The sequence below is a fragment of the Lathyrus oleraceus genome, chromosome 7 (assembly GCF_024323335.1).
Source record: "Lathyrus oleraceus cultivar Zhongwan6 chromosome 7, CAAS_Psat_ZW6_1.0, whole genome shotgun sequence".
Taxonomy (NCBI): domain Eukaryota; kingdom Viridiplantae; phylum Streptophyta; class Magnoliopsida; order Fabales; family Fabaceae; genus Lathyrus; species Lathyrus oleraceus.
Window position 1 is genome coordinate 464,655,027 of NC_066585.1, and position 72,089 is coordinate 464,727,115.

The 72,089-nt window shown below is 35.7% G+C and overlaps 1 protein-coding gene across 1 annotated transcript; it reads right to left on the reverse strand.

Moving 5' to 3' along the window:
* Positions 1-37,716: 37,716 nt before the first annotated feature.
* On the reverse strand, positions 37,717-41,549 carry LOC127101065 (dicarboxylate transporter 1, chloroplastic). The gene is made up of 3 exons (XM_051038385.1): positions 40,274-41,549; positions 39,165-39,386; positions 37,717-38,354 (listed from the first exon to the last, which is right to left on the reverse strand). The coding sequence occupies exons 1-3, from the start codon at positions 41,366-41,368 to the stop codon at positions 37,992-37,994; spliced, it is 1,680 nt and encodes a 559-aa protein (XP_050894342.1). The 5' UTR covers positions 41,369-41,549; the 3' UTR covers positions 37,717-37,991.
* Between the last annotated feature and the right edge of the window lie 30,540 nt (positions 41,550-72,089).

The following is a 72,089-nucleotide window of genomic DNA, read 5'->3' on the forward strand; positions in this document are numbered from 1 at the left end:
TTTATTTTCGAAAGCATAAAACATCTCATGCATCATGACATGGCATAAAGCTAACCTTTCTTTGCAGGTTAATTATCCTCCTGATATAGTCAAAGTAAAAGGCTCATCCAGGCAGACGCCTTTATCAATCACAGACAAGATTCAGATACATATTCCAGATGCAATTCACGGGAACATTCATTCAGACAGACACCTCTATCAATTATGTACAAGATCCAGATATGTATCTCAGATACAATTCCCGGGACATTCATTCTGACTACAGTTCAGTATCTTCCTAACGATGGCATCTTTAAGCCCATCCCAGACATTTATTGCAAGTACAACATGGACAGATATTATCAGATACAGCCTAACATACGGTTCATTCTGATTCAGCCCAACATATGATTCCTTCAACTATTTCAAGACGGTCTAATGTACGACCCAATTAAGACCTTTGTCTCCTCAGATGCTACCTAGTGTACGGTACATTTCTGAAGTGTAGTCTAGTGTACGACTACCCCCTTTTTATCATCAGATTCGGCCTAATGGACGGCTCATTCTGCTCTGATACGGTCTAATGTACGACCCAATTAAGACCTTTGTCTCCTCAGATGCTACCTAGTGTACGGTACATTTCTGAAGTGTAGTCTAGTGTACGACTACCCCCTTTTTATCATCGGATTCGGCCTAATGGACGGCTCATTCTGCTCTGATACGGTCTAATGTACGACCCAATTAAGACCTTTGTCTCCTCAGATGCTACCTAGTGTACGGTACATTTCTGAAGTGTAGTCTAGTGTACGACTACCCCCTTTTATCATCAGATTCAGCCTAATGGACGGCTCATCCTGCAACTCCAATACAGTCTCTCGTAAGACCCATTTGGATCTTCAACTCAGATACAATCTAGCGTACGATCCGTTCTGATTTTTCATCCTCAGCAAAGTCATCTGCCTAATGGATAGCCCACTCTGGTCTTCAGACACGGTCTAATGTATGATCCATTCTGATCCCTTATCCCCAGCAGTATAGCATACTCTGACTCCCCGACGAAGTCAACAGCATGATGGATGATTCACTATACGATCTAGCGTATGACCCGGTATGACACCCATGTCTTCAGATATCGTCTAACGTACGACACAGTCTGAAGCTCCCATCATCAAATTTCCTGGATGGCATCTTTAAGCCCATCTCCATCAAGACCAATTGACAAGCGCAAATTTTCGGGGCATTCTAATGTTCAATAATCTTCCACCTCCAGACCACGAATGGTGCCCATACCATTCTACTCTCTCGGTTCAAGAATATTGAACAGGGGCAGCTGTCATACCCCAAAATTTGCCCATTAATATTTCAAGACATTTCAGGGCACTCCGACTCACTTTACGACACTTAAAGGAACAAAGGCCCAGCTCGCGAATGACCCAAATTGGCCTACTCGCTGCACGCTCACCTAGTGATAATATGAAAGTGGTTTATTTGGAAGCGGAGGAAAAGGGGTGCAAAAAGAAAAGAAAACGAACCAAACAGCAAAGCCCAGCCCAAAGCGCAAGACACAAATGTTGTGCCTGTGACGGACGTCACAGAGGGCGTGACGAGCGTCACGCAACACAGCCTTGTGACGGGCGTCACAGAAGGCGTGACGAGCGTCACGCAGCACACCCCTGTGACGGGCGTCACACATGGTGTGACGAACGTCACACCATTCCCCTACTTTGTAGGCGCAGGTAACGCTTCGGAGACTTGAAGATCCGTTGAGGAATGTTGGGCCCTGCATCCACTATATCCATGCGCACGTTGAAGACTTTTTGGGCAGCATACATGACCTAATGACAACAATATAAATAGCCACCTTGAAAACCTAAAAGGGGGGGCTTGCCGAGATTCTTTTTCCTTTGCCGTTTTCGCCTTTGCATTTTCTCTTCTTTTCCAGCAGCTTAGGCATTGTGTTTTACAAGTGCTACACTATTTCTTTTGCCATTCCTGATTCCCTTTTGGTATTTAGTTGATTCTTTTTGCACAATAGTTTCTACAACGGAAACTATTGCGTGCCTTTTTACCGAATCTAATCTTACGGTGGCAGCAAGGTCACCTCCTCTCAAGTCTATCCGATCGGCCAATTCAAGGTTGCGACTCAAGTGCAAACAGGTTTGCGTTACTATTATCACTTTATGTTCCTAATTCACATGTGATATCATAATTGAGATTCATAAATATATTTGAGGTTTTGCATGTAACTTAAGTCTGCCTGGATACTCTGAATTGTTGTAATGGACGCCGCTGTTTTATCATAACCATGCTTTGTTTACCTATTACTTTGGTGCAACTCTCGATTGCACCCTGATTTGGTATTCTAACCCGTTTGCTGAATTTTGCAAAGGTTCATATGTCCCGGGAAAAGATTGCTGTTTAGGTCTCCCACTTTATTTGTGGGATACCCTGGTGGAGACTCACCCTAAGTGGCCTAATTAATTTTAATGTGTTCATTTTAATGTCTTAATTTTAATGTATTAATTTTAATGTATTAATTTTAATGCATTGATTTTAGTATGGACTTAATTACTTAATTGACTTTAAAATATGACCTTTAAATAAGTGATCTTGGACCTCTTTCTTTTGCTGCCTTACGGTACTACGGTATAATGGTCATGTCCCGCGAATGTGGGGATGTCCTTAGCAAAGACCCTTCGGTAAAATCATCATAGTCCCTCGGATGTTGCCTTCGGAAAATACGATTTCGTCCCTCGATGACCCTTCGGTATAGCCTACGGTTAAATGATGATCGTCCCTTCGAATGCTAAGGTATCCTCACAACTGTTGCCTTCAATGACCTATCAATGACCCTCCGATGACCCTTCTACATCCCAAGGATAAAACTACTTACTTCTCAATAGTAAGGACAGTTTTACCCTCATAAGGATAGGAAACGCCCGGAAAGACCTCGGACAGGTATAACCTTAATTGCTCAGTCATAACCTAAAAAATATACTTTTCGCACCTCGCACCTTTCAAACGTCTTCTTTTGGAAAATCACCACTTAGCATACATCCGTACTAGGATCATTGCCGAGTTATATTTTTCTAAACTATTTTCTAAATTAAACGAGATAACCACTTTGTATACATTCATGCAAGAATCATTACAAAGTTAAATTCTCATTTTGCAAAACATTTTTCACACCTTTCTCAACCACCTTTTTCAAACTAGAAAACATAAATGATTGAGCAATTAAGAGCCCATGGATAACCATGGATACGAAGGGTGCCTAACACCTTCCCTTTGTATAAAGTACCTCCCGAACCTAAGAGTCTAAATTAAGGTCTTTCCTGTTCTTTTCCGCCTTTCCTTATGGGATAAAAGAAAAGTCGGTGGCGACTCTTGCTAACCGCGACATTGCGATTACAAATCCAATAAAGTCCAGTTCACCGTATGACAGAACTGGCGACTCTGCTGGGGACTACAAAGAGAGGTCCATCTTAAAAAAAAAAAAAAAAAATCATTTATGTTTTATTATTCCTTCTTTTAAGGGGGCTTTGAGTGAAAGATCCTACACCCGGATCTAGTGTACCTTAGGTAAGTAGCAATAGATCATCGCGACTATCCGGCGTATACTGGAATGGTCAAAATGATAGCTACGGTTAATGTGACACTTTGGTTGTCCTGATGTTCCTCATGTTATTTGAGGAAAAATTTGGCTTCCGCGTGGTGTCATCAAAGCATTAACCAGACCTTTAGAACCCTAATTGACTCATCCTAGCCATTAGAAAGTAGTGAGATAACTGGCTTCGGTTCCGACTGAGGTTGGTTGATACTCGATACTACACTCTTTGAGATTGGACTTTAGGGAAGCTTCGGTCAACCACTTGGTGTTGCACTGAAGTGGACCTAAAGAAAGGTCGATGATTTGAGATCCTTCTAGAACCCGGTTACTATTCTAGGACAGGTTGAACCAACTAAACTTCAGTGGGGAGGGTACTTACCTATGGAACTCATGCAAGCCTTAAAACTTAGGAATGATTGTTGGGTGACTTGCTTGTGCTTGTTATCTATTTAACCTCATAACATCATAACATCATAACATCATAACATCATGGCATTATACTAACCATTTCAAGGACTTAGGGATTTAACTTTGCTCTGTTTTGTAGATAAAATTAAAAAAAAAAAACAAAAAAAAGTTTCCTTTTTTGGTAGTTTATGCAAAGTTAAAGTCCAAAAGTCCTTGAAAACATTTCATGCATTGCATAGCATAACATAGCATAACAGGTACTCTAAAGGGATCAGTGTTCTCACGGTTTTCCTCCAAACAGAAAAAATGGACCTCGAACAAATTGTCAAAGATCTCCAGGCTCAGAATGCTCAACTCCAGGAGATGATCTTGAATTTATCCAAGGGGCAGGAGGAACTGAAAGCTCTCTTGCTCGAGAAGAAGAAAGACCAGAAACCGGTGAGTTACATTAACCCGGGGAGAAGGCTCAAACGACAGGCCACAAGAGTCGAGATTCGAATTCCGAAGGATCAAGAAGAGGAAACAGAGACAGATTCAGAAGATGAGAATGTTGATCCTTTCAACCCTGAGGATGACGATGAAGATTACGAGAATGAACAGTACTCTCCAAAAGATGACAAGTACAAATTGTTGGAAGAACGCATGCTAGCTATGGAGGGTCAGAAGGCGCCCGGTCTGGATTTTGAAAGTTTGGGTCTAGTCTCCGATGTGATCATTCCTCGCAAATTCAAGGTCCCCGCTTTCACTCAGTATGACGGGGCATCTTGTCCTCAGATGCATCTGAGAGCTTACGTGAGAAAGATTCAGCCGTATACCACTAATAAGAAGCTCTGGATCCATTTCTTCCAAGAGAGTCTGTCTGGCACACAGTTGGAGTGGTATTATCAGCTCGAGAGCTCTGACATCCACACATGGACTGATTTAGCAACAGCTTTCTACAAGCACTATCAGTATAATTCTGAACTAGCGCCTACTCGGCTACAGCTGCAGAGTATGACTATGGGCTCTAGAGAAAGCTTCAAAGAATATGCTCAGAAATGGAGAGATTTGGCGGGCAGAGTCAAACCCCCTATGACCGATCGAGAATTGGTGGACATGTTCATGAGCACACTGACTGGCCCATTCTACAGCCATCTATTGAGGAGTTCCTCATTGGGTTTCACTGAACTCATATTAACAGGTGAACATGTTGAAAGTGGCATTCGAAGTGGGAAGATACAGGCGACTACCTTTGATCCTCCGGAGACTCCTAATGTCATCACTGCCCCTCTGCCTAATCATGACAAGACTGTCAATGCTGTGGAGGATACTGATAGCGGCTGTGACTTGGATAGCTGGATTCTCCCAATAATTGATGATGGACTCAATAATTGGAAGGCTGAAGACACTATCCCGATTTCCTTTAGTCAGGAGTAATTGTTATTGCTATTTTTGCGTTTCAAAGCATTGTGTCTATACCCGGGGCATAATAGCTAATTTTAAGGGTTTGTCATTTTTCATAAGCATATTCATATTCAATAAATCAATGGACTTTTTTTGCATTCAAATATTGCGCTCTTTATCTTTCCTGTCATTTTTCAAATAAGCTATGCTTTCTTGCACACACTCACGTAACAAATTGCATATCCACATCCACTCTGGATCCTGTTGATAATAGTTCTGCTACTGTTCATTATGACTTCGAAAATCCGATCTACCAAGCCGAAGATGGAAGTGAGGAAGATTGTGAAGTACCGGAAGAACTTGCCAGACTGTTACTGAAAGAAGAAAGGACTATACAGCCGCATGAGGAGTCAATTGAAACTGTCGATCTGAGTACTAAAAGTAGACAAGAAAGAAGTCAGAAGCCTCTTGGGGCACTTGAATTACATTGCCCGGTTTATATCCTACTTGACTGCTACTTGCAAACCTATCTTCAAATTACTGAGGACAGTCAAGAGATGATGAATGTCAAGAAACTTTTGATAAAATCAAGAAGTGTCTCCAAGAACCTCCAATTCTGACACCACCAGTTGAAGGAAGACCTCTAATCATGTATTTGACCGTGTTAGAAAATCCAATGAGGTGTGTTGGGGCAACATGACGAGTCTGGTCGAAAAGAGCATGCCATATACCGCCTTAGCAAAAGGTACCGACTGTGAAACAAGATACTCATAGCTCGAGAAAGCTTGCTGCGCTTTGGCTTGGGCTGCTCGCCGACTAAGACAGTACATGTTGAATCATACCACTTTATCGATTTCTAAAATGGGTTCTATCAAATATCTATTCGAGAAACTTGTTGTCTCCTGAAAGAGTTATCGCTGATAATAGTGCTAATTTGAACAACAAGATGGTTACTGCACTCTGCACGCGGTTCAAAATAAAACACTCTGACTCTTCTCCGTACCGGCCAAAGACGAACGGCGCCGTGGAGACTGCTAATAAGAATATCAAGAAGATCATACAAAAAATGACATAACATACAAAGACTGGCGTGAGATGTTATCTCTTGCTCTTCATGGTTACCGCACTTCGACAGGGGCAACCCCTTTCTCTTTAGTCTATGGAATGGAAGCCGTTTTACCAGTGGAAGTTCAGATTCCCTCTCTAAGAATCAGGAAAGAGGCGGGCTTAGATGAAGATGAATGGATTCAGACTCGACTCGATCAGATAAATTTGATTGAAGAGACTCGCGGCTGTTTGTCATAGGCAGATATATCAGAAGCGCATGATCCAGGCATTTGACAAAAAGGTCAAGAGACAGGTATATCAAATTGGTGACTTGGTGATCAAGCGTATCATTCTACCACAAGGTGATCCCAGAGGCAAATGGACTCCCACATACGAAGGGCCATTTGTGGTTAAGAAGGTATTCTCTGGTGGAGCCATGATACTCGCTACTATGGATGGTGAAGACTTCCCACATCCCGTGAACGCGGACATAGTTAAAAAATACTACGCATAAAAGAGACCCGCTAGATCGACGTATCTAGGCAAAAGTAAGGGCATCCCGGCGAACCAAAAGGGTTCGGGCAAAAATTAGGGATATATAAAAAAATGTACACCCGGCAAGTCGAAAACCTGAAAAGGCGGCTTGGGCAAAAAAGGGTATCCTGGTGGACTGAAAACCTGAAAAGACGGTCCAGGCAAAAATTAGGGATTAAAGCGTATGACTATGTCCCGTTCTCAGTCAACTTTCATCCAAGTTCGAGGGACTGACCAAGCCAATCACTTCTATCCGACAGCAAGGGATGAGATGCTCGAAGACATAATGACAGTAGTAGGCTTAAAATCAATAGGACTTCTTCCACATAGCTTTCTCTTTGTTTTCGACAATTTCCTCTTACTAGGATTTCTGTCTCCTTGTACACAAATTGCCTATTTATAGGCCTCCTTTCAAAATCAATACAACCCTCTTTCAAAAAAAAGATGCTTTTGTTTTTACTTTTCTGTTTTGGTTGCGTAAATGTCCATTGATTTAATTTGAATTAATATGTGCATTTGAATATGATAAATGTTTACCAAAATATATGCGTAGAATAGCAATAGCAATTACTACCCGACTTCAGGATCGAGGAGAAGGTCTAACCATGCTTCCAATGAGTCCACTACCAATTCTCTTCCCCCAGCAAGCCTGTTCTTCCCCAGAAGAAGTGGGCAGTATTCCCCGGCACAGCCAGCTATCCCCCAACAGAGGTTGGCACCATCAGACAGATTGATCCTCTCTTCCATCCCCAGCCAGGCTCTGTTGAATATTTCCGCCATCAGACCAAATCAACAACCCCCTGCCGCGAAAGGGTCATCATTACAAGTATCTCCAATCAGTAGATGGGGATTTATTTTCCCCAGTAGAGTCTCCAAGCAGAACTTCTCATACGCATAACTCATTCCTTACATCATTTCACATCAGACGCATGCATACAACATTCGCATTTATTTTCGAAAGCATAAAACATCTCATGCATCATGACATGGCATAAAGCTAACCTTTCTTTGCAGGTTAATTATCCTCCTGATATAGTCAAAGTAAAAGGCTCATCCAGGCAGACGCCTTTATCAATCACAGACAAGATTCAGATACATATTCCAGATGCAATTCACGGGAACATTCATTCAGACAGACACCTCTATCAATTATGTACAAGATCCAGATATGTATCTCAGATACAATTCCCGGGACATTCATTCTGACTACAGTTCAGTATCTTCCTAACGATGGCATCTTTAAGCCCATCCCAGACATTTATTGCAAGTACAACATGGACAGATATTATCAGATACAGCCTAACATACGGTTCATTCTGATTCAGCCCAACATATGATTCCTTCAACTATTTCAAGACGGTCTAATGTACGACCCAATTAAGACCTTTGTCTCCTCAGATGCTACCTAGTGTACGGTACATTTCTGAAGTGTAGTCTAGTGTACGACTACCCCCTTTTTATCATCAGATTCGGCCTAATGGACGGCTCATTCTGCTCTGATACGGTCTAATGTACGACCCAATTAAGACCTTTGTCTCCTCAGATGCTACCTAGTGTACGGTACATTTCTGAAGTGTAGTCTAGTGTACGATTACCCCCTTTTTATCATCGGATTCGGCCTAATGGACGGCTCATTCTGCTCTGATACGGTCTAATGTACGACCCAATTAAGACCTTTGTCTCCTCAGATGCTACCTAGTGTACGGTACATTTCTGAAGTGTAGTCTAGTGTACGACTACCCCCTTTTATCATCAGATTCAGCCTAATGGACGGCTCATCCTGCAACTCCAATACAGTCTCTCGTAAGACCCATTTGGATCTTCAACTCAGATACAATCTAGCGTACGATCCGTTCTGATTTTTCATCCTCAGCAAAGTCATCTGCCTAATGGATAGCCCACTCTGGTCTTCAGACACGGTCTAATGTATGATCCATTCTGATCCCTTATCCCCAGCAGTATAGCATACTCTGACTCCCCGACGAAGTCAACAGCATGATGGATGATTCACTATACGATCTAGCGTATGACCCGGTATGACACCCATGTCTTCAGATATCGTCTAACGTACGACACAGTCTGAAGTTCCCATCATCAAATTTCCTGGATGGCATCTTTAAGCCCATCTCCATCAAGACCAATTGACAAGCGCAAATTTTCGGGGCATTCTAATGTTCAATAATCTTCCACCTCCAGACCACGAATGGTGCCCATACCATTCTACTCTCTCGGTTCAAGAATATTGAACAGGGGCAGCTGTCATACCCCAAAATTTGCCCATTAATATTTCAAGACATTTCAGGGCACTCCGACTCACTTTACGACACTTAAAGGAACAAAGGCCCAGCTCGCGAATGACCCAAATTGGCCTACTCGCTGCACGCTCACCTAGTGATAATATGAAAGTGGTTTATTTGGAAGCGGAGGAAAAGGGGTGCAAAAAGAAAAGAAAACGAACCAAACAGCAAAGCCCAGCCCAAAGCGCAAGACACAAATGTTGTGCCTGTGACGGACGTCACAGAGGGCGTGACGAGCGTCACGCAACACAGCCTTGTGACGGGCGTCACAGAAGGCGTGACGAGCGTCACGCAGCACACCCCTGTGACGGGCGTCACACATGGTGTGACGAACGTCACACCATTCCCCTACTTTGTAGGCGCAGGTAACGCTTCGGAGACTTGAAGATCCGTTGAGGAATGTTGGGCCCTGCATCCACTATATCCATGCGCACGTTGAAGACTTTTTGGGCAGCATACATGACCTAATGACAACAATATAAATAGCCACCTTGAAAACCTAAAAGGGGGGGCTTGCCGAGATTCTTTTTCCTTTGCCGTTTTCGCCTTTGCATTTTCTCTTCTTTTCCAGCAGCTTAGGCATTGTGTTTTACAAGTGCTACACTATTTCTTTTGCCATTCCTGATTCCCTTTTGGTATTTAGTTGATTCTTTTTGCACAATAGTTTCTACAACGGAAACTATTGCGTGCCTTTTTACCGAATCTAATCTTACGGTGGCAGCAAGGTCACCTCCTCTCAAGTCTATCCGATCGGCCAATTCAAGGTTGCGACTCAAGTGCAAACAGGTTTGCGTTACTATTATCACTTTATGTTCCTAATTCACATGTGATATCATAATTGAGATTCATAAATATATTTGAGGTTTTGCATGTAACTTAAGTCTGCCTGGATACTCTGAATTGTTGTAATGGACGCCGCTGTTTTATCATAACCATGCTTTGTTTACCTATTACTTTGGTGCAACTCTCGATTGCACCCTGATTTGGTATTCTAACCCGTTTGCTGAATTTTGCAAAGGTTCATATGTCCCGGGAAAAGATTGCTGTTTAGGTCTCCCACTTTATTTGTGGGATACCCTGGTGGAGACTCACCCTAAGTGGCCTAATTAATTTTAATGTGTTCATTTTAATGTCTTAATTTTAATGTATTAATTTTAATGTATTAATTTTAATGCATTGATTTTAGTATGGACTTAATTACTTAATTGACTTTAAAATATGACCTTTAAATAAGTGATCTTGGACCTCTTTCTTTTGCTGCCTTACGGTACTACGGTATAATGGTCATGTCCCGCGAATGTGGGGATGTCCTTAGCAAAGACCCTTCGGTAAAATCATCATAGTCCCTTGGATGTTGCCTTCGGAAAATACGATTTCGTCCCTCGATGACCTTTCGGTATAGCCTACGGTTAAATGATGATCGTCCCTTCGAATGCTAAGGTATCCTCACAACTGTTGCCTTCAATGACCTATCAATGACCCTCCGATGACCCTTCTACATCCCAAGGATAAAACTACTTACTTCTCAATAGTAAGGACAGTTTTACCCTCATAAGGATAGGAAACGCCCGGAAAGACCTCGGACAGGTATAACCTTAATTGCTCAGTCATAACCTAAAAAATATACTTTTCGCACCTCGCACCTTTCAAACGTCTTCTTTTGGAAAATCACCACTTAGCATACATCCGTACTAGGATCATTGCCGAGTTATATTTTTCTAAACTATTTTCTAAATTAAACGAGATAACCACTTTGTATACATTCATGCAAGAATCATTACAAAGTTAAATTCTCATTTTGCAAAACATTTTTCACACCTTTCTCAACCACCTTTTTCAAACTAGAAAACATAAATGATTGAGCAATTAAGAGCCCATGGATAACCATGGATACGAAGGGTGCCTAACACCTTCCCTTTGTATAAAGTACCTCCCGAACCTAAGAGTCTAAATTAAGGTCTTTCCTGTTCTTTTCCGCCTTTCCTTATGGGATAAAAGAAAAGTCGGTGGCGACTCTTGCTAACCGCGACTCTTGCTTGATGATCATGAATCTACCTCTACAATTAGTTCCCTCATGGGAAAATTCTAATGCATCCCACATAGCCTTGTGAAGGAGAATAGCGACCCAAAATGCAGCGGAATTTAAAAAATTTCTCCTTTAGTGATCCTTACGAATGAGCATGATCAGTGATAGAATCGTTACCTCTTGTGACGATTGAAACCTTTGATGCAGATCTACGGAACGATCACGAATGTTGAACGACGACAACGCCTCTACTCAGTCCATACAAATAGATTCCTTCAATCTCAGTGCTAGCTGCTACGAATCAAGGCTTTGAGTGTGTGTGTGTGTGTGTGAGAGAAAGAGAGAGAGAGAGAGAGAGAGAGAGAGAGAGAGAGAGAGAAACGAAATTTCAACTGCACCAAATGCTTCTGCACAAGGTTTCTATTTATAGAACCATTTGTGTGGGCTATAAGCTAAAAAAGCCCACTTAAGTGTATGTGGCCCATATCTTATAATATGCCAAAATCACTTAAGCGTGTGGTACCTTACCATATTTCGTATTCTACTTAAGTACACCATGCCTTATGTTGTTCTACAATTCACTTAAGGGCACCGTACCTTACGATGTTCCTTAGTTACTCTATCTCTCATCAATCTGTCCTTTTGTGTGTGACCCTGTAGGTTTTCGCGGCATTGGCAATTATATTAAATCACGTATTTAACATAATAAACAGTGAGCGGTATCTAGCAACACATCACTGCTACCCAAGACACGAAAATGTCATGTGATATGACAAATCCTTTTGTGATAATACTTATGTGTATAATTACCCTTTTACCCTTATGTCTATATTGGACACAAGGCATAGACTGTGTCATCCTTGTCCAGTTCAATATTGGGCCCATAGACATTTATCTTGTTACACAGGATGGGAAAATTCCATATAGGTCACTCATGTCCCATAGCATGCTTCGTGGAGTACCCATCAACTTTCTTTATGGTTATTCAGTTACTAACAAGGTTTGATCAGCAATAAGGCACTCGACTCTACATCTAGGGTCCATAGTGGTTTCAGGTCGAAGGGTGGTATACACCATTATCATCATGAGAATAACTTATGACACTTTGCATAACATTCTATATAGTATTCTCATAGCGGGTTAATCCAGTATAAATATTACTCTTAATATTCATACCTATGTTTAAGACTTGATAACTCCTTATCCATGATCCATGATATATGATCATCAGTCTATATACATAATAGTCTTTATGCTTTAATGTTATCCCATTTCACAATAAAGCTCGACTACGGATACTTTAAGAATAGTGTCCTTATGTTTAATGTGATCTCATGATCAAGTCACACTTAATACAATAAACGGACTAGCTATTCTAGGGACTTTATTAAACAAACATAATAAAGAAAAAGCCTTTTATTATTAATAAATAATTCGATACAAGTACCAAAAGTATCGCCTCTAGGGCTTAGAGAAACAATCTCCCACTAGCACTAGAGCCAATCAGGCATACCCCTAATGCCCATAGATCTAGTATGGCCATCATACTTCTGCTGCACAAGAGGCTTTGTCATTGGGTCAGCAATATTGTCAAGCGTAGGTACTCTGCATATTTTCACATCTCCTCTATCTATTATCTCTCGAATGAGGTGATAACGCCTAAGTATGTGTTTGGATCGTTGGTGAGATCTAGGTTCCTTAGCTTGTGCGATAACACCATTGTTATCATAATAGAGACCAATGGGATCCACAATGCTATGAACCATGCCAAGTTCACTAATGAACTTTTTGATCCAAACAGCTTCCTTTGCTGCCCTTGAGGCAGCAATATACTCGGCCTCGATTGTAGAATTAGAAATTGTATCTTGCTTTGAACTTTTCCAGCTCACAGCGCCACTGTTTAAGCAAAACACATAACCAGATTGTGATCTAAAGACATCCTTATCTGTCTGGAAGCTAGCATCGGTGTATCCAATTACAACCAACTCTTTCTGACCTTCATATATCAAGAATGAGTCCTTAGTCCTTCTCAAATACTTAAGGATATTCTTGACAGCTACCCAATGAGCATCACCAGGATCAGATTGGTACCTACTCGTTGCACTCAAAGCATATGAGACATCTGGTTGAGTACATAACATGGCATACATGATAGATCCTATTGCAGATGCATATGGAATCTTATTCATGCGATCCCTTTCTTCCTTAGTTGAAGGGGATTGTGTTTTTGATAGACACCGACCATGTTGCATAGGTATGAATCCTTTCTTGGAATCATGCATATTAAAACGTCTCAGCAATTTGTCTATGTATGTACTCTGACTTAGGCCAAGCAGTTTTTGTGATCTATCTCTATATATTCTGATTCCTAATATATAGGCTGCTTCACCTAGGACCTTTATATAAAAGCATTTCCCCAACCAAGACTTTACTTATTGTAGGGTAGGGACATCGTTTCCAATGAGTAATATGTCATCTACATATAATACTAGGAAAACGATCATGCTCCCACTAACCTTCTTGTAGACACAAGGCGCATCTTCGTTCTTGATGAATCCATATTGTTTTATTGTTTCATCAAAATGAAGATCCCAGCTTCTGGAAGCTTGCTTCAATCCATAGATTGATCTTTGTAACTTACATATCTTTTGGGCTTCTTCGGGTATGTCAAATCCTTCAGGTTGTGTCATGTACACATCCTCAAGAAGATTCCCATTAAGGAAAGCAGTTTTGACATCCATCTTCCATATTTCATAATCATGGTATGCAGCGATAGCAAGTAAAATCCGAACAGATTTAAGCATTGCAACTGGTGAAAAGGTTTCATCATAGTCAACCCCATCAATTTGTTTATATCCTTTTGCAACCAGTCTTGCCTTATAGGTATGTACCTTACCATCCATGTCAGTCTTCTTTTTGAAGACCCATTTGCATCTTATAGGGTTAACTTCTACAGGAGGCTCTACCAAGGTCCAAACCTGGTTTGTGTACATGGAATCCATTTCAGATTTCATGGCTTATAGCCACTTCTCAGACCCAGGACCAGTTATGGCCTCTTGGTAGGTCACAGGCTCATCTTGATCCATGAGTAATACATCACCTTGATCAGTTATGAGATATCCATATTGTAATACCCCAAAATTTACCCTTCATTTTTCCTGGAAGCATGGGATTATGTTTTACACTTCATTAGCATCATATTAGGTCATACTCATTGCATACTGCATTAGTGACATGGAGATCAGGTTTTGATCGATCACTCCTTAACAGAAGGAGCCCACACAAAGCAAGATTGAGAATTGGACTTCATTTTCTAAGTATACAAGTCTCAAGGGTCTCAGGGGGGTCCAAGTATCTTATTATGGTCCTCAATTCATCAGTGAAGGATTCAAAGTTATCAGAGTGTTCATCTGGATTTAATCAGAAATTAGGGTTTCATGGCTACCTGCAACAGGAAATGTTTGGTTGGAAGTAGAGGCTCATCCATGTCATGATTAGAGAGGCATCTTGGCCTAGGAAGATTCACAATTATCTCAGAAAGATCCATTGGCAATCAGTGCAATCAGTTCTTGATCATTTTGCCCTAAAACTAGGGTTTGGTATAAAATCAGTTTATTTCTGATTATTTGGGTGAAACTCTTTTCCATGTCCCTCCATATGTCCACAAGGGTCTACATACAAAAAATCAGCTCTTTATTTGAGCTAGAAGTGCTTCAATTGATCAATGGAATCGGGAATCAGACAGTTTGGGAAAAGTCAACTCTGGGGTCAGAAAAGTCAACTCCTGACATTTTGAGAGTGGAATCTCAAAATCCATGCCTAGGGGATCCTACATGTGAAATTTGATCAAGGTTGGATCATGGATTCATCATTTAATCAGGAATTGGAAAAGTTACTTAATTTGGAAATGGTTGACTTTCCATTTAGGGCAAGTTTTCATGATCGTTGCACTCACTTTAAGCCCATTTTGCATCAAGATAAAAGCTCCATTTGAACTTTCTCCAACATGAAAGTTGTTCCTCTTGTTCCAAACTTTCTAGAGATATAAAGTTTGCTCCATTTGTATTAGAATTGAGAAAGTTATGCTTAGTTAAAGTGAGACATTTGTTTAGGACACTTAGAAAAATTTCTAAGTCCAAAATCTTCAAAATTTGTCAAGACTTCTTGGCCAGTTTTCTTGCACTTCAAGGCATTATTTGAAAATACTTTCTTCACAACAATTGTACCTTGCCATGTCCTTTTTCACATCCTTTTGGAATCATCTCATTTGGATCCATGGTTTGAGAGATACATTCATTTAAAGTGGGCACCATGACTTGATTTTCTAGGCAGATTTTGGGTCTGGCTGGCCCAATCAGATTTTCTAAGCATGCTGCACAAACCAGTCACATTTTTTTTACCTCTTTTGGCCATGCATTGGACATCCATTCACTTAAGTTTGGCCCAAAGTAACAACATTTTACACCTCACTTCACACTTTTATTCTTATGGATAAATCACTTATTAAAAAGCCCATGAGAACACCTAATCCACCCTATTTAAGAAGCTGAAACCCTAACCCTAAAGGAGCATTAGAATTTCGTGGCAAGGAGGAAAAGCTTCATCACATATCAGATTCCATTCCACTTCTATTTTCCATTAGGTAATCATCTCTTCCATGGCCATGTTTTGATATATCTACGCTTGCTTACCATGTTCATCACCATTAATCCTTCCATTTTCATATTACTTTTTCTTATTTAAAATATTTTCTTCGTCCATAAAATTACCCAAAAATATTTTTCACTTTTATTAACATTTTATTTAATTTTATATAATTTTTATTTTCGTATTTTTTTAATATTAATATTTTATTTTAATTATTTATTCTAAATGGTCCATTTTAACACACTTTTTTTATTGATTTTATTTTTATGACTTAAAATTATTGTTAGCATTTGATTTTTGGGATGAAGGTTGACCACTGTCTCATGGTCAACCTGACCTTTTCTTGGAATTTTATTTCACATTTTCAATTTATTTTGGATTTATTTTTGACCTAGTTTGGTTAGTTGACTTTTAATTTGACTTCTGTTTTATTTTAATTAATTCACGTACCAATTTTCATTATTTTTAAATTCTTTTTGGGGGATGATGATGTCCTGAGCCCACCTTATTTAGTTTATTTTTTAATAATTTTCTTGATTAATTTACTATTTATTCTTGATTTATTTCTAACCTAGTCTTATTAATTGACTTTTGGTTTGACCTATGTTTTGTTTTAATTAATTCACGTGCCAATTTTCATTATTTTTAAAATCTTTTTGGGGGATGATGATGTACTGACCCCACCTTATTTAGTTTATTTTTTCATAATTTTCTTGATTAATTTACTATTTATTTTTTATTTTTTAAATTGACTTGAATTTTTAGTTGACTTCTTTATGATCGATGTTTGACTTAGGGATTGCTTATGGCAATTGAAGAGATCTTTTGATCCTCCCTCGCTCATCTCATATGCCATGTATTAGAGGCCTTTTACCTTGATTTTATTTGGTCCTTACCTCATTTCCTGATTAAATTATTCAATGGACCCTTCGTGTGCATATTTTCATCTGTTTGATTCATCTGTTATCTTTTATACTTGTTTCTCTCATTCATGCTTTCTATTGCTTGATTATTTAACATGTTCATACTCCCATGCATTGTTTAAATTCTCCATTATTTGATTCTTTGGTTTGATTATATATTGTTTTATTCATCTGATCTGATTGATAATTGTTGCCTACTTGTATGATGTATGAGGCATATATTCTTATTGTTTGTTTGCCATGAACAATCCCCATTCATAACAAATGTACCCCTCTCCCATAAAGTGTATAATATTTATTTCTTTATTTCTTTAGTCACCTGTTAATACAAGACTTAAAACGAACATCCAATAACCATTTCAAAATAAGATCAAAAGCTCGATCCAACGTCGAGTAATCATTTTCAAAACTTAACAGAACCATCACGCATTCATCCATCCTCTTGTAAGTCGATTGCCTCAAGCATCGCCATCTACCTGTAAGTCGATTGCCTCCGGCATTGCCATCTACCCTTATCCTTAACTCCTCTCCGCGCTCCATCCGTCGACTCTTGTTCCGTTTAGGTAGCACCCATTAGGTAGAACCCTTTGTATGATAACATAGGTAGAATGCCCTTATTCTTTGCATGCTAACATTAGGTAGATGTTCCCCTTTGTAAATCCTAACACATAGGTCCATATTGCATGACAACTCTAGAGCAGAGCTTCCCCACTTTTAGACCTTCCGTGCGTCTCCGATCTTGTGGCATGTCAGACCGTTCTATTGCAAAGAGGTAACTGCCTAAGACTCGATTCAGCGAGTTGCGACACCTACTGCTAGGACGTTGAACACACTGCCCACCCTCCTTTGACACAGCTGGTGTCCTCTTTTATAAGTCCATGTTCAGATGGCAATCCTTAACCCCTAGTTAGCCGAACTACGTTTTGCTCTGATTCTCATTCCATATGAGATACGTAGGCATAAGACGCGACGTCTTACCGAGCACACTTCTCTTTAACCCATAGGTAGCCGAGCTACGAAGACTCTGATTCTCATACTCAGATGAGATACGTAGGCAGTGGATGCGACATCCTTGCGAGTCATTTTCTTTTAACCTTCCTTTTAGTAAATAGTACTTTAGATATACCTACACCCTTTAGACTAGAACAACACTTATGAAAAGGGCTCCCTAGGAGTACCTAGGATGTTTTGGGTTCTTAAAACCTTCCCATTGCATAACCAACCCCCTTACCCAAATCTCTGACATTTTTACTAGTTTTTGATTCGATAAAACTTTTAGGTTTTTGTTCGCTTTCTAATCATTCCTTTGGATAAATAGAAGTGTGGTGGCGACTCGACTTGTATGGTTTACCTTGGATTTAGTCAATATCTCTAATGGTAACGAATACCCCGCTACACATGTCTCTCAGGTAGGTGACGTATCCTGCCTGACCTACGTTGGTCTTGTTCTACTTGAGCAGGTTGCTCTTCCATAACTACTTGTGTTTCCTGCTCTAATTCCTCCATAGGTGTATCAATGCTTTGTGATTCTTGAATTTCTTCAAGCTCTACTTTCCTCCCACTGATTCCTTTGGAAATAAAATCCTTTTCTAGGAAAACTCCAGTTCGAGCGACAAACACTTTTCCCTTAGAAGGATTGTAGAAGTAATACCCTCTTATTTCTTTAGGATACCCCACAAATAAGCATTTGTCAGATTTGTGCTCAAGCTTAGTTGAAATTTGTCCTTTCACATAAACTTCGCAACCCTAAATCTTCATGTAAGACATATGTGGTTTCTTACCACTCCATATCTCATATGGTGTCTTCTCAACCTTTTTGGATGGAACACGGTTAAGTGTGTAAGCTGCTGTCAATAGTGCATGTCCCCAAAAGGAGTTTGGAAGATCGGTGTGACTCATCATGGATCGGACCATGTCTAACAGGGTTCGATTTCTTCTCTCAAATACACCATTCCAATGGGGTGTTCCAGGAGGAGTAAGTTGGGATAGAATCCCACACTCTTTCAGATGGTCATCAAACGTTAGGCTTAAATACTCACCACCTCGATCTGATCGAAGAGTTTTAATATTCTTACCTAGTTGGTTTTGTACTTCATTCTTGAATTCCTTGAACTTTTCAAAGGACTCTGATTTGTGTTTCATTAAATACACATAACCATATCTACTGAAATCATCGGTAAATGTGATGAAGTACTGAAAACCTCCTATGGCTGGTATGTTCAGTGGTCTACATACATCAGTATGTATGAGGGCCAAAAGATCATTAGCTCTTTCACCTTTTCCTGTGAATGGAGACTTTGTCATATTTCCAATTAAACAAGATCGGCATGTCTCATATGATTCATAATCAAAAGAGTCCAAGAGTCCATCTTTATGGAGTTTGATTTAACTCATATGTGGCCTAATCGACAATGCCAAAGGTAAGTTGGATTTAACTCATTAGGTTTCATTCTTTTAGTATTAATGTTATAAATAGGCATTTCAAGATCAAGGACATATAGTCCATTGTTCATTTGTGCAGTAGCATAGAATATATCATTCAAATAAATTGAGCAACAATTGTTCTTTATTATAAATGAAAAGCCAAACTTGTCCAAACAAGAAACGGAAATAATATTCCTGCTAATTGCAGGCACATAATAACAGTTCTCTAACTGAATTATTAAAGCACTAGGTAAAGTCAATACATAATTTCCTACGGCTAAAGTAGCAACCTTTGCTCCATTGCCAACTCGTAGGTCAACTTCACCTTTTGCCAAATCTCTACTCCTTTTTAGCCCTTGCACATTTGTACAAATGTGAGAACCGCATCCAGTATCTAATACCCATGATGCAGAAGTAGATAAATTAATTTCAATAACAAAAATACCTGAAGTTGAAGTCTCTACTCCATTCTTCACATCTTCCAAGTATTTTGGGCAGTTTCTCTTCCAGTGTCTGGTCTTACCGCAATGGAAGTAGGTGCCCGCCTTTGCTATACCTCCACAAGGCTTCAAAGCAGCAACAGTGGGTCTGGGTTTGGCAACTTCTTTGCCTTTCCCTTTATCACCCTGCTTGGTGGGTCTTTTGTTCTGTCTCTTTCCATTTCCGATCATCAGAATTGACTTCCCTTTTGACTTCAGATTCTGCTCAGCAGTTCTTAACATGGCTAGCAGTTCCGGAAGAGATTTGTCCATATCATTCATATTGAAATTTAGGACAAATTGACTGAATCTATCTGACAACGATTGCAAGATCAAATTAGTCGCAAGTTCCTTTCCGAGGGGAAAACCCAATCTTTCAAGGTTTTCCACATACCCAATCATCTTGAGCACATGGGGACCTACAGGGGCTCCCTCAGCTAACTTGCCTTGAAAAAGGGCTTTTGAAACATTAAACCTTCCATGCCTTGCTTGCTCTTGATACAACATTTTCAGGTGTTCGATCATATTGAACGCTGCCATGTTCTCATGTTGCTTTTGCAACTCTGAGTTCATGGTAGCTCGCATGAGACAAGCAGTTTCATTGGCATCATCGACATGCTTCTTATAAGCATCTCTTTCCGCCTTAGGTGCAGAACTAGGAGGTTCCTCTTCCGGAACAGGTTTTTCCAAGACATACAACTTTCTATCATGTTTGAGGACAATCCTCAGATTTCGGTGCCAATCTAGAAAATTTGTACCAGACAATTTTTCATTGTCAAGGATTGATCGCAAAATGTTGTTAGAGGTGTTTGTTGTCATGGTAATCTACATGAAATTAATGAAAATATAAGTATCAATAACATATTTAATTAGGCCTTTAATTAAATATGCTCCCACTATTTTACTCAAAATAAATGACCCTCATCATTTGATTCGGAAAATCCCGTTGGAAGATTTTCTAGTGGGTCGAGATCTACATTTCACTTTGTTTTAAGTCCGGGTAGGCGGATTACACAAAATTAGGTTATTTAGGTAGGAACTCCTTCCAATTGTATCTAATACAACTCTCGAATATCTTAGTTGGGTGAATAACTCCTTATTCCAATCCATCACATGGATCATTTCCAACTCTTGCTTCTAAACACATATAATCTTATTATAATTTGTTTAGTTAAGTTTGACCCATTGTTTTAGCAATTGGATATTACAATTATCCCATAGCACCTTACTAATATAGAACATGCACCTCGCGTAGGCGAAACCTACATTATCTGATACTAGTCTTGATGAGTGCTAAAACTTGGAAAGCATAAACTTAATATTTAATTTGAGGGAACCTAAGCTAACCTAATGAAACAGTTATGGCCCCTAGCACAATTATTCTCCCAAGCCAATGAGAGAACCTAAGCTAACCTAATAACGATCTAAGCTTCTCCAAGCAAGATCTTCAAGGTTGTCCTCATTTGATATTGAATTCTTCTCTTACTTTATAACATTACATTACATAAAAGAAACTCATTTTACATACGAGGGAGTAAGATGAGAAAAGAAGTTACATTAAGAGATTAAAAGAGAGGCACGACACGCATGTCGTATTTTAAAATCCCAAAATAAAATAAAGGAAAACTAAGGCCATAACCGATCACCACAAGACAATAATAATAAACACATTATTATTAATTTTAATTCTTTTAATTAATTAAAACTAAATTAAATTTCGGCGACCGATCACACTATGCAAAGTTAGCCGGGGTCCGCTGCCCGGTCACAAAACAGAAACACCGAGAATACAGACTTTGTGAATGTGACGACCGTCAAAAAGCATGTTACGACTGTCACGTCCAGCTTGTTACGACCGTCACATGCCCATGACGGACGTCACGCGGCCAAAATCAGTGCTTTGAAACAGTCAGCAGACGTGATCCAACAAGCCCTCAATTCACAACTCTTTGACATCACAACCCTTGTGTTGTCACTAACCCTAATGCACCAATTTCAGACCGTCAAACACACCTCGATTTCTGATTCAGTATGATTGATCAACAGGTCATTGCTTCACCATACTAATGTCAGATTCCGAAGCAAAGGACCATTGATCGCTCAAAGGAAAACAACCATTAAGTGTTTGAATGAACAAAACAGAAACTATATCATATATATCGTATTTTGCATTAGGATTACCTATATCATATATATATAACTTGATCGATCTCAATTGCGTAACCTATGGATGATCGATGTATCGCTGCTTCACCATACTAATGTCGGATTCCGAAGCATAGTCAACATCAATCATCCAAATCATACAAACATGATTATAAATTTAATTACTCGTTTATTCTTTGATTCATTCTGTCTTTTAATCATATTAATACAGAAAATAAACAGCTACCAGATGCATGGTTTCATAAGTGGCTCTGATACCACTGAAGGAGAATAGTGATCCAAAACGCAACGGAATTTAAAATTTTTCTCCTTTAGTGATCCTTACGAATGGGCATGATCAGTGATAGAAGCGTTACATCTTGTGACGATTGAAACCTCTTATGCAGATCTACGGAGAGATCACGAACATTGAACGACGACAACGCCTCTACTCAGTCCACACGAACAGATTCCTTCAATCTCAGTGCTAGCTGCTACGAGTGAAGGCTTTGAGTGTGAGAGAGAGAGAAATGAAATTACAACTGCACAAAATGCTTCTGCACAAGGGTTCTATTTATAGAACCACTTGTGTGGGCTATAAGCTAAAAAAGCCTACTTAAGTGTATGTGGCCCATATCTTATAATATGCCAAAATCACTTAAGCCCATGGTACCTTACCATATTTCGTATTCTACTTAAGTACACCGTGCCTTACGATATTCTACAATTCACTTAAGTGCACCGTACCTTACAGTGTTCCTTAGTTACTCTATCTCTCATCAATCCGTCCTTTTGTGTGTGACCCTGTAGGTTTTCGCGGCATTGGTAATTATATTAAATCACGTATTTAACATAATAAACAGTGAGCGGTATCTAGCAACACATCACTGCTACCCAAGACACGAAAATGTCATGTGATATGACAAATCCTTCTATGATAATACTTATGTGTATAATTACCCTTTTTCCCTTATGTCTATATTGAACACAAGGCATAAACCATGTCATCCTTGTCCAGTTCAATATTGGGCCCATAGACATTTATCCTGTTACACAGGATGGGCAAATTCCATCTAGGTCACTCATGTCCCTTAGCATGCTTCGTGGAGTACCCATCAACTGTCTTTATGGTTATCCAATTACTGACAACGTTTGATCAGCAATAAGGCACTCGACTCTACATCTAGGGTACATAGTGGTTTTAGGTCGAAGGGTGGTATACACCATTATCATCATGAGAATAACTTATGAAACTTTGCATAACATTCTATATAGTATTCTCATAGCGGGTTAATCCAGTATAAATATTACTCTTAATATTCATACCTATGTTTAAGACTTGATAACTCCTTATCCATGATCCATGATATGTGATCATCAGTCTATATACATAATAGTCTTTATGCTTTAATGTTATCCCACTTCACAATAAAGCTCGACTACGGATACTTTAAGAATAGTGTCCTTATGTTCAATGTGATCTCATGATCAAGTCACACTTGATACATTAAACGGACTAGCTATTCTAGGGACTTTATTAAACAGACATAATAAAGAAAAAGCCTTTTATTATTAATAAATAATTCGATACAAGTACCAAACGTATTGGCCTCTAGGGCTTACACCAACACCTTGGTGGGTTCACAATGAGAGACACGACAATACTTATCAACACCTAATGCAGATATGAAAATATTTTGTGCTTTCCAATCATGAGACCACAACTTCTTATCATTATCATTCCATTGATTTTCCGGTTTTGGTCCGATGACACCTTCACCATTGTTTATTGTAATTTGATTAGGACACTAGCAATGACGTCCCATACATCCTTATCAATGGAGTTTATATGAATACGCATACAAACTTTCTAATAGACATAATTTTTGCCAGTGAAAATAGGTGCTCTATTATACGCCCCTTTAGGTTCGGTAGCCATTATCTAATAAGCAAATCTTAAGACCGGAAACAACCTGATCTCATGATACCACTTTCTGGACGATAGGCCTAGATCTAGAGGGGGGTGAATAGATCCCAAATTAAAAAATTATTTGAAACTTTGATTTAGAAATTTTATGGCGCAGAAGCAAGTTTAAAATATTTCCCAGATCCAAAATTGTCTAACCAAACTTTCTATTGAAAAGCTCAGATATGTGTATGAGTACCAACGGTTTATCAATACTTTAATCACTAAATTAAATACTCTACTATAGTAATTATCTATCTCCAATGTCAATAACATACTAAAGATTAGTTGACATAATTTATCAAACATTTTGCGTGCAATAAACAAAGTTTGGATATTAGTGTAGTGCTTGTAGTTTTAAACAACCAATCATTACCAAATGGTAACTTATTACTACACCAACACAATTTATCAAAGATTTTAAGAGTTGGTATCCAAATAATATTGATCAAGAGATCAAAGTAATTAACAATTTGTGAACCAAAAAATAAACAATATATATATATATATATATATATATATATATATATATATATATATATATATATAGATAGAGAGAGAGAGAGAGAGAGAGAGAGAGAGAGTACGTAAGGATTTGTTTAGGCAGTTCCCCAATCGACCTTGATATGGGTACGTCTGCCCTCAATTCAAATTTGAATTGAGATATTAATATAATAAATCTTTCTTTGCAAAAGTATCAATACAAGAGATGAGAAATCAAATCCCATAAACCCTAAGTTTCTTCTTTACTCTAGCACCTCCAAAAACCTTGATCAAAGATTGATCAAGTCACCAACAATGTCGCTTCAATTCACCTGTTGTTGTTACTTCCTTGCACGACATCCTTGTCTCAAGGCTTTCACCCGACTGAATTAATCCTAAGAGCACACTTGTTGAACCCAATATTTGTCAACACGGTCCACTGTTACACGTTACTCCCTTCCTGACACACCTAGTCTCAAGGCTTTCACTCGATCGGATCTGAATTACACAATCTTGTCAAAAACCTTCAAACCCTAAAGATCTTGAAGGAAAACCCCACCTCGGTTTTCTTATTTGAATCCCTCAAAGATCGCAACCCAATATTCTCGATACAACAAACCTAATTGGACGTTATCAATCCTAATCTAGATGGCACCCAATCAAAAAATGACTATGTGTAGTCTGATTGTGTGTATGCATAAATTGAATTGAAGATGATGATATGCTTTGAAATCCTAGATTCGTGTAGGTTTTGCTTACTCTAGAAACCTTACTAGAGAATGATGCATGTATGGAGTATTTATATGCATGAGATATTTAGGGAAAAAGGAAATGCAAAGGAGGATAGAAAAATATGAAAATTTGAAGAAAAATATCGGATAGGTCGACCTATAAAGGTTATGTGCCGACCTGTTCGATGCATAGGTCGACCTGTCCAAGGTCATGTGTCGACCTATGACAGTCATGTGCTCCCTACATGTCGACCTGAAGACTCAGCACATGAAACAGAGGCCACAGGCTTTAATACAGTAACATACATGTCGACCTATAGACTTCATGTGTCAACCTATAGCCAAGAAAGTTTTTCCATAGTTCGGCCTGTAGTTCTATGTGTCGACCTATAGCCAGAAATGTTTTCCATAGATCAACCTATAGTTCTATGTGTCGACCTAGACTGCTATTTTTCACAAAAATTGATTTTTCATGCATTTTTAATGCATGAGACCTTTCCCACATTGTTTCCAAATAATTTTATACTTCTTAATGCTAAGATGGACATAGAGATTCAGAGGATACCGTTCAATATACATTTACGCTAAAGTATCCTAGTTTTGACATCATACAAAACACATCTAACGGAAGTTGTACTCATACAACATACCTGATAAATAGGTGTCCCTCGGCTGCCTTAGGGATGAAGACACCTGAAGAAGTTTGGTCGGGACATCCACCTAATCTCGACAGACTTAAAGTATTTGGTTGTTTAGCCTATGTTCAGATCAGGCAAGACAAGGTCGAACGTAGAGCTCTGAGATGTATGTTTCTTGGATACCCTAAAAGAGTCAATGCTTATTGGTTACGGTGCCTAGTGTAACCCCCTAAACCCCACATACAATTGTAACGCATAATTTAATAAAAATTACAACCACTTAGGGTGTCACTCACATCAAACATATCCTTCTCTGTAACACGGGTTATAAAATGTCACATAATAACTGTCATTGCATGCTCACCTTCACTTAGGGTGTCATCGCAAAAAAATCATTATTAAATCAATTAAACAAAATAATTGCAACCCATGACGTTTAGTCTCATAAACTTCAACTTTCATAAAGCAACAAAAAAAGTTGCAATATTCAACTCGCCACAACTTTGAAATCTCATCAAACATAAATAGCAACTTCAACAAAACAAAAGAAGTGAAAGCAAATGTTCCCATCCCGATGTTAGATGACCAGAGCAAGACCCTTTTAAAGAAAATGACAAACTATTAAAAATCAACAGTTATTTTCCAAAATCAGAGTGTTTTACAAAATGAGTTGTGGGCGGAAGGTTTGATGCAAAAATGAAAATTTTACAGTTTGAATATTATTAAGTCAACACAAATCATTTCATAACTATCATAGATTCTAATGATGACATTCTTGGTATGAAGTGATTCAATAGCGTAATGCACAAGAAGTGTTTACACAATGATCAATCAATGGAGTTCTAAGTTCAATTTGTTTTAAGATTATTAGTCAAAGAAATGGTTTAACCAGTTATCCAATTCCAACAAAACTTAATGCTTATGTAATAAATCATTATTAACGAAAAACGATATAATACTACATAACTGAAAAACCTAAGCATTCAATCACTACAAAAATAAATTTAAGAGAGAGAGAGAGAGAGAGAGAGAGAGAGAGAGATAAGAGAGAGAGAGAGAGAGAGAGAGAGAGAGATGACACCGAGATTTATAGTGCTTCGACGTTCGTCCTTGCTTTGCCTACATGCACTCTTCAATGGTTTTCCATTGGAACCTGCATAGTTCATTGTTATTTGAAAAATATTTCCAAGAGTTCCTACAATCACAAATACACAATAAAACTGAGAAAATAAATCTCCAATTTGGATTTTGACTTATATACAACACACTTGTCAAACTCTTCTACATAATTATTTCTTAAATCTTATAATATCACCAATTCAGCTCCAAGCCTTCGTGTGTAGAAATCAACCCCTTGATCCTACCATTCCTTGAGCGGTGAAAGTTTTTGAATATTTGAGAAGAACTCCTCCTTATTCGTAGTCTTCCACATAATCACTACTAAGGCAATTCTGGAGAGAAAACCCTACTTCTTTTCAATGGAATTTGTCACCACCATTTACAAAATTCTCAATCTTTCTAACAACTTGAAAAACTCAAAAAGATCTCCAAGAACGATAAGTTTCAAGGAAGCACCTCCTTCAATCAATTATAGAACTCTCGTTATAAGATCCTAACTCAATTGAAGTTAAAGACGCAAGAATTTTGTTGCAAGACTTTAAACAATCAAAATAGAGGAAATTGATTTTTCACTAAAATCACACTGCAAATTATGATCAAAATGATAGATGTTATAGTGAGAAATAGTGACAAAAAGTTTTTATATGTGCTCTAGATTAAGCATACGAAATGGTTGAAAAGCCAATTTTATTCGAATCAAGAGCAATCTATGATTTTAATCAAATGAGCAAATGTAGTGGAATAAAATAATAGTAGAATTTTTAAAAATATGCCAATTGATTCGAATCAGGGAAAGGGTGATTCAAATCATGAGCCATGTAATTCAAATCATGTGTAAATATTGATTTGAATCAAATGCCACGGCCCCGACAGAGAATTTATTGAAAAATTTAATGATTCAAATAATGTACAAAGTTTGATTCAAATCAAATCAAACAAAATTGGTCTCCATGAAAATGATTCGGATCAAGTGCAAAAATTGATTTGAATCAAATGACTTGGTTTCACTTCTGTCCAATTTGATCATAATCAAATATTCAGTGTAAACTCAATGATTCGAATCAAACATGTAAAATCTCAAATTTTCAAATATTTAAAGGCACTTTGAGATTTTACTGTGAATCAAACTTAAAGAAAAAACACAAAATGTTTTTATTCCACTTACACATACAATTGATCAAAGATTATCATGATAAAGATCAAATCTAAGTAAAGTTTTATGCATGCTAAAAACGAATCTTTTCAAACTTGATTCCGAGAAGTGCAATTATGATGGAGACTCAACAAATCAAAATTAAGTCAAATATGAAAGCGATAAGACAAGCAACAGAATAATCAAATATAGACTCTCCCCCTGAGTGAAGTAGGGACATGCAACTACAAAGCATTTTGTTCATCGTTACCGATCTTCTAGGCATAAGTGTTCTTCATTTTTCAAGAATTTCAAGCTTGAAGACATCACTGTCTTTTCCCTATGCAAGGATGTTGCATCGCAGAAAATCGAAGAACAAAATAGCAACTATGATATTGCTATGAATGAATTTCATCCTTTAGAACCGTCCAAAATCTTTATATATTGAATCGAGAGAGAGAGATGTAGAAGAGAAATTACCTAAAATGGATAAAGAATCAGTGAAACAGAAATCCAAAATATCTTTTTCTACTATTGATCGTTCCACAAGGGTCTTCATCGCACAAGATTTAATTTAATCAAAATTGGAATTAGCAAGTCACAATTGTGTCATCACTATGAAGGTATTAAATCTCATATATTGACTGTTTCACTCTTAGATGCAAATCATTTTGGATATTTGGATCACCATTGTATCTTCATCACTGTGCTTGATCTCGGTGGTGTTTTGATGTTCCTCACCAAGAAGCACGTTAGATTTTTAAATCATCCTACTGTTTAGATCACGATTTTTGATCCCGAAGGAGCTTCGACATCAAATTGATGGAGTTTTTCTTGCTCATTTTTTTGTTTGACCTCAAGAGGATTCCTTGGAAATAAGTTCATACAAAAATTCCTTATATTATTTCAAACATTCGAGATACAATGAATTTCTCTATGGGGATTTGATAGTAGACAGTGATTGTGCATGCACCTGCTTCTTCGGGGATTTTAACTTTAGCGAGATTGGTGACTTGGAGAATTGCACCTCCGTAGAGTGATTTGGAGAAGGCTAAATTGAATCAGTAATGGTTTTGGATTTGATCGGTGATTGCGATTGTGTTGTTGTAGACGATGACAGTGGTGTCTTGTGCCATTGGGGTCAAGGTATTTGTGAAAAAGCATACCTGAAGATTGGAGTCACCGGTGAGATACTTCGCTTCAACAAGTTTCACAAAATGCAACAACCATTGTGTGTGAGGAAGAAACCACTAAATTTAATCTCTTGGGTCGGATCTGGAATTCAATGTTGGGCTTAAAGCTTTATCATTTTCTTTGCACTGTTTTTTTCTTTTTTGGTGTTACAATTATTTATTGGGCTATTTTTTTTTGCTACTTTTTTTAGGTCCAATGATAATGTACATAAAACAATCCAATGTATCTTGTATATTTTAGTGATTGCTTGATGTAATTCAAACTGGTTGTGATTCACATCCCTACCAGTTTGAGGGAGGCTGTTAAAATTAGTCAAGTTAGTTGGTTGGTTAGAAATTGGTTAAGAGTTCGTTACTCAATTAGTTAGACAATTGAGTCTATAAATAGGACCATAATGTACATACTTTATAATCTTTTTCAATACATTTTTTACTATATTACCACATGAGTATTTATATTCTCTTTATCTCTCATATGAGTATGACTTATGTCTGTCTCATCCATGAATTATTAAAAATTGTAAACAAAAAAAAAAAATCAGATGAAATTTTTGGAGCTTTAAGAACTTTAATAAGCTCTTCAAGACTATAAATACTATCAATGTATATTTAATTAAGAATGATATTTTAATTTTTTTAATGCATTCGCTAGGATTAATTTTGTTTATAAAGATATTTTTTACCTGAGCATATGTATTATTACGAACACAAGATGTAGGACGACATCATGGTATTGTTACGTTACCATTCGTTACGATACACCCAACGAGATAAGAAGCATGTGCAACAATCTATGTTGGGTTTGCTTACTTGTAACATGAATGAGAAGTCAATTTTCACACGGACGCATGAGAAACTTATAGAGTTGTTCTACTATAAGAACTTGACACTACTACAACTATTGCATTTTATGATAAAGCTTTCACCTCACCCAACAAAAAACCGAGGTAAAATTTCATGACGCGCTATGTTATTTTTTTCCAAGAAATTATCATCTATTCCCTTGGTTTAAGAATAAAACTGAGGGGTGATTTAATTCATGGTACATGTTTCGAGTCCCAGCAACTCTGTAACTTTTGTTTTTTTCTTTAAAATCGACGTCTTTCTTATTATTTAAGATTGTATTTTATTATTAAATATTATATTCCCTAGGTTTCTCAAATAAGCGAGGGGTGTGATACCCAAATTATGTTGGATGGATTGCAAGGCATAAATTTTTTTGGCTATGAGTTGTTGTTCTTCTTACACCAACCTTTAACAAATCATTTTTTGTTCTTGCAATCTATCTCACGCAATGGTGTTGTTCTTGTTCTTGTTGTTGTTCATATCAATATTTAATGGAATAACTTTTCAATATTGTTAATCAAAGAAAACTTTCTATAATTTTTATTGATTTCTTCGGTCGACAATATTGAGAAATTTATTCTTAATCATATTGTAACACACAAAGAAATTGGTGAATGGTAAAAAACTGAAAAAGGAAACAATACATGTTACTTCAATTTTTTTTCAATTCACCATTTTTTTGCCAATAGAAGTCGTCTATTACCTCGGTTCTTTTAGAAACTGGGGTTAAAATACCAAATTTATTGTAATTTTTATTTAAAAAGAATTTTTTTTATCGCGGATGTAAGTCATAACCGAAGAGAAAAATAAGCATGTTCATTGAGTTTCTTTGCAGTTCTTACAAATATATGTCGTCTATTTAGTGATTATCAATGCTCAAGACACTACCATTAGTGATATGCATGAAACTTAAAATACATTAATTCAAAAGGTTCATCCCACATTATAAAAGACTTTTGAATATCAAAAATTGATCATGAAAGCATTTTTCATGAAAACACTGAAACTTATTTGTTTTATATCAGAAACATTGAAATATTATTCTCCATGATGGATTACAAGAGCATAAAAATATTTGGGTTAAAGGGTTGTTTTCTTAAATAATCATATAACTAAATATTTATTTTATTAATCTAACTCTCTTTTGTTTTATATCATAAATAAATGCATAAAATATCCAATATTTGATCTTCCCTAAGATTCAATGAAATGAGGATCCAACATTTGATCTTCACCAAGAACCAACATTTGATCTTCACTTACATTGATGACGATGAATCAGATTCAAAATTTTCTATATATTTTTACTTTAATATTCCGTGTAAACAATGTAATACTCTATGTAAACAATGTAATTTATAAACAATTTAATTTAATATTCTGTATAAACAATGTAATTTGAATTTTAAAAAAAATTCCCTATATTTTGGTCATAAACCTCGGTTTATGTGGCACTAGTTTTGAAAACATAAAAATGTTGTTGTTGGAGATCGAACCAATGATCATTTCAATTATCCTCTCGGTTAATAAGAAACCGAGGGGTAAAGTGACAAATTTTCATGACGCACTTCATTACCTCACTTGTATCATCGAGTTAAAATCCCCTTCGCTCCCGAGGTAACATGTATTTTTTTTATAGTAGTGTGATTTTCAAAGTTATGATGATTGATCGAGAACTTGCTTTGATCAATGTCATTGAAGTTGTTTTCTCGACACATCAGTTAACATGTTACATACACTTCACATTTTTAAAAATATTGGGGGAAATGCAAGTTACTTGTTGAGAAGAATGAACAAGAGTCAATGATGAATTTATGGAGTAAGATCATGTATTCTAAGCGGGTGGTTAAGTATGAGACATAATTGCAATATTTTGAGATAGTATATGTTTGAATTTCTACCTTTGTTGATTATATTAACCAAACATGATTATCTTTCTACGAGGAAAAACTTGTTGTTGCATATTTGTCTTGGTCATTGATTCAAATGTAAATATGGTGAACTTTTCAATAAAAATGATGTTCATACCCAGTTGTTCTATTGTTCAATTTCAAAGGTTAGTAATTCATTAAGGATATCTAATTTGGGTTTTCAGGGACGGGATAAGTGGCTGGTCATTCCAGATATAGGTTATCCAATTGCTTATAGGGACGTTATTATATTGGATACTTTGTCTAAGAAACTAAAAATCGCCTTTCTTTCGCTTGGGTTGTCTCCATCTATGACTGCATATCAACGTAAGTTTATTTCATTTTATTTTGTCAACAAATATTGTCATTGGGTTCAGTTGGAGTTGAGGCTTGATTTCCCATTTCCTCCAAACACCGACCGTTGGAGAGAGAACTATGGTGAAAGTGCAATAGAATTATAATCAACATACGTGAGTCATATAAGACATTAGGAATATGAAGTTAGAGTACGCACACCAACGAGGTCACATGTAGATATGCAAGAAGCAATAGTTGGACTTGATGACAGGTGACACTTTTATATGGTCGATATTAGAACGATATTTTTTAATGATTGAGATTACACCAACACTTTTGTATAATCTAAACGATTTAAATATTCTATAAAATAGTCATATGTTCTCCATGATATTTCATGTTAAATTAGATCGTTAATAATTATTTTGTCTATGTTATCTATGTTATGAAATTATGTTTTAGTCAAAATAATTATACAAGTATGTAATTAAAATTTAAACAATTTTAACATAAATATAATTTGAAAATTAATAAAATACACAAAATGATAAGCATACCATATTTTATGCATTTTTGGTATAAATGCACTATATACCACATCATTGGATAAATGAGGTGCAATACGAAAAGCACATTGTATTTCATGATAAATATGGTGTATCTTGTTAGATACCACATTTCATGCTAACTGAGGTGTATATTTATAGTTTGGCACCTCATTTCATACTAAATACGGTAAAAATTCAAATTTGAACATCATGTTTTTTATAAAATTCGAAAGAAGAATTCGTCGGATAATAGTTTGATTTGGGAGTGTGAATGCTTTACCAATAACCACTTGACATGTTAAATTTTGGTCTTGTGAAATAATTTAAGGAGGATATCAAAGATGATTTTCGTCGAAGTAATGAATGAGTTTCAATCAAATGTATGGATTGGGAAATAAGTGTATAACACACTCATTGTATTCATTCCAAAGAAAAAAATCAGACAAACTATTTCACTTTTGATCTATTTGACCGGGTGTATTTACAAGGTGATTTCAAAAGTTTTAGCAGATAAAATAAAAAACTTGATTGATTCACTCATCTCAGGAGGACATCGTCTGTGTTTATCTCAAGCAAACAAATTTTATATGAGATTCTAATAGCTAATGAAATTATGGATGAGACCAAAAGAAAAAAAGAAAAAAGAGTTGTTATTTAAAGTGAATTTTGAAAAGGCGTATGATTGGATTGGTTGAGTTTTCCTTGATATTGTCATACTAAAGTTGTGGTTCCGTGAGAAATGGACATCAAATTTTTTAAAGACAGTCTTATTTTATATTTTTGGTGAATGACAATAGAATTTCAAAATGAGACATGGGATGAGAGAAGGAGATCCATTATTTCTATTTTTTTATATTGTCGTTGAAGGTTTTAATCAATTGATGAGTTCATAGATAGAATTAGGAATGTTCATAGGTTTCAAGTTTGACGAAGGAACCAAGTGTTTTCATACTTTCAATATGGCAATAATACCTTATTATGGCGGGAGAACATTTAAATCATATAGACCAACATATTATTATTTGAAATTGATGGAATATCTTATTATTATTATTATTATCATTATTATTATTATTATTATTATTATTATTAGTTTTCATGTATATTTTTCTAGATAGAATTAGTCAACGATAATGACATTATGAGCATTCATGCCTGCAAGAATCAAGGTTGTAACTTATTGCTTTCGATGCAAATAGGTCTAGTCCAACCTATTTAGAAACAACTCAGAATACTTTCAATCTTGCTCATCCTGAAATCAAAGCAACATTTCATATAGAATATGGACAATGTAATCTCTTGTCTTATTTTAATTTGACCAAACAAAATTGTATAATTGTCGAAAATAGTCATTATGTTCCAATTCATGGTTTTGGTAGTGCGAAATTCTCTCCTCCTCACCTTACATTAGTGTTAGAAAATTTCCTTCATGCCTCAAACCTAACTTAATTTTTTGTCTCCGCTCGTAAATTCACTACGGATAACTGAGTTCGGATGAACTTTATCAATTTGATTTTTCTATGAGGGTTTCTTAGACTGAGACGGAACTAATGAGATGTGAGAGTTGAGGACATCTATATCCAATTACCATATTCACTGTCATAAATAATAATTCCAAGTCATTCTTGCTTGCATCTTGTTGTCTTCACTTTAGCATGACAATTTAGATCATCGGAGAGCATCTGTTTTAGACTCCCCATGAAAAATAAATTGATTGAATGTGATATAACTTAACATAACAATTCAAGTTTTTGTCATTCTTGTCTTCTTCGTAAGCATGTTAAATTTCCATTTTTTATTTATCATAACTCTACTTGTATTACATTTGATATTTTATATAGTGATGTATAGACGTCTCTTGTATTGAGTTTCTAGGGCCACAAAAATATTTTTTTAGGATGAACGTTTGAATTATTTGTCGACGTTTCCAATATCAAACATATCTCAATTTTATTATTCTCTTAAAATTTTAAAATCGTATATCAATACTCAATTTCAACGGGAAGATAAAAATATTCAATGTGACAATGGTAGAAAATATGTCAATGGCCAATTTCAAAAGTTTTGTGAAGCAAATAAAATATTCTTCCATCTAACTTTTCCTACACATCCTCTCAAAACAGGATCATCGAAATAAATCAATTTCATTCATAATATCATTTACACCTTGTTAGTTCATGCTTCCCTACCATCGTCTTTTTTAGCACTATATTTTGCATATGAAAACACATCTCTTAAATATTTCACCAAACAAAAGTCTTAACTTTCAATCACTTGTTCAAATAATATACCAGAAGATCCATCATACTATCACCTACGAGTAGTTGGTTGTTTGTGTTATCCTTAATTCCCAAGTACTATGATATATAAGCTCCAACCTTGATTCACACCATGTGTCTTCTTATGTTATCTATCACATCATGGTAATTTGAAATGTTATAATTTATCCTCCAATAAAATTATAACCTATTGTCATGTAATCTTTGATAAAACCCAATTTCCCTTCTCTAAGCTACATATCCCAAAATCCACAATATACAATTTTTTAGATAATGACTTCTCACCCTATATCATTAACAATTTACTAGATGATTTCGTCTTACAAAATCCTCCAGTGACACAATCCTCATCTCCTCAACCTCTCTCCCACTTGGCTTCCTTCCCCAACTCGGTATCCTTCTCCATTTCCAGAATCGAGTTCATCTCCATCTAAGTCATCACTACAATTGCCTATCAATACTAAACTCACATTTAGGTCAAACACAACATCTTTCTCCCATTTAACAATCCACTTTGAGTATAGAAACTAAACCAATCACAAGGAAACAACATGATATCTTCAAACTCAACCAAAAATATTACAATCTTCACACACATGTTACAAAATATCCTCCCTCGTAATCCAATTTATGCACTGAGAGACTCAAATTGGAAAATGATTATGAATGGCGAATATAATGTCCTTATTAAAAATAAGACGTGGAATTTAGTGCTTCGTCCATTTAATGTTAGTGTTATTTGATTTATGTTAATTTTTAGACTTAAAGAAAAAAATTATGATTGTTGTGATGTTAATGTTATTAAAAAAGTAGGTGATGGTGCAACTTAACACGTTAGCGTGGATTGTGGATAGGCGTTTAGTCTAGTTGTTAAACTAACAACCATTCAAAACGTGCTCAATCTTGATCTCTCTAAAGCATGGTTCATTCATCAGTTGAATATTAAAAATTCTTTTTTACATGATGAACTTAAAGAAACAGTCTACAAATATTAACAATTGGGGTTCAAGGTCCGACTCGTCTGATTCATATTTGTCTTCGGTGCAAATCATTGTATGAACCTCAAACAAGCACTTAGAGCAGAGCTTGGTAAAAACAATTTGCAAATTATGTTTCATCTATTAGTTTTTTCCAAAGCAAGTCTGGCAACTTTCTCTTCATCTACGACTACCATAAAGACACTCATATGACATATTTTCTTCTATGTGTCTATGACTTTATTCTCACCATTTTTACCGATGATCTTCACAAATTTATCATAACACTTCTCAGCTCTGAATTTGCCATAAAAGGCTTGAGACTAGTTTTTTTTTAATATTTTTGTCACTCAACATGTTGGTCATCTATTTTTATCTTAGAAAAAATATGCGAAAAAGTTATTAATTGAATATGGTGATATGTCTCCATGTAAACCATGTCCTATCCCGGTGGAAACAAAGTTGAAGTTTAACATTAACATGTTGAGTATCTAAATATGAGTATCTATCTCTTTATCACGGTCTTGCATGCGCTATAGAAATGACTTTTAAGACTAAAGGTTAACTTCTCGAGGAGTCAATTGATTGCGATAAATATTTTTCCGATACGGCTAGAATAAGCAGCAAATATCCTAAATTGCAAAATAGAATGTACCTTTTTTAAGTATCCTGGTTTAACTACCGGTGTTGATCGGTGTTGATCTAAAATGAAAATTCATTAAAACGGCGGTGTTGATCTAAAATGAAAATTCATTAAAACGGCGTCGTATTTTGTGAAAAAAAATCAAGTAATTAATCGTCGATTTTTAAAAATCGTCGGTTCTTTAATTTTTACCTATTTTTATCGGTTTGGCCAATTCTCACTGGTTAATAGCTTATCTGATCCACCAATCGAACCATATCAATGACCCTTTGATTTTTTATTCGATCGGTTCAATCGATAGGTCCAATGCAATTTCTAAAACATTGAATTTATCTCTTTAACTTTGAAATATTATATAACTAAATCTTATTAATACTATTTTTTTTCTTTTTTTAATGTTCTTATAATTTTTTAAATTTAACTAAAAAAAAAATCGGGTTTTATTATTTTTTTAACAAAATAGTTTCTCCTCTATACTTTATATCACATTCTTCATAGTTCATTACAATTTTATATATTTTTAAATTTTTTAAATTATTAAAAATTATCAAAGTTATTGAAAATAATTAATTTCTATTTTATTTAAGAGAAACAATATTAAAAATAAGAATAAAAAAAATAAAGAGAAATATTCATCAAACAAGTGTTATGTGATTTGTAAAATTAAAAAATTGCTTTAATCCACCTATTTGTATTCGAACAAATATCAATTAATTTTCTTAAGTTTGTAATATTTTATAAAACAAAATAGATTTTAAAAGTACATGTATTTTTATTCTCTTCTTAAAATACTATTAAAAGATTAGAATATCAAACAAGTTTTTTTATTTTCATATTTTAAAAAGAGTTTCTAAAAATTAGTTTATCAAACAAATTTTTGTTAATTTTCTCAAAAAAAAATTTTTTAAATAAATTTGAAAAATAAATTTTAAGAATTAAAATTAAAAAGTGTTTCAAACATGCCGTAAGTATCTTAATTATTACACAGACACTATTGCCATCCCATTATAAAAGAAAATAACACTTGCACCAAAAATTTAAAGGAAAGAAAAGATTGGAAGCATATGAGTCATGCCAATATATCCTGAATAACTTGGTGTTTTTACATCTCATAAATTATAATGTAACTGGTCTACCCAAGATCTAACTCGATCATCGGTATCCAGGCTCCCGTTTAAATCTACAACAAAACCTTCCAAAGATTATTTCTAGAAAGGATAGGTTAAAAAATCGCAATTTACTTCACCTGCTGATAACAACAAGAATGCGTACATGGATGTATGCAAAAATCTTAAACTGTATTTGGCAAAATTCTATATCAGACCCCTTACCACAAGCCAATGGCTTTCCACCAAATAGACCCAAGTCCAAGCCAGATTATAATGTTAACAATACTAATAACAAAGCCGTAACCCCACCATTTGGCAAGCGGGACATAGTTGGCACCGAAAAACACTGGAGCTGACCCAATCCCATAATGAGTAAGGCCGCCCATAAGGTTGGAGAGGAAAGACAGCACCATGGCTCCGAAGAATGGTGGAGTCCCCAGAGCAGTAGCAACAGACAAAAATGCAGTAAACATGGCGCCAATATGAGCAGCTCCACTGGCAAAGAAGTAATGGGAGTAGAAGTATAGGAGAACCAAAATACCAAAAGATAGTTGCCATGAAAGGCCCAATCCACCAACAAACTGTGTAATGACATTAGCAAACTCTTTCATTAACATGATCAAGGTATATATATATAAATTTATTTAATAATTACTGTAAAATGGAAATATCATCATAAAACATGGTGCATAATGTAGCACATCAGTAATATGTATGGTATGCATGTAACTTATTATAATTAAATAAATGGCATTTCTTCAGTGGCAATTATTGGGACTCATAGGACTAAGAACTCACGATGACCTGGAGTGGACACATTTAAAACCAAACATATCCACATCTACATGCCAAAGGCAGGGAATTTTGATTTAGTATATGCTTTGAACATGAAGCGGATACTGATCGACTCAGAAGTACGAGCAAAGCACTCCACATGAACCAAGATGCGTAAAATTTGATTTAGCATATGCTTTGAACATGAAGCGAATGCTGAAAAATTCAGAAGTAAGAACAAAGCACCCCACATGCACCAACATGTGTGTTGTGTCCCAAGACAGCACCCAATACAAGCATGCTGATCAATCATTACTTACTAGAGGTATGTGTGGTGCTTATTTGATTGAAATTCTTATTCAACAATAATCATAAAAAGTTGGTTAAAAGCTTATTTGATTCTGAATATTCCAAAACATGTGTCCAGTGGTTGATTTGGTCAAACAATTAGTACAGTATAGTAAAAAAAAAATTAAACAAAAAAAATCATAGATTCACCAGTTTGCTATAGAGAACAGATGAAAGCAAAGAACTGAAGATCAATGTTTGGGAGAAGCATCAAGTAAAATTAAATGGTATTAGCCACTTGAGGTAGAAAGATGAGACATGAAATATACCTTGACTACAGTTTGACTGAACCAAGAGATAAGACCGTATTTGTTCAAATACCCGGCCATTGCAATGAGGGCAGCAAACCACGTGAGAGTATCCCAGGCAACACCCTCAGCTAAGCACTCCTTCCATGTTACAACCCCTGTGATAAGAAGTACAGCTAATCCAAGAATGGCGGAAGTTACAGCATCTACATTAAGAAGCCCTCCAAAAACCCAAAGTCCCACCTGGTAAAATTAGGCGAGGGAGGTAATAAGTTACCAAACAAAAAGAAGATTCTAAAACATTTAAATTACCAAACTGTATTCACCAAATCAAGACACAAGGTATACAGCGATGGAACTACTAGTAAACAAGTTTTTAAAAACGATTTGCAAATCACATAAGTCATCCATATTTGTCAGCAATTTTCCATAATATCCAGGATCCCAGCACAACAGCGATTTTAAAAAACTTGCTATTAAATGATTAGTTTTGCAGACAAATAAGAGGACGCACAACCTAATTGAGCAAGCAAATTCAAAGATGGTGTGACTAGTCATAACCAATGCCTAATTATTTACAGTTCACTCAGCTAAATAGAAAAACCACAACATCTGTTGTGTGCCCAGTCCAGCGTAGCAAATTGGATGCTCAACTTAATAAGGACAAAAGACCCAACAAAACAGTTTAGAAACAAAATCATTCTACTATATACATCTAACATTAGGTTTAAAAAAGAAATAACAGAGAAAAGGCATCATAAGTTTGGGTTGGGGGTGAGTGGCCCAAAGACCACCTTTACATTTAGATTAGCATTTCTTAGAATTTGGGTCGAGTCTAACTCAACTCTAAAAAACCGACTAGTAAATGAAGATTGTACACCACTTTAGAAAAATAATTTTAGATCATATCTCATTCAATGTGAGACTCTTAACAACATTTGTCACCAAAGGTGAGCACAGTTCCAAATCAAATCAACAAGTACCCCATCGCAAATAACAGAGTTACAAACTATTGAAGTAATATCCAAGAACCCAGTTCCAAAATAGTGAAGCTATCTACTCTATTTCAAGTTTACACTAATCACATAACGCATTATATATTATACAGATAAACTATGCAAATTGATTACCGTAAGAAACAGAGTAGCAGTCATGATTTTCTCATTGGCTGACATTGGCCCCATTTTCGCCAACCTTTCCCTAGCCAGCTTGGGTGCATCAGGACTAGATTTCATGGTAGGAGGGTATATAATATACAAAATCAACGGCACCAAAACCAACGACACCAAACCAGGCACAATAGCAGCTTTAGCCCAATCCAACCACCCAATTGTCTGGTTAATTGAATTCAAAGTAAGAGTTGCACACAGCGGATTCGCCGCCATTGCAGTCAAAAACATAGCCGATGAAATACATGAAGTCTGAAAACAAGTAAGCATCAACCACGACCCAAGCTTGTTCTCCGTTCCATCACCAACATTACTTCCACAAGCAACACACAGAGACTTAACCAATGGAAGAAAAATTCCACCAGCCCTAGCAGAAACAGAGGGAATTGCAGGTGCCAATAGAGCTTCACTGAAAACCAAACTATAACCTAACCCTAACGAAGAACTACCGAAAAGCGAAACGAATTGATAAGCGACGCGGTTACCTAGTCCGGTTTTGATAAAACCCTTAGCGAAGAAAAATGCAAGACAAATCAGCCATGGAATTGGATCGCCGAAGCCGGAGAATGCAGCAACGAAGGGTAGGGTTTTGGTGAGAACCGAAACTCCTAATCCCAAAATTGCAACGGCACCAAGAGGTAATGGCTGTGTGATGATTCCGACGATAGTTCCTAAGAAAATGGCGAGCAATTGCCATGCGTTTCTGGATACACCTTCGGGAGTGGGAAGAAACCAGATTATAACTCCGGTTGCTATAGATGCTAAGAGAGGTTTTATCGCGGCGCCTTGCCATGGCACGGCCGGAACCGGAGCCGGAGCCGGAGATGGAGCTGGTGTGATGGAGGCTGATGAAGCCTTAACAGTGAGTGTTTGGCGTTTGGAAATGAGGTTAGAGAGTGGGAGAGGTGAGAAGGAGGAAATGGAAGAGTGGCGAATTGATTTGAGAGGTTTGAAAGCGTTGTTGGATTGGAGTCGGCGAAGTGGCGGAGATGAGCGGAGACGGAGAGATGGGAGGGTGGTTGCAGTGGTGGCGGTGGTGAGAGGTATGGAAGCCATGGTGGTGGTGGTGGTGGGATCTGGCGCGGTGAGAGTGAAGTTGGGGAGTTAATAGTTAATAGATTGTAATTTGATTGTGGGCCATTGGATTTGGAATGGACGGTTGAGGTTGTGATTGGAATATGCGGCTTTGTTTGTTGGTGAGGAATTAGTGGTTAATTTCGAAGCTTTGTGATCTTCGAATTTGACAAGTTGTCACGTTGATAACTCCGTCAGAAACACAGTAGGAGCAAGGAAGGATACGTGGCGAGATGTTACTGGATGAGTGTTTGCATGGGTTGTTCTTTTGTGAAGTGGACCGTATCAACATGTTGCCATGACACGTGACTTGCCTCTCAATGATTATGCCAGCATGGAAAAGTATAAAAAAAATTATAAATATTAACCCATTATTAAATCATCTTAATATATATAATAAAGTTTTACTTTTATTTTAAAAATTTATAAAATATATAAATAGATGATGGTAATGAATCAACATTTTAAAAAAAAAATTAAAATGACAGTGAATATAATTAATCCATTTTTATAATAATAAATAATTTATAAATATTAACAATTTATTTATATTAATAAATAAATATAAAAAATTTGTGCTTTTAAATTATAATTAACAAATTATACTTATTTAACTCAACTTAATGTTTCAAATATATCTCATTCAGTGAAATAAACATTATTAAATCATCAAACACATTTATAGAATTTTATATTTGAAGGGACAAAAACTCTTGCTTTGTATGAAAGTAAAAATATGTATCTGTTTGTTTTGGATATGTTGAAAACTTCTCCCTCCATTTCAAAATAAATATCACTTTAAAAATAGTTATTTTAAAAGATAAATATTCTTTTTATATTTTAAAATAGAAATATTATTTTTTCTTTTAATGGTACACTTTAATGAATATTAAATACTTAAAGTGTTACATTTATAGTAATAAAAAACACATTGATGATTAAAAATATTGTATATTTTGACAATTTTATTGTAAGTTTTACTGTTTTAGTCTCTGCAAAAAATTTAAACAAAACTCAGTTTAAAATAGATATCTGAATACTCTAAAATTTAGAGTGTGTCTCTATTAAATATTGATACACTCATATGTATTTTTAGAAATATTTGAATTATATTTTTATTTTTTAAAAATATTTTAGCAAATACATAAGAGATGATATTCTAAGAATACACTTAAATACTTTTTTTGTCCCAAACTAATTGTCGTATCTTATAAAATTATTTGTCTCAAAATAAATAATGTATTTTAGTTTTCAATGTAATTCTAATGTTTATCTTCCAATTATACCTTCTAATTAATACTCTCAATTTATTATTCTATTACTATGCATTTACGATAATTCAAATACACCAATAGTAAACAAAAATATAGTTTGATAAAAATATTATTCTCTCTCTTTCATTTATTATATTTTTTTAATATGTGTGAAATGACCAACTATGATAATATTTTCGAACAGAAGAAGTACATGATTTACGAAAATTGAAGGATATCCAACAAACATGATAGAAAACAATAGATGTATTGTTGGGTTTGGGCTCCCTTCCTATGTGGATAAATATTCAAATATGATTAGCTCATTTGTCTCACTTGTTTAAGTGGAGAAGGTCAATTTAGGGTTGAGAGAGATTGATAGAAAATAAGAATTCAAAAGAGAGAAAAGAGGAGAGAAACTCATTCTCGTTTTTCTACAACCAGTCTCACTAAATCGACAATCCTCGATTCGTTAATCGTCGGATCGAGCTCAAATTTAGGGGCATGTTCTTAACACATGTATCTAACTTTTGACCGTTTAGAGTTTCAAAAGAATATCTGAGGTGAGAGTTATCTGCTTCGCAATGAAGCAGTAAATTTGGGAAAATTTTCAACTTTTTTATTCTTATTTGTAAGCTAGTTTGCTTTGTAATTTGCGGTTGTTAACACTGGTTTGTGAATCACTTTAAGACTCTCTTATATCCTTAATTGATTATAGTGGAGTTATTTCTTTGGTCTGGATGACTCGTGGTTTTTACTCTCATATTGAGGGATTTTCCACGTTAAAAATATTGGTGTTCACTTGTGTCATTATTTGTTCAATTTGTCATCTTATATTTGTTCTTGATCCTCAAGGTTCCTCCAAGTCTAGGGAATTTAATATCCGTTGCGTATTAGTCTGTTATTGTGTCTTAATTTGCCTTTAGAATGGCAACAGAGCTCTTGGTTAAGGGCTATTTTACTTGTTTGGATGATGGAGTCAAATACAAAGATGAATATGGTATTGTTGAATGGTTCTAATTACCATTTATGGACAAGATGAAAGACTTACTATTTATGAAGAAATTGCATTTACCGGTTTTTAGTCCCGCAAAGCCAGATTATGTGTCTGATGAAGAATGGGAGTTTGAACATCAATAGGTATGTGGTTTTATTCGACAATATGTAGAAGATAATGTTTATAATCATATTGCTAATAAGACATGTAAAAACTTTCCGGGAGAAGATAGAGTCCTTGTATGCCTCTAAATCAAGGAATAATAAATTGTTCTTGTTGAATAGCTTCATAAGTTTGAAGTATAAGGAGGGGGCTTCTATTTCAGATCACTTGAGTGAATTTCAAGGGCTCCTTGATCAAATGTAAGGAATGAGTATCAAATTTGATGATGAACTTTTAGGATTATGTCTATTGTTATCTTTACTAGAGCCTTGGGAGACGTCTCAGGTTTCTAACACAAGTTCAACTCCTATAGGTGTTGTTTCTTTGGAAACGGCTAAAGGTGTTATTCTTAATGAGGAGATGAGAAGAAAGGCATATGGTTATTCATCTCAATTCGATTTACTTGTCACTGAAAATAGTGGAGAAGTCATAAAAAGGAACCAAATGGTGGTAGAGAGAATAGCATAAGCAAGTCCAAGCCACGATACAAGAATCTGAAGTGTCATTATTGTCACAAAACAGGACGTGTACAAAAGTATTTTTATCAGTGGAAAAGAGATAACAAAGGCAAAAAGGGTATGTCTAAACAAAGATACCATGAAGATCATGACGATGATCATGTTACTACTACTACTAGTGATGATCTTGTTATTCTCCATGATCATGAGTCTGTTAATCTTGTATCAGACAAGAGCATATGGATAGTTGACAATGGTGCTACATTGCATGTTACACCAAGGAAGGATTTCTTCACATATTATACTTCTGGTGATTTTGAAGGATTGAAGATGGGTAATGATGATGTATCTAATATAATTAGTGTTGGTGATGTTTGCTTGTAAACCAACATGGGAATGCAATTGTTGCTTAGAGGTGTCAAACATGCTTCAGATGTCCGCTTTAGTTTGATCTCTGTGCATATGCTAGATGATTATGGTTATGATAATCACTTTGATTCTGGAAAGTGGAAACTCAACAAAGATAACTTGGTTGTGGCTATATGGTAAAATATTTCTAAACTATATTAGACAAAAGCTTTGGTTGCTAGGGACAATGTGAATGCTACTGGCATGGATGCATCTTTGTGGCATCGAAGACTTAGTCATATTAGTGAAAAGGGGCTTTATGTTTTGGCCAAAAAGGATGTTCTTCTTGGATTAAAGAATGTAGATTTAGAGAAGTGTTCTCATTGCATGGCCGGTAAATAGACTATAGTATCTTTCAAGAGACATCTTCCCTCAAGGAAGTCAAAGTTGCTTCAATTGGTACATTATGATATTTGTGATACATTAAAGGTAAAATACTTTAGTGTTGCACTTTATTTTATTACCTTTATTGATGATTGCTCCAGGAAACTGTGAGTTTATGCCTTGAAGACAAAATACCAAGTGTCAGAAAAGTTCAAAGAATTCCATGCTTTGATTTAGTGGCAGACAGACGAGAAGTTGAAATATGTTTGTTTAGACAATGGTGGAGAATATTGTGGACCATTTTTGCACATGAAAAGACTCCTCTTAAAACTCATCAATTGAAGGATTTAGCATAGAGGTTGAATTGAACACTAATTGAGAGAGTAAGGTGTATGCTCTCTGAAGCTAAGTTGTCTAATCATTATTGGAGCGAGGCACTTTACACCGAATTGCATGTTCTTAATCTCACACATATTGTTGCTTTGAACAGTGAAGTTCCAAACAAATTTTGGTTTGGAAGTGATGTCAAGTATGATCATTTAAGAGTCTTTGGTTGTAAATATTTTATGCATATTCCAAAGGATGAAAGATCCAAGTTGTATGCAAATTCAAAATAATGTATCTTCATATGTTATGGGCAAGATGAGTTTGGTTACAGGTTGTATGATCCTGTATGGAAGAAGCTTATTCAAAGTCGCAATATAGTGTTTATGGAAGACCAAACTATGAAAGACATTGATAAGATAGAGAAGGCAACACCCAAGAAAGATATCAGTTTGTCTAATGTTGATCCAGTTTGGTTACCTAGTCACAATCTGGATGTTATTGGTGGTGATGATCATAATGGTGAGCCATATGATTATGTTGATGATCAACAACTTGGTGATGAAGTAAATATTCAAACTAATGATGGTTAATGGGAGAGAGAGATGTCACTGGATGAGAATCTTGGTGAAGCTCCTGAATCATCTCAAGTTCAACTTAGAAGGTCTAACAGGCAGAGACAACCTTCTACAAGGTATAATTCTGATGAGTATATGACCTTGGCTGATAAAGGTGAACCCGAGTGTTTTCAAGAGGTCATGGAAAGTGATGAAAATCAAAAGTGGACGGATACAATACATGATGAGATGAAATCATTGCATGATAATTACACTTATGATTTAGTGAAGCTTCCTAAAGGCAAAAGGGCTTTGGAAAACAGATGGTTTATAGAGTTAAACATGAGAGCAACTCTAAGTCTCCAACATATAAAGAAAAATTAGTGGTAAAAGGTTTTCGTCAAATAAATGGTGTTGACTTTTTAATGATATTTTCTCACCAGTTGTAAAGATGTCATAAATTAGAACCGTGTTAAGTTTGGCTTTTACTCTTGATTTAGAGGTTAAGCAAATGGATGTGAAAACGGATTTCCTTCATCGTTATTTGGAGGAAGATATCTACATGAAACAACCCGATGATTTTCAAGTTAAAGGTAAATAACATCATGTGTGTAGATTGACAAAGAGTTTATATGGGTTGAAGCAGGATCCAAGGCAGTGGTACAAGAAGTTTGAGTTTGTTATGTGTGATCAAGGATACCAGAAGACTACTTCAGATCATTACATCTTTGTTAGAAAATTTTCTAACAGTGACTTCATTATCCTGTTGTTATAGGTTGATGATATGCTTATTGAAGGAAAAAGTATTTATAACATTAATAGGTTAAAGAAACAATTGGGAGAGTCATTTAACATGAAAGACATGGGAGAAGCTAAACATATTCTTGGCATTAGAATCATGTGTGACAGAAAAGAGAAGAAACTTTGGATGTCACAAGAATATTATATCGAAAGAGTGTTGCAAAGATTTAAAATGAAAAGTTCTAAGGCGGTAAGCATTCATCTCGCTACTCATTTCAAGTTGAGTTCTAATCAAATTCCTTCAAGTGAAGATGAAGTGTTTGATATGAAATGTGTTCCTTATGCGTCTGTTGTGGGTAGTTTAATGTATGCAATAGTGTGTACAAGACCAAATATATCACATGTTATTGGTACAATCAGTAGATTTTTGTCAAATCCAGGTAGAGAGCATTGGATGTTGGAACAAGATTTGTTCACACCCTTAAAAGGTTTTGATGATAACAATGTATTTAAAGAACAATATGGTTTACTAACGGTTGTTCAAGTGTGCATGATTAATAGACATTAACATTGATATAAATCAAGTTAATCACTTAGAAGAATCATTAAAGAGTGGCAAAGTTATTCTGAATCTAAAGGATCAGAACCAAGCCTTCAGACTCTGTAGAGTCAACTCAAGTCTTCCAGATGACTAACCTTAGCTTACTCAAGTTTCAAAGTTCAACAAGATTCTGAAGACTGGAGTTGTCTGAAGTAAGAAAACTTTGTCATAAGGAATGACTCTACAACTTTTGAACTAGCTTCATCATCAGTTCTGAAGATTATACTTCAAAGAAATATTATCTATATCAAATCAACAATTCTGAAAGTGTTCATCCAGATTAGTTCTGATCAAGACTCTGATAAAGGCAAGACTTGGAACTTGTGAACTCAAGACTCTGAAGTCTCATTCCAACCAGGTTCTGAAGACATACTTTAACTTCTGATCATTATTTAACTAATTCTATAAAAAGCCTCTGATTCAGGAAGTAAAGTATAAAGATAACAATGACTCAGATTAAGCTTCAACAAACTGAAGGAGAATAGCAATCCAAAATGCAACGAAAATAAAAAATTTCTCCTTTAGTGATCCTTACGAATGAGCATGATCAGTGATAGAATCGTTACCTCTTGTGACAATTGAAACCTTTGATGCAGATCTAAGGAGTGATCACGAACGTTGAATGGTGACAATGCCTCTACTCAGTTCACACGAACGAAATCCTTCAATCTCAGTGCTAGCTACTACGAATGAAGGCTTTGAGTGAATGAGAGAGAGAGAGAGAAACGAAAATTTCAACTGAACAAATGCTTCTGCACAAGGGTTCTATTTATAGAACCACTTGTGTGGGCTGCAAGCTAAAAAGCCCATTTAAGTGTATGTGGCTCATATCTTATGATATGCCAAAATCACTTAAGCGCGTGGTACCTTACCATATTTCGTATTCTACTTAAGTACACCGTACCTTACGATGTTCTACAATTCACTTAAGTTCACCGTACCTTACGGTGTTCCTTATTTACTCTATCTCTCATCAATCTGTCCTTTTGTGTGTGACCCTGTAGGTTTTCGCGACATTACCAATTATATTAAATCACATATTTAACATAATAAACAGTGAGCGGTATCTAGCAACACATCACTTCTACTCAAGACACTAAAATGTCATGTGATCTGACAAATCCTTTTGTGATAATACTTATGTGTACAATTACCCTTTTGCCCCTATGTCTATATTGAACACAAGGCATAGACCGTGTCATCCTTGTCTAGTTCAATATTGGGCCCGTAGACATTTATCCTGTTATGCAGGATGGGAAAATTCCATCTAGGTCATTCATGTCCCTCAGCATGCTTCGTGGAGTACCCATCAACTGTCTTTATGGTCATCCAGTTACGAACAATCTTTGATCAGCAATAAAGCACTCGACTCTATATCTAGGGTCCATAGTGGTTTCAGGTCGAAGGGTGGTATACACCACTATCACCATGAGAATAAATTATGACACTTTGCATAACATTCTATATGGTGTTCTCATAGCGAGTCAATCTAGTATAAATATTACTCCTAATATTCATACCTATACTTAAGACTTGATAACTCCTTATCCATGATCCATGAGATGTGATCATCAGTCTATATACATAATATTCTTAATGGTTTAATGTTATCTCACTTCACAGGAAAGCTCGACTATGGATACTTTAAGAATAATGTCCTTATGTTTAATGGGATCTCATGATTAAGTCATACTTGATACATTAAACGGACTATCCATTCTAGGGACTTTATTAAACAAACATAATAAAGAAAATTCCTTTTATTATTAATAAATAATTCGATACAAGTACAAAAAGTATTTGCCTCTAGGGCTTACACCAACACAAACGTCTACAAGAAGTCTCCGATCAAAAGTTATCTAAAGAAGATCTTGTGACAACAGTACACTACTTTAAGCATAATCAAGCAAAAAGTAACATTGTCAGGATCTTATCTCTCCAACTGTTTTGGACTCTACTCTACTCCTCTCAATGTATTTATGCTAGCTGAGTTTATAGTTTACTTTATGTGTTCTAGCCAAAGACCTTCAATGGCTACTTGTACCATGGATAGTTTCAATCTTCAACGAATATATTCTCATCATATGTATAAGAAAAAGATTGAAGACATTCAAAACATAGAATGAATTGGGGTTGAAGAATACGTGACTGAGTTTACAAGGTTGTGATACCAGTTCACAAAAAATGGGTTGGGAGAGAGAGATTATGTTACACAGAAAACACAAATGAGAGAAACACACACAAAAAAGGAAATTTAACTAGAAGGGTTAAATGTGTGACAGTAGAGTGAAACATATTCATATATGACTTGAAGAAAGAATATGTGAATATGATCAAGAAGATCAACAGAGCAGAAAGGTACAACAATGAAGAAAATATGTGCAAGAAGAGAAGAAGAATGAAAACTTCATTCTTCTACACTTAGGAGCAATCAATTTGTATTTTGCTTAAGAATGTAAAACCTATGTGTATCTGCTTAACTAAGAAGTACACATATAAACACAAGGTTAATACCAAACTCTTTTGTTAAGAGAATCTGAAGACTCTAGCCTTTATGCTCAGAGTAAGTCTATTTCTGATGATTGAGTCTCATGCTTAAGGGTAGAGCAAGGAAGTCTCGATCAGTGTGATTGGGCATTGAAGTCTCATGCTTTAGGACATAGCAGGAAGTCTCGATCTGGTATGGTTGAGCATGAAGTTTCTTTCCGTGGGATTGAGTCGGAAGTCCTGAACAGGTTGTTTAGGAAAGGAAGTCTCTTGCATGAGGGATTGAGCAAAAGTTTCTTTCTAGTTTGATTGAAAAAAAATGTAATATGTTTATTATAGTGAAAAATATCATGTGCTGCAAGGGGAATGGACTACTCTCATATTAGGAGGAACCAGGATATATCGTGTGTCTCTTTGTTTGCTTCTGCTTTTATATTTCGCTATGCAGCAAACTCTGAACTTAGACTCTGATATGATTCAGGTTGTTACTTGGATCCGAGTCTAAGCTTGACATCTTATGTTATGAAACAGGTTTAAGAAAAATAAGCAAACTTTCATATACACAATTCAACCCCCCTTATTGTGTATATTTTTCTCACCTTCAGTTGGTATCAGAGCCCGGTCTGTACATAACGCTTGAAAGTGGTACAGAAGATCCTGAGAAAAGTATATCTTTGGCAAGATGCCTGGCACTCCAGAAAGTGAAGTCTGGGATGAAAATCCTTTTGGTAGTTTTCATCCTGATTAGAGCATTATTGGTGGAAAAGCAAGATCTCACATCATTGGTCTTGATGTTGAGTTGTGGGACAAGTGTGCTTGATGAATAAATGAAGAAACATTTTTTCTACTTTAAGTCATTTACTTTGTGAGTATGAAAGGATTATTTCATCTTTAAGACTGACTCGTGGGGAAAATATGCTTGTTGCAGGAATCAAGGTTTAATCTTGATTTGCTTGTTGAGGAAGAGCAAGATTAAGAACTTTTGCAGCTTGAATCAAAGACATCAGCAAGATATCTTGCAAACAATTTCTCATGTTTAAGAAGAAGATTTAGACATTGATATTGAAAAAGTCATTCTTGCACTAATGGCTCATACACTCTTTGATTCTGAAATTGAGTCAGAGTTTGGCTGAGAATATGATGAAGATGAGAACGTAGTCTTGTTTCTCAAAATAAAAAATAATCATATTCTTCAAGATATACTAATAAAAGGATTAAAGACCTTGGTGTATCTGCTGGTGAGTGTAGTAAGATTCTGAATACACCAGAATCAATGACAGAGAAGTCGAAGGTTTTAATTGGAATAAAATCTAAAACTTCAAAGTCATTAGTTTCTGAAGAAACCAGAAACTATTATCCTTAGGTCAAAAGGTGAAAGGAATTCAGAACCTAAGACCTCCAAGTCAAAGGTTGAAAGGAAATCTAAACCAGAGACCTCTGGATCCAAGTTTCTAAAAAATTCAGAAACTAAGGTAAAATGTGAGGCTAGTGTTTTGGAGCCTGGATGATAGACATCTACAATTTATAACAATTGGAAGGCATATGTTTTAGATTCTAACTCTAGGGAGAAGAAGTAAAAGAGGGCTATTGTCTCTAGTCTTCTGAACTTAAAGTCCCCGCTGAACATGAATCTGCTTCAACAATAGATAACCTAAAAGATTGATTCTTTTCGAAAAGAATCAGCAAAGGATGTTCAGAATATGCATAAAGGTATGTCAATCACCTTCATTCTTTAGATGACTTCTATGCATGATAGGTTATCTGTTATTGGTCTATGTATATGAATATATGAGCGTAACCAATTTGGAAAACTTACTCGTCTGAGGATTTTCAAACCTATGAAGAGAATATTTATACCCTTTGGATAAATACTATGCCTATTTGAGTATATCTCTATTCACGACATCTATTCAGAACCAAGCATTGATTAGTTTAAAAATAGATGATAAAAAAGGGGAAATTTTTTAAGTCATTTATTTGCTAATACCTATTGTTATTTAAAGACTTAAAACTTTCTTAAAAGGTAGTTCTGATCTTTTAAAAGCTTGCTTCTGAATAAAGAATATCAAATACTAATGTTGATCAGAAGTAGCCTTATCAAAAAACTGGAACAGTCTCTGATGATGCGTGGCTTCTAAAGAGTATCAGACTCTGATACTTGGAAAAGGAATAAGAAATTTCAAATAGCACTTAAGTGAAAAATCTTTTTGACGGTTGTCACACTTAAAAGTTCACGGGTTTGAAAATTTATCATGCATGCTCTACAGTTGTACGTGCAGAATCTATGAAGTAATGATGCATATCTCCTTAAATCGTTTGCAACCTTTCCCTTGTCATCTCATGTCCTTTTATCCTTGGAACTTGCTTTAAGTTGCTTGTTGTTCTTTACATAAGATTTTCAATTTTTGTCTTTTCAAAAGATTTATGTTTGTTTTTCTTTTATCCTTTGGTTTTTATCTCTTAGATTTTGTTGGCCTTTTTCTATTTAAACATGCCTTCTTCTTCTCGTTTTATATCTCATCTCAAAAAACTCATATGTCTGTGTTTTTCAAAACCTTCCTCCTGAATCCTTTGTCTCAACCTGAGATGACTTCTAGATCTAACCTTGGTCTGAGAAAGCAATTGGTTGTCATTAGTGAAAGGATTGTCAACCTTAAAGATATGAGTTCCTCAGGAAATGATCTTCAAAGTTGTGTTTCTAAAAAAGGTTGGGATGGCTACTCCAAAAAGATCTTTGGTCATACATGCTCAAGTTTGATCAAAGAATTTTGGATTAAAGCTTATGATGATAAGCTTGTCATCCTCTTCGGAGCTTCTGATGTACATTTCATATTCACCTCAGCCACTTCTGCTAATGCAATTGACTATGAAATTGATGGAGTTACCCCAGATGTTCATGTTTTGAAATAAATTTAGTGTACTCTTAAGGATATCTCTGGCCTATCGAAGATATCTAATCTTCGTTATCGAAAAAGGGTAGTTTGGAATCATCTTCTGATGTCAAACCACTTGAGAACTTAGATTTAATGGAATCTAATGAAATAGATCCCTTGCTTCTTCTCAACACAAATATTGAAGATTTATCCTCTTCATGTTTTAAATATGAATCAAATTTCATTCAATATCTTAGGAAAGAAGTCGATAGCTGACATCAGAATAATGCAAATTCTTCTAATGTTCGGCTTCAGGATCTACTTTCTGTTTCACTTCGGTAGGCAGCGTGTCCTTAAGTTTCTCTTTTGTACATTTCTTTTCTTTTTGTTTGGATTATTTAGATGTAATGTTTATGATATTATTCTTGATATTTGTTTTTATTACTTATAAAGTATCTCCAATCAATGAATATATTGAAAGTCATATGTCAAAAGAATTCATTTGTTTAGTCTTCTCTGTTTTGTTTTGTCTCTGATACCTCTTTATCAGTTTCTTATTTAAGAAATAATTATGACTAAATAATGATATGCTAAAGAAGTTGGTGAAAATTTCATTGATCAAATAGATTGATTACAGTACTTACTTACTAGATACTTTTAATCATCTTTGAAACCCCGAGCTTGATGAAAGTTAACCCATCTCACAACCCAATAATCTTCAGCATCTGAATCAAAATAGACTATTTTGGCAGAACTTATGCTCCTCCTAGGTTTTCTCTTTTTTCATGGTCATCTCTGACTTCAAAATTTGAAGAAGATTGTTGGAATAATTCGCCTCAGAAGATTTGTTCTTCTGTGTTAGGTGTCTTCTTAGAGATTTCTCCCTCTTGAACCTGAGTTGCTTTTGAGACATGAGAGGTAGAAGATTTTTCTGTTGATGAGTTCATTTTGAGTTAGATTGAGTAATATGTATAATGTGGTTTGCTTTATAAATTGAAATTATTCTTTGCTTTTAATAGAAGTATGGAAGATCAATCATTTGTGTGTGGTTTAAGTTTCTGCTCTTTGAAATTCTAAAAGCCAATCACAAATTAAGCATACCATATTGGGTCATAATTACTTCTTGGAAACTAAAATGGTGGTGATTTACCATAAGTAAAGAATTTCTTTGGTTAACTATATTTTCATCTGTATTCTTGGAAAGGGCTTTAAATTGTTTCAAATTTTTCAGTGTTTTAAATTCTTTCAAAATTCTGCGCGTTTAAACTGTTTTAAATTTCATTTTATTTTTCTTAGTTTTATTGTCTTTCTCTTTATTTTAAATCATTTTGACAATGACAAAAGGGAGAAAATGCATGGAGTATTTAAGAAGAGATTGATGCATTTCTAAAAGCATCAGAATCTGAACAAAGCAATTTATGCCAAAACAGCTTCTCAGTTATAAACTCTAAGTTATTTACATTTTTGAGTAATTTATTTTGCTGGGCTTAAATGATAAATTTAATTAACAAAGACATGACTTAGGGAAAGCTTACAAACCTTACCTTAATGAACTGTCAGACTAAGCGGGTGCTTACAAACCTCAAACCTAAAGTCATTTTGTTGATTAAAATTATAAGATTCAATTAACATAGATATGGAGTTAACGAGAGCTTACAAACCTCATCTTAATAAACTATAAGACTTAGGTGGAGCTTACAAACCTCACCTTAATTGACTGTCTAACTTTGGGGGAACTTACAAACCTCAGACTCTGATGTTAGACTGTGTTAAATAAATCATCAACCATTATTCTTAAATACATTTGTTTATCATCATAAAAAATGGGGAGATTGTTGGAACAAGATTTGTTCATACCCTTAAAATGTTTTGATGATAAAAAAGTATTTAAAGAACAATAAGGTTTACTAATTGTTATTCAAGTGTGCAAGATCAAAAGATATTAACCTTGATATAAAGCAATTTAATCACTTAGAAGAATCATTAAGTAGTAGCAAAGTTGTTTTGAATCAGAAGGATCAGAACCAATTCTTCAGACTCTATAGAGTCAACTCAAGTCTTTTAGATGAACAACCTTAACTTACTTGAGTTTTAAAGTTCAACAAGGTTCTGAAGACTGGAGTCTTCTGAAGACCGAAGTCTTTTGAAGCAAGCATACTCTATCATAAGGAATGGCTCTGCAACTTCTGAACAAGCTTCATCAGCAGTTCTGAAGATTCTGCTTCAAAGGAATATTGTATATATCAAGTCAACAACTCTGAAAGTGTTCATCCAGATTAGTTCTAAACAAGACTATGATAAAGGAAATACTCAGAACCTGTGAACTCAAGACTCTAAAGTCTTATTCCAACTAGGTTCTAAAGACATACTTTAACTCTTGATCATGCTTTAATTAATTCTATAAAAAGGCTCTGATTCAAGAAGTTAAGTATACATATAACAATGTCTCAGATCAAGCTTCAACAAACGTCTACAAGAAGTCTCCGATCAGAAGTCATCTAAAGGAGATCATTCGACAATAGTACACCACTTTATGTCTAATTAAGCAAAAAGTAACGTTGTTAGGATCTTATCTATCCAACTGTTCTGAACTCTACTCTTCTCATCTCAACGTCTTTATGCATGCTGAGTTTGTAGTTTAATTACCGTACTCTATCTAAAGACCTTCAACGGCTACTTATACCATGGGTAGTTTCAGTCTTCAATGAATATATTCTCAACATCTATATAAGAAGAAGATTGAAGACATTCAAAATATTGAATGAATGGGGGTTGAAGAATACATCACCGAGTTCACAAGGCTATGATACCAATTCACAAAAAATAGGTTGAGAGAGACTGTGTTACACAAAAAACAAAGATGAGAGAAACACACACAAAAAGGGAAGTATAACCAGAATGGTTAAGTGTGTGAGAGTAGAGTGAAACATATTCACATATGACTTGAAGAAAGAATATATGAATATGATTAAGAAGATCAACAAAACAGAAAGGCACAACAAAGAAGAAAATATGTGCAAGAAGAGAAGAAGATTGAAAGCTTAATTATTTTCTACACTTAGGAGCAATCAATTTGTATTCTGCTTAAGAGTGTAAAACCTCTATGTATCTACTTAACTAAGAAGCCCACATATAAACACAAGGTTAATATGAGACTTTTTTATTGAGAGAATCTGAAGACTCTAGCCTTTATGCTCAGAGTAAGTCTCTTTTTGATGATTGAGCATTGAAGTCTCAGGCTTGAGGGCAGAGCAAGGAAGTCTCGATCAATGTGATTGAGCATTGAAGTCTCATGCTTAAGAGAAAAGTATGAAGTCTCAATCTGGTATGATTGAGCATGAAGTCTATTTTCGTGGGATTGAGCATGAAGTCCTGAATAAGTTGTTTAGGCAAGAAGGTCTCTTGCTTGAGGTCTTAAGCATAAGTCTCTTTCTAGTTTGATTGAGCAAAATATAACTTGTTGATTATAGTGAAAATATCTTGTGCTGCAAGGGGACTGGACTACTCTCATATTCGGAAGAACCATGATACATTGTGTGTCTCTTTGTTTACTTCTACTTTTACATTCTGTTGTACAACAAACTCAAAAGTCAGACTCTGATTTGATTCAACTTCTTACTTGGATTAGAATCTGAGCTTGACATCTTAGATTTTGAAATTGGTTTAAGAAAAAGAAGTAAACTTTAATATACCAAATTCAACCCCCCTTCTTGTATATATTTTTCTCACTTTCATTGGAATGATGTAAAATGGATTTTAAGGTATCTTTGCGGTACTAATTCTGCGAGGCTTTGTTTTGGAGGAGATAAGCCTACTCTAGTGGGGTACTCTGACTATGATATGGCTGGAGACATTGATTCCATAAAGTCCACTTCGGGCTACATGATTAAATTTGCATGGGGAGCTGTGGCTTGGCAGTCCAGATTGCAAAAGTGTGTATCACTGTCAACTACAGAGGATGAGTTCATTGCAATTACAGAAGCATGCAAAGAGTTACTATGGTTGAAGAATTTTTTACAGGAGCTTAGTTTGTTCAAGACAAATATGTGTTATTTGTTGATAGTCAAAGCGTTATTCATCTTGGTAAGAATCTGACTTTTTATAATAGGTCCAAACACATTGATGTGACATATCATTGGATATGTTAAGTTGTTGATGCTAAGTTATTGAAGTTAGCTAAAGTTCATATAAATGATAATGATTTTGATATGATGACTAAAGCATTACCATGAGGTGAATTTGAAGCTTGTTGTGATATCGTAGGTTTGACGATTTCCTCCACATAGTTGTGAGGGGGAGATTTGTTGGGTTTAAGTTCCATTCCTATGTGGAGAAATGCCCAAATATAATTATTACATTTGTCTCATTTATTTAAGTGGAAATGGTCAATTTAGGATTGAGAGAGATAGAGATAAAATTAAGGATTCAAAAGAGAGAAAAGATGAGAGAAATTCATTTCCGTTTTTCTGCAATCAGTCTCACTAAATCGACGATCTTTGATTTGTTAACCGTCGGATCGAGCTCAAATTTGGATGTCAGGGTTGTAACACATAAACCTAACTTTTGACTGCTCAAAATTTCAAAACAACGTATGAGATGAGAGTTATATGCTTCGCACTGAAGTTGTAGATTTGTGAAATTTTTCCAGCTTTTTTATTCTTATTTGTAAAGTAGTTTGTTTTGTGATTTGCGGTTGTTAGCACTAGTTTGTGAATCAGTTTAAAACTCTCTTGTATCTTTAATTGATTATAGTAGAGATATTTCTTTGGTCTGGACGACTAATGTTTTTCACTCTCATATTAAGGGGTTTTCCATGTTAAAAATATTGATGCTTCTTTGTGATATTATTTGTTCGATTTATCGTCTTATATTTATTGTTGGTCTTCAAAATTCCTACAAATCTGAGAAATTTTATATCCGCTACATATTGTTGTAGTTGAACTTTTTGAGTTGATAGACTTGTCTTTTAATGAACCTTACAAGAAGTTATTTTGTTACTAGGCCAAAATCCACATCTAAATCACATGGATTGTACCATGTTTAGTAACACATATGACCAAACCATGTGATCTAATCATGGTCCTCTAATAGCAATTATAGAATGATCCATGATTCACGCTCAACTATCTAAATCTAATTAATCGTTACAAACCCAAGATCTTTTACGTTGTCTATAAAAAGACCACCACATTTAGTGAATGATACGTTTTTTTATTTGGTTAAACCTCAAAAAATTTCTCAAAATTCACTAACTTTGAAGCATTGAAGTCCTTGTAAGCATACCATCTATTTTGTGGTGTAGTTGATGTCCTCTGTCACATTCAAATAACTTTGAGCTTTGTCTTTAGGTTGAATATGAATCATTGATGTTGTGTAACACGGAGTTTTTCGTAATTTTGTTTTTAACCATTTTAATATCAATTGTGCTAATTATTAGATGTTTGGATGTTATGATAGGGATGCTCGTGGTTGATTTTTTTTGTATATCTGATTCATAACTATTTTATAACCATTTATCATACCTAACTATTATAATCAATCCATACTAATACTTTTATTTTTACAAAACTCATCATAAAATCATTTATATCCACATCTAAGTTTTATAACCGGTTGTACGCTTTAAACCCGATTTTAAAATTTATAATCAGATTTTTGTTTAAAATCAGTTTCAATAAAAAAAATCTAATTTTTTAAAATTAAATATTAATTATTGGCAAAATTACATTAGAGTTCTTTAAGTTATTTTATTGTAATCAATTGGTCCTTCAAGTTTTTTTTCCAACAAGGGAGTCTTTTAAGTTACTCAACGCCGTTACCTTTTTTGAAAATTCCGTTTCAAAGATATATATGTGGCGAGGTGACGGTAGTGTTGCTTACATGAAATATTTTTTATTTACCTTTATATAATTATTCAAAAATACTTTCTTTTTTTCTTCTTCCCCGTTTAAACCTAAACAATTTCACACCACCATCTAAACTTATTCTTTCCCATTTTCTCCTCTTCCCCCACACTTAACAACAACAACCCCTTAACTAATAGATTGACACTTAAAATAGTTTTGATTTGATGAATTGAACCTTGTTTAATTTTGCTTCTTTCGACTTTATTTTATCATCATCAGGAAGTGTTGTTTCTCAAAGTTGGCATATATGAGACCATTTGAATTCATCGTGTGTTCTTGTTCTTATTCTTTCTAATCCAAACAAATGCACCATGATTGGAGCCGCAACGTTGAAAATCGCTACAACCACATGAAAGTCGCGCACGCCTCCGTTTTATCGCGCACAGATCCGACACGCCTCTTAAATGCAACACCAACGATATTTCACACAGTTCCGATAAGGATCTACCTAACTCCGACGTAAAAAGATGGAAGTTTGATGTTTGTGGTTTTGATTTCGCTTCCCGAAAAATTGGAAAATGGTTTGTTTTAAATATTGATTTTGAAAGTTTGTGTTTGATTGAAAGGAGAAAGGGTTACTTTGTGTTTGTGTTCATGTAGAAGAGATGATATTTTTTGTGTGTATTGTTGTATTTTTCCATCTCCGTCTGAAAAGAGAGGATATATTCACTAATATAAGAGGACTTAATATCCTTAGCCTCGTTAGATACGACGGAATGGGAAAATATTATCTCTTTGTTCATGGTAAAGAATAAGAGAAAAAATAAATCACTACCATCATCGTAATCACTAACACAATCATTAAAGCCTCAAACCTCAACACTAACCTAGACCTTACTACAATTTTTTGTATAAAATCGCTAATCACATATGTTATGAAAAGGAATAAGGTAGAAGGGACCCATACTTGAATAGGTTACAAATGAGAATGAATTTTGGAGAAGACTTAGCATACTAAAAACCAGAAAGATGCTTGCAAAATACATGCCAGTAAAGTAAGTAAAGAAACAGAAAGGGATAGTGAGGAAACCTTTATAAAAAAATGCTTATCATGTTTCTGACACATGATGAGATTATTTAGAGTCTTGAAAATAATCTATCATTAATTACATTAAATGAAATCAAGTGTGTTCGTCTAAGTGCTTGATGGTTGCCATCCTCAACTGACACTCTAGCTACTCGGTAGACATATGGCACATAGGTGATGACTCGCCCTCAACTAAGGGACTCACTGTTGGTGTAAGCCCTTGAGGCCAATACTTTTGGTACTTGTATCGAAATATTTATTAATAATAAAAGGCATTTTCTTTATTATGTTTGTTTAATAAAGTCCCTGGAATAGATAGTCCGTTTAATGGATCAAGTGTGACTTGATCATGAGATCACATTAAACATAAGGACACTATTCTTAAAGTATCCGTAGTCGAGCTTTATTGTGAAGTGGGATAACATTAAAGCATTGAGACTATTATGTATATAGACTGATGATCACATCTCATGGATCATGGATAAAGGAGTTATCAAGTCTTAAACATAGGTATGAATATTAAGAGTAATATTTATACTGGATTGACCCGTTATGAGAATACTATATAGAAAGTTATGCAAAGTGTCATAAGTTATTCTCATGGTGATAATGGTGTATACCACTCTTCGACCTAAAACCACTATGGACCCTATATGTAGAGTCGAGTGCTTTATTGCTGATCAAACATTGTCCGTAACTGGACAACCATAAAGACAGTTGATGGGTACTCCACGAAGCATGCTGAGGGACATGAGTGACCTAGATGGAATTTGCCCATCCTGCGTAACAGGATAAATGTCTATGGGCCCAATATTGAACTGGACAAGGATGACACGGTTTATACCTTGTGTTCAATATAGACATAAGGGCAAAAGGGTAATTATACACATAATTATTATCACAGAAGGTTTTGTCAGATCACATGACATTTTTCGTGTCTTGGGTAGCAGTGATATGTTGCTAGATACCGCTCACTGTTTATTATGTTAAATGCGTGATTTAATATAATTGCCAACGTCGCGAAAACCTACAGGGTCACACACAAAGGACGGATTGATGAGAGATAGAGTAACTAAGGAACACTGTAAGGTACGGTGCACTTAAGTGGAATACGAAATATGGTAAGGTACCACACGCTTAAGTGATTTTGGGTATATTATAAGATATGGGCCAAAATATACTTAAGTGGGCTTTTTAGCTTGAAGCCCACACAAGTGGTTCTATAAATAGAACCCTTGGGTAGAAGCATTAACACTTTTGCATTTCGTTTCTCTCTCTCTCAATCAAAGCCTTCATTCATAGCAGCTAGCACTGAGATTGAAGGGATCCGTTCGTGTGGACTGAGTAGAGGCGTTGTCATCGTTCAACGTTCGTGATCGCCACAAGAGGTAACGATTCTATCACTGATCATGCCCATTCGTAAGGATCATTAAAGGAGAAATTTTAAATTCCGCTGCGCCTTGGATGACAATTCTCCTTCAGTGGTATCAGAGCCACTTACGAAACCATGAATCTGGTAACTGTTTATTTTCTGTATTAATACGACTAAAGACAGAATGAATCAAAGATTAAATTGAGATCGATCAAGTTATATATATGATATATGTAATCCTGATGCAAAATACATTATATATGATATAGTGTTCTTGTTTCGTTCATTCAAACACTCAATGGTTGTTCTCCTTTGAGCGATCAATGGTCGTTTGCTTCTTGATCTGACATTAGTATGGTGAAGCAATGACGTGTTGATCAATCATACTGAATCAATAATCGAGATGTGTTTGACGGTCTGAAATTGGTGCATCAGGGTTAGTGACGGCACAAGGGTTGTGTTGTCAGAGAGTTATGCGATTAGGGTTGTGACTGCACAGGAGTTGTGCTTTCTAAACAATTTTTCGAACAGTGTTAACCGGTTAACGCATATGGTTAACCGGTTAACACAAGACAGAATATTGTTTTCTAAAAGATTTTCAAACAGTGTTAACCGGTTAACGCATATGGTTAACCGGTTAACGCGAGACGGAATACAACTTCCTAACAGTTTTTCAACAGTGTTAACCGGTTAACGCAAAAACAGAATGCAAATTATGAACAGATTTTCAAACAATGTTAACCGGTTAACGTATATGGTTAACCGGTTAACGCAGGGCAAAATTCACTCGTTCGGCTAACTCTGCGTAATGTGATCGGTCGTCAAGATTTAATTTGGTTTTAATTAATTAAAAGAATTAAAATTAATAATAATAATGTGTTTATTATTATTGTCTTGTGGTGATCGGTTATGGCCTTTGTTTTCCTTTATTTTGTTTTGGGTTTTAAAATACAACCTGCGTATCGTGCCTCTCTTTTAATCTCTCAATGTAACTTCTTTTCTCATCTCACTCCCTCGTATGTAAAACGAGTTTCTTTATGTAATGTAATGTTATGAAGAAAGCAAAGAAGTTAGTGCCAAAAGGAGGACGACCTTGAAGATCTTGCTTGGAGAAGCTTAGATCGTTATTAGGTTAGCTTAGGTTCTCTCATTGGCTTGGGAGAACAATTGCACTAGGGGCCATAACTGTTTTATTGTGAATGTATGTTGATGCATGTGAATGTATGTTGATGCATGTGAGAGACGATTTATATGATAAATAAGCCGGTGAGATCAGAACAATTGCAATTCCCTCAAATTAAATATTAAGTTTATGCTTTCCAAGTTTTAACACTCATTAAGACTAGTATCGGATAATGTAGGTTTCGCCTACGCGAGGTGCATGTTCTATATTGGTAAGATGCGATGGTATAATTGTAATATCCAATTATTAAAATAATGGGTCAAACTTAACTAAACAAATTATAATAAGATTATATATGTTTAGAAGCAAGAGTTGGGAATGATCCATATGATGGATTGGAATAAGGAGTTATTCACCCAACTGAAATTTTCGAAAATTTTGAGAGTTGTATGAGATACAATTGGAAGGAGTTCCTACCTAAATAACCTAGTTTTGTGTAATCCGCCTACGCGGACTTAGAACGAAGTGAAATATGGATCTCGACCCACTAGAAAGTCTTCCAATGGGATTTTCCGAATCAAATGATGAGGGTCATTTATTTTGAGTAAAATAGTGGGAGCATATTTAATTAAAGGCCTAATTAAATATGTCTATGATACTTATATTTTCATTAATTCTTATGTAGATTACCATGACAGCAAACACCTCTAACAACATTTTGCGATCAATCCTTGATAAGGAAAAATTGTCTGGGACAAATTTTTTGGATTGGCACCGAAACCTGAGGATTGTCCTCAAACATGATAAAAAGCTGTATGTCTTGGAGACACCTATTCCTGAAGAGGAACCTCCTAGTTCTGCACCTAAGGCAGAAAGAGATGCTTATAAGAAGCATGTCGATGATGCCAATGAAATTGTTTGTCTCATGCTAGTTACCATGAACTCAGAATTGCAAAAGCAACATGAGAACATGTCAGCGTTCGATATGATCGAACACCTGAAGATGCTCTATCAAGAGCAAGCAAGGCATGAAAGGTTTGAAGTTTCAAAAGCCCTTTTTCAAGGCAAGTTAGCTGAGGGAGCCCCTGTAGGTCCACATGTGCTCAAGATGATTGGGTATGTGGAAAACTTTGAGAGATTGGGTTTTCCCCTCGAAAAGGAACTTGCGACTGATTTGATCTTACAATCGTTGCCAGATAGATTCAGTCAATTTGTCCTAAATTTCAATATGAATGATATGGACAAATCTATACCTGAACTGCTCGCCATGTTAAGAATTGCCGAGCAGAATCTGAAGTCAAAAGGAAAGTCCATTCTGATGATCAGAAATGGAAAGAGACAGAACAAAAGGCCCATTAAGCAGGGTGATAAAGGGAAAGGCAAGGAAGTTGCCAAACCCAAACCCACCGTTGCTGCTTTAAAGCCTAGTGGAGGCATAGCAAAAGAAAGCACCTGCTTCCATTGCGGTAAGACCGGACACTGGAAGAGAAACTGCCCAAAGTACCTGGAAGATAAGAAGAATGGAGTAGAGACTTCAACTTCAGGTATTTTTGTTATTGAAATTAACTTATCTACTTCTGCATCATGGGTATTAGATATTGGACGCGGTTCTCACATTTGTTCAAATGTGCAGGGACTAAAAAGGAGTAGAAAATTGGCAAAAGGTGAAGTCGACCTACGAGTTGGCAATGGAGCAACGGTTGCTGCTTTAGCCATAGGAACTTATGTATTGACTTTACCTAGTGGTTTAATAATTCAGTTAGAGAATTGTTATTATGTACCTGCAATTAGCAGGAATATTATTTCCGTTTCTTGTTTGGACAAGTTTGGTTTTTCATTTATAATAAAGAACAATTGTTGCTCAATTTATTTGAATGATATATTCTATGCTACTGCACAAATGAATAATGGACTATATGTCCTTGATCTTGAAATGCCTATTTATAACATTAATACTAAAAGGATGAAACCTAATGAGTTAAATCCAACTTACCTTTGGCATTGTCGATTAGGCCAGATAAATGAGAAACGCATTTCCAAACTCCATAAAGATGGACTCTTGGGCTCTTTTGATTATGAATCATATGAGACATGCAGATCTTGTTTAATTGGAAAGATCACAAAGTCTCCATTCACAGGAAAAGGTGAAAGAGCTAATGATCTTTTGGCCCTCATACATACTGATGTATGTGGACCACTGAACATACCATCCAGAGGAGGTTTTCAGTACTTCATCACATTTATTGATGATTTCAGTAGATATGGTTATGTGTATTTAATGAAACACAAATCAAAATCCTTTGAAAGGTTCAAGGAATTCAAAAATGAAGTACAAAACCAACTAGGTAAGAATATTAAAACTCTTCGATCAAATCGAGGTGGTGAGTATTTAAAGCCTAGAGTTTGATGACCATCTGAAAGAGTGTGGGATCCTATCCCAACTTACTCCTCCTGGAACACCCCAATGGAATGGTGTATCTGAGAGAAGAAATCGAACCCTGTTAGACATGGTCCGATCCATGATGAGTCACGCCGTACTTCCAAACTCCTTTTGGGGACATGCACTATTGACAGCAGCTTACACACTTAATCGTGTTCCATCCAAAAAGGTTGAAAAGACACCATATGAGATACGGAGTGGTAAGAAACCACATATGTCTTACATGAAGATTTGGGGTTGCGAAGTTTATGTGAAACGACAAATTTCAACTAAGCTTGAGCCCAAATCTGACAAATGCTTATTTGTGGGGTATCCTAAAGAAACAAGAGGGTATTACTTCTACAATCCTTCAGAGGGAAAAGTGTTTGTCGCTCGAACTAGAGTTTTCCTAGAAAAGGATTTTATTTCCAAAGGAATAAGTGGGAGGAAAGTAGAGCTTGAAGAAATTCAAGAATCACAAAGCATCGATACACCTATGGAGGAATTAGAGCAGGAAACACAAGTAGTTATGGAAGAGCAACCTGCTCAAGTAGAACAAGACCAGCGTAGGTCAAGCAGGATACGTCACCTACCTGAGAGATATGGATATCTCATAACAGATCAAGGTGATGTATTACTCATGGATCAAGATGAGCCTGTGACCTACCAAGAGGCCATAACTGGTCCCGAGTCTGAGAAGTGGCTAGAAGCCATGAAATCTGAAATGGATTCCATGTACACAAACCAAGTTTGGACCTTGGTAGAGCCTCCTGTAGGAGTTAACCCTATAGGATGCAAGTGGGTCTTCAAAAAGAAGACTGACATGGATGGTAAGGTACAAACCTATAAGGCAAGACTGGTTGCAAAAGGATGTAAACAAATTCATGGGGTTGACTATGATGAAACCTTTTCACCAAGTGCAATGCTTAAATTTATTCGGATTTTACTTGCTATCGCTACATATCATGATTATGAAATATGGCAGATGGATGTCAAAACTGCTTTCCTTAATAGGAATCTTCTTGAGGATGTGTACATGACACAACCTGAAGGATTTGACATACCAGAAGAAGCCCATAAGATATGTAAGTTACAAAGATCAATCTATGGATTGAAGCAAGCTTCCAGAAGCTGGAATCTTCGTTTTGATGAAATGGTAAAACAATATGGATTCATCAAGAACGAAGATGAGCCTTGTGTCTACAAGAAGGTTAGTGGGAGCATGATCGTTTTCCTGGTATTATATGTAGATGACATATTACTCATTGGAAACGATGTCCCTACCCTGCAATAAGTAAAGTCTTGGTTGGGGAAATGCTTTTCTATGAAGGACCTAGGTGAAGCAGCCTATATATTAGGAATCAGAATCTATAGAGATAGATCACAAAAACTGCTTGGCCTAAGTCAGAGTACGTACATAGACAAAGTGCTGAGACGCTTTAATATGCATGATTCCAAGAAAGGATTCATACCTATGCAACATGGCATGTGTCTATCAAAAACACAATCCCCTTCAACTAAGGAAGAAAGGGATCGCATGAATAAGATTCCATATGCATTTGCAATAGGATCTATCATGTATGCCATGTTATGTACTCGACCAGATGTCTCGTATGCTTTAAGTGCAACGAGTAGGTACTAATCTGATCCTGGTGATGCCCATTGGGTAGCTGTCAAGAATATCCTTAAGTACTTGAGAAGGACTAAGGACTCATTCTTGATATATGGAGGTCAGGAAGAGTTGGCTGTATTTGGATACACCGATGCTAGCTTCCAGACAGATAAGGATGACTTTAGATCACAATCTAGTTATGTGTTTTGCTTAAACGGTGGCGCTGTGAGCTGGAAAAGTTCAAAGCAAGATACAGTTGCTGATTCTACAACCGAGGCCGAGTATATTGCTGCCTCAAGTGTAGCAAAGGAAGCTGTTTGGATCAAAAAGTTCATTAGTGAACTTGACATAGTTCCTAGCATTGTGGATCCCATTGGTCTCTATTGTGATAACAATGATGCTATCGCACAAGCTAAGGAGCCTAGATCTCACCAACGATCCAAACACATACTTAGGCGTTATCACCTCATTCGAGAGATAATAGATAGAGGAGATGTAAAAATATGTAGAGTACCTACACTTGACAATATTGCTGACCCACTGACAAAGCCTCTTGCGCAGCAGAAGCATGATGGCCATACTAAATCTATGGGCATTAGGGGTATGCCTGATTGGCTCTAGTGCTAGTGGGAGATTATTGGTGTAAGCCCTAGAGGCCAATACTTTTGGTACTTGTATCGAATTATTTATTAATAATAAAAGGCATTTTCTTTATTATGTTTGTTTAATAAAGTCCCTGGAATAGATAATCCGTTTAATGGATCAAGTGTGACTTGATCATGAGATCACATTAAACATAAGGACATTATTCTTAAAGTATCTGTAGTCGAGCTTTACTGTGAAGTGGGATAACATTAAAGCATTGAGACTATTATATATATAGACTGATGATCACATCTCATGGATCATGGATAAAGGAGTTATCAAGTCTTAAACATAGGTATGAATATTAAGAGTAATATTTATATTGGATTGACCCGTTATGAGAATACTATATAGAAAGTTATGCAAAGTGTCATAAGTTATTCTCATGGTGATAATGGTGTATACCACTATTCGACCTGAAACCACTATGGACCCTAGATGTAGAGTCGAGTGTGTAGCGGTGTATTCGTCACTTTATGATTTATTGACTAAATCAAAAGCAAAGCATACAAAGAATCGAGTCGCCACCGCACTTTTATTTATCCTAAGGAATGGCTAAAAAGCGAACAAAAGCCTAAGAAGTTTTACACATAGAAAACTAATGAAAAAGATCAGAGAATCTGGGTAAGGGGTTAATTACGCAATGGGAAGGTGTTAGGCACCCAAAACGTCCTAGGTACTCCTAGGGAGCCCTTTTCACACTTGTTGTATAAAAAAGTTTATTTGTTTATGACATATTGTGCAAACATGATTGGGAAGATGAGAAAAGAATATACAATTTATTATTTTTGTGTTTGAACGGATGAACCCGTTGCCTACGTACCTTCCATGAAAGGTAAGGATCAAAACGCCGTAGTTCGGCTAAAAGATTTCCAAAATATGACTGGGTTCATGTTAAAACAAGAGCACTAAGGCTTTTCATTATCAATGGGAGAAAACTCAACCAAGACCAACAATCCACCATGCGAGGATAGCTTCAACATACTAGTGAGGGGTTAACCCCATAATAAGTATGGAAGACTTACAATCAGCTCACTAAGGATGTGGTGAGATTTACATCAACCACTATGAGAATTGAAACCTATGGCTAATGTATGAAAACATATCAACAATGGACAAAGCCACAAAACAATTGAATGAGTGAAGTTAATTGATTATGAGTATTCACAAAATATGGTCAAAGTATGATTAAGATTCAATTCAAAGAAGTGTATAGAAATGGAGTTTGAAAAGTCAAGGACTTAGGGTCCAGGTTTCTAATTTGAAAAGACATGAAGATGTTTGCACAATAGTATTAAAGTTTTTGAATTAACAATGTGAAAAGGGAGTTTTGGAAACAAAAGGATGTGGATGAAGGAGTGTAAAACTTCTTAGAAAGGTTCACCTCTTGAAATCATATAGAAGATGATTCAAGTGTGTCCTTAGGAATAAGCAAATGAGCAATAACAAATAAGCAAAACAAATGATACCGGATGCCAATTGCTGGACTTACACCAATCTCACAAACAAGGTGGATACCGGATACCAATCAATGGATTTACACCAGTCTCCTAAAACAAACACGGATATCAGATGCCAATAAATGGACTTATTCCAATCTCCTAAAGCAAAACAAAACAAAAGGGTGGATATCGGATGCCAATAAATGGACTTATTCCAATCACCTAAAATAAAACAAAACATGGATATCAGATGCCAATCTATCTGGGCTTACTCTAATCTCCAAAACAAAACAAAACATGGATATCAGATGCCAATCTATCTGGGCTTACTCTAATCTCCAAAGGATGATCATAGGAATACAAATGCCAACAACATGGGCTTACAATTGAATCCTCACATACAACAAACAAACAAAAGCAATAAGCAAAGAGGACATAAGTGGCCAATGAAATGGTCTTATACTCAATCCCTTCCAAATCATGGGAACAATGGCCAATGAATGGACTTACAATTGTCCTCAATGGATCAACAAAGATGTGTCACAAAGATATGAAATGATGATCATGCAATAATGAACAATTAATGATGATAAATACACAAAGGCACATAATCAAACATGTACAGATGAAACAATAAGCAATCAATGATTCAGTTAGCACACACTATATACAAGCAATTAGGCTCAAGCAAGGGTTAGACTTTAAAGTCAACTGGAATGGGGTAAATGGTGCTCTTAACCTTAACATTGAGAGTTAAGGTGAAGCAGATGAAAAGGATATGAGGGGTGTGCCTCATTGCTCTTATCCCTGGCCTGGGAGAGCTTTGAATATCAGAAGGTGTGGGAGTTCAGAAAGTTAGAACTCTCTCCACAAGTTAATGACTCTATAGATCTTGGGTTAAGATCCACAATGCTACAACATGTAATGTGAGAAAAGGGATGACACACAGAATAGTAAGAGATGGACTACACATCTCTTTTATCTACCAATTGCCTTATCAAAAGGGCTTTTCCTGCTTGGGGACAAAGATAAACGATCACAAGCATTGCCTCTTAAGGAGGACTTCAGACAGGTGCCTGGCCAAGTAACAAGCCAGGTCTTCCAGACTACATGGAGTTAGAGACATTATACATCAATGCTCAAGCTATCAAGCAAAGCAAAAGCAAGTTCACAATGAACTATAGGAACTAAGGTACCTGAAAACAATCCAACACAATCAGTATACAACTCAAAAAAGAAAGTCAACAGACAACAGACAATCAACTGTACACAAACAATGCATCAAGCAAAGCACAAGCTCAACTCAAAAAAGATAATCCACCTACAAAACAACTTAATGTTAATCAACATCAATCAAATATCAATCCAAATGAGCAAATGAATCAAACTCCTCAAGGCCATATGCTTCTTGTCCTGAAAACAAACTCAAACATGAGAAGCAAACCACTAGGACAAGGCCTAGGGTCAAAGAAGGAGAAAAAATTTAAAAAAAACATGAAAATTGACATGAATCAAGATTAATCAATCAAGAACAATATCCAAGTGGTCTCATATCAATAGCATCAACCAATTTCATTTCACAAACAAAACATGTCAAAGTATGCAAGTTGAAAGCTCATTGAAGTAAACAGAATGAACCAATCCACATCAACTCAAAAATGGTTCAATAAATCTCAAGAAAAATCATGGATAAACAGAACATATCAAATGATCAGCATACCAAAAATCAAGGCATTTGGACAAGTATAAGCATGGCAAATAAATTCATCAAGTCAAAGTAAGCATAAACAAGCTCAAAGGAGGCACAAATTGATACATCAACTTAAGGCAATCCTAAAACAGAGATGACAAGTGATAAATGACTCAAACCAAAGCCAAGACAAACTTCAATGTGTCTAGGAAACATGTGCAAAATTTCAAGCTCATATGATAAGGCATAAGCATTTCACAAATCATGGAAGTTCAACACTCATCAAAAGTCCAAACATGACCAACCAGCAAGGAAAATATCAAACAAATTGGAAATGGATCTAAAATTCTACAAAAATTCATGATCAATCCTAACATCCAGAAGTAGCATTATGCAAAAATTCACATCATTTGGCATTTATTTGGCATGGTAAATAAAATCAACAAATCAGGCAAGCCAAGGTGTGACACACATTGTCGCACCTACATTAATCAGATCATAACTCAACATCCAGAAATGAGAAAAATGCAAACTCAATAGCAAAATGTCAATTAGGATGTTTAGTTTAAGCATGTCAATTTTCACATTCATTGGATTAACCATCATCATTTCACAATCAAAATAGCAAGGAAGGTGCAAGATAGCATATGCATGAACAAACCCTAGGCAAATTAAAAATCCAACCGAGCACAAATTCTGGAAAAATATCCAAAAAATAGAAGACATCATGAAGAACAAGGTGTAAAAAATCTCATGTGATTTGGATCATTATTTATGGAGTTATGGATTTTTGAATGAAGAGAAAAAATTAAAAATGAATGAATGAGCATACATGAACATGGAAGGCATAAGTGAATAAAATGCAAAAGCCAATTATTGGAAATGCCTTGGCTCAGATTCGACCCGTGTATAAATTTGAAAGTGGCGCCAGGTTAAACGCCGCGTTTCATTTAATTGAAACGCTGGCCAATGAGAAGCCGACACTTGGACCAACACATGAGTACTAACACCCAAACACATGCAAACACACGGGAAAATGGATCAAATACGTTATGGAATCATAAACCCTAGCAAGCTCATACAGTTCATCGTGTTCATCATCATCAAGAACAAACATGCACAAAAATTCACCAAACACATATCAATCAATTCATCCTTCAACATACATCATCAATCCAACATTAATTTAACCTAATCCTAACTGTATCAAACAAATCGAGCACAACAAGTTTCACATGCCAAACTTCAAATTGCTATAACTAATTCATTACTGCATGAAATTAAGAGATCCAAAGCTCAGCATAACCAGTGATCAAAGATCTACAATAAGCACATGATTATTTCAAGAATTGGAGCATTCGAAATCTAACCTCAATGAAGATGCAGAGTTGGATTTGTGCAATTCAGGTCCTGGAAATATGAAACAGATGCTCTACACTGCTTGAATAGGTGAAAGGATGAAGAAGAACAGCTCAGTCGTGCTTGATTCGTCCAGAAATTTCAGTTGCCATGGATGATGCAAGGTTCAACAGTCCACGATTCAACTTGAATTCTTCAAGATCTTGCTTCAACAATCTTCAATTATGCTTGGAGATGATGAACAAACCAAGAACAATGCAAAAGATATGAAGAAAATCGATGAAAAAATTGAGAGAAAATTGAGAGAGAGTTTTTCAGATCTGGAATTTGTGAAGTGTTGTTATGATTTTCTGTTAGGATTGGGGTTATATACCATCTGCTAATGAATCTAGTTAGTTAATCATGATTAGGCTAATGCAAAATGGATTAAGCAAAATGAAGTGTTATGCAAATTGGCCAAAACACCCTCACATGTGCATGGCAATAGAATAGTGACCGAGTTTGGCATGAAATGAGTTTCAAAATCTGTTTGGATGCAAATGAAATTGGTTGGAATTGAAAATAATGCATATTTTTCAAATTGCTACTTTCCCTCCAAAATTCAAAATGGAATTCAAGTGAAAATGCCAAACTTTTGTGATGAGAATTGATGAAATGTAATGCATGATTATGATAGTAGAGATCAAGAGAGAAATGTTCCAAAAAGAACCACTTCATTTGGCCTTTTGGTGCAAAAGTTATGCCTTATTGAAGTTCAAAATTTCTTGGCAATGATTGATCCATAATTCCTTAACCACACATGAGAATTTCATGTTCTTGAACTTTTTGGAAAGGTGAGAGCAAGATCTTCAACTTTCATGTTGGACAAAATTTCATTTGAAGCTTGCTTGATGATGTAAACTTGAGGAGAAGACCTTTCCATT

Bases quoted from the DNA above. Each gene is read 5' to 3' on its own strand.
- LOC127101065 (XM_051038385.1), bottom strand. From the start codon at position 41,368: ATGGCTTCCATACCTCTCACCACCGCCACCACTGCAACCACCCTCCCA. The intron at 39,387-40,273 runs GTAATCAATTTG...TAATTTTACCAG, and splicing joins CTGCTACTCTGTTTCTTACG to GTGGGACTTTGGGTTTTTGG. The intron at 38,355-39,164 runs GTATATTTCATG...GTCATTACACAG, and splicing joins TCAGTCAAACTGTAGTCAAG to TTTGTTGGTGGATTGGGCCT.